Source organism: Oncorhynchus masou, chromosome 1 (genome assembly GCF_036934945.1).
Source record: "Oncorhynchus masou masou isolate Uvic2021 chromosome 1, UVic_Omas_1.1, whole genome shotgun sequence".
In the NCBI taxonomy this organism is placed as follows: domain Eukaryota; kingdom Metazoa; phylum Chordata; class Actinopteri; order Salmoniformes; family Salmonidae; genus Oncorhynchus; species Oncorhynchus masou.
In genome coordinates this window covers 69,622,775-69,682,946 of record NC_088212.1, presented here as the reverse complement: position 1 = coordinate 69,682,946, position 60,172 = coordinate 69,622,775, and the positions used below count along the sequence as shown (strand labels likewise).

The following is a 60,172-nucleotide window of genomic DNA, read 5'->3' as shown; positions in this document are numbered from 1 at the left end:
CCGGATTGGCTTCTAAGACACTACAGATGAACCATTGAGAGCATCCTGTTGGGATCTATCACCACCTGGTACAGCAACTGCACCGTCCACAACCCCAGGGCTCTCCAGAGGGTGGTGTGGTCAGCCCAACGTATCACCGAGGGCACACTGTCTGCCCTCCAGGACATCTGAAGCACCGGTGTCACAGGAAGGCCAAGAAGGTTATCAAAGACCTCAGCCACCCGAGCAACGGCCTGTTCAGCTCACTACCATCCAGAAAGCGGAGACAGTACAGGTACATCAAGCTGGGACCAAGAGACAGAAAACCAGCTTCTACAGTGCCTTGCAAAAGTATTCATTCCCCTTGGCGTTTTTCCTATTTTGTTACATTACAACCTGTAATGTAAATAGATTTTTCTTCGGATTTCATGTAATGGACATACACAAAACAGTCCAAATTGGTGAAGTGAAATTAATGTTTCAAAAAATCTTACAAATAAAAAACAGAAAAGCGATATGTGCATATGTATTCCACCCCTTTGCTATGAAGCCCCTAAATAAGATCTGGTGCAACCAATTACCTTCAGAAGTCACATAATGAGTTAAATAAAGTCCACCTGTGTGCAATCTAAGTGTCACATGATCTCAGTATATATACACCTGTTCTGAAAGGCCCCAGAGTCTGTAACACCACTAAGTAAGCGGCACCACCAAGCAGGCGGCACCATGAAGACCAAGGAGCTCTCCAAACAGGTCAGGGTCAAAGTTGTGGAGTTGTGCCGCTACAATTGCTGCAAAAGGTGGCTCTACAAAGTTTTGGCTTTGGGGGGTGAATAATTATGCACGCTCAAGTTTTCCGTAAATTTTTTCTTATTTCTTGTTTGTTTCACCCCAAAAATATTTTGCATCTTCAAAGTGGTAGGCATGTTGTGTAAATCAAATGATACAAACCAAAAATCTATTTGAATTCTAGGTTGTAAGGCAACAAAATAGGGAGTTGAATACTTTTGCAAGCCACTGTATATCCAGGCCATCAGACTGTTAAACTAGCCGGCATCCGCCCAGTACCCTGCCTTGAACTTTAGTCACTGTTACTAGCCGGCTACCACCCGGTACTCAACCCTGCACCTTACAGACTGCTGCCTTGTGTATATAGTCATGGAACACGGGTCACTTTAATAATGTTTACATACTGTTTTACCCACTTCATATGTACAGTACATATTGTATTCTAGTCAAGCCTCATCCTATTTAACTACTGCTGTAAACAGATTTTCTATTGATATACTTTCCATAATGTATACTGTATACATACCATCATATACATATATACAGTATTTATATTCCGGACTCTGGCATTGCTCGTTCTAATTTATTTAAAACATTTTGATTTGCATATATTGTTTTGTATTGTTAGGTATTACTGTACTGTTGGAACTAGGAACATAAGCATTTCGCTACACCCCCAATAACATCTACTAACTATGTTTACACAACCAATACAATTTGATTTGATTTAAGCTCATTTTTGCATAGTGTATTTATGCATGTAACATCAAAGAAAAGTACCCAATTGTCATACTTGAGTAAAAGTAAAGATACGTTAATAGAAAATGACTGTGAAAGTGAAAGTCGCCCTGTGTAATGTAGTCTGTGTGTAGCTGGTGGAGAGGAGTCAGGCGCAGGAAAGCAGATATGAGAAAATAAACGTATTTTACTCAAAATAGACAAATACGATACAAAATAAGCGAGCCCACATAAACAGACCGTATTACATAAAAACAATCACTCACAAACAAACATGGGGGAACAGAGGGTTAAGTAATGAACAAGTAATTGGGGAATTGAAACCAGGTGTGTAAGACAAAGACAAAACAAATGGAAAATGAAAAGTGGATCGGCGATGGCTAGAAGGCCGGGGACGTCGACCGCCGAATGCGGCCTGAACAAGGAGAGGGACCGACTTCGGCAGAAGTCGTGACAGTCCACCCCCCCCTTGATGCGCGGCTCCAGCAGCGCGCCGACACCGACCTCGAGGATGACCCGGAGGACGAGGTGCAGGGCGATCCGGATGGAGACGGCGGAACTCCCGCAGCAACGAAGGGTCCAAGACATCCTCCACCGGCACTCAGCATCTCTCCACTGGACCATACCCCTCCCACTCCACGAGGTACTGAAGGCCCCTCGCCCAATGCCTCGAGTCCAGGATGCACCTGGGCGGCGTCCTAGTTCTCCTCCGAGCACTTAAACCCTTCGTCCACTGCAGGAGCTTCGATATGGCTCTGATGCCAAGGTGCCAGAACCAGCTGATACCCCAGTAAGCACTGGAAAGGAGAGAGGTTAGTGGAGGAGTGGCAGAGTGAGTTTTGGGCCAACTCTGCCCAGGGGATAAACGCCGCCCACTCCCCCGGCCGGTCCTGGCAATATGACCGCAGAAACCTGCCAACATCCTGGTTTATTCTCTCCACCTGCCCGTTAGTCTCGGGGTGAAAACCTGAGGTGAGGCTGCCCGAGACCCCCAGACGTTCCATGAATGCTCTCCAGACCCTGGACGTGAACTGGGGACCCCGATCAGAGACTATATCCTCAGGCACCCGGTAGTGCCGGAAGATGTGAGTGAACAGGGCCTCCGCAGTCTGTAGGGCCTTAGGGAGACCGGGCAAAGGGACGAGATGGCAGGACTTAGAAAACCGATCCTCAATGTCCAGGATCGTGGTGTTGCCCTGTGAGGGAGGAAGATCTGTCAGGAAGTCCACCGACAGTGGCGACCACGGCCGTTGTGGAACGGGTAGGGGTTGTAACTTCCCTCTGGGCAGGTGCCTGGGAGCCTTACACTGGGCGCACACCGAGCAGGAGGAAACATAAACCCTCACGTCCTTGGCCAAGGTGGACCACCAGTACTTCCCACTAAGGCAACGCACCGTCCAACCAATGCCAGGGTGACCAGAGTGTAATGTGTGGGCCCAATAGATCAAACGGTCGCGGATAGCAGACGGAACATACAGGTGCCCAGCTGGACACTGGGGGAGAGTGGGCTCTGTGCGTAACGCCCGCTCTATGTCCGCATCCAGCTCCCACACCACAGGTGCCACCAGGCAAGTGGCCGAAAGTATGGGAGTGTGATCCATGGACCGCTCCTCTGTGTCATACATCCGGGACAGTGCGTCTGCCTTAGCGTTCTGGGAATATGGTCTGTAGGACAGAGTGAAAACAAAACGGGTAAAGAACATGGCCCACCTTGCCTGGCGAGGGTTCGGTCTCCACGCCGCCCGGATGTACTCCAGATTGCGGTTGTCAGTCCAGATGAGGAAAGGGTGTTTAACCCCCTCAAGCCAATGTCTCCACGACTTCAGAGTCTTGACAACAGCCAACAGCTCCCGGTCCCCCACGTCACAGTGGCGTGCCCGAGCGCTGAGAGAGCACGGCTCCTATCCCAGCCTCGGACGCGTCCACCTCCACAATGAATGCCAAAGAGGGATCCGGATGAGCCAGCACAGGAGCCGAGGTAAACAGAGCCTTCAGGTGCCCAAAAGCCCTGTCTGCCTCAGCTGATCACTGCAGCAGCACCGGTGTCCCTTCAGCAGTGAGGTAATGGGAGCTGCTATCTGACCAAAACCCTGGATAAACCTCCGGTAGTAGTTGGCAAACCCTAGAAACCGCTGCACTTCCTTTACCGTGGTGGGAGTCGGCCAATTATGCACGGCTGAAATGCGGTCACTCTCCATCTCCACCCCTGAAGTGGAATTGCGGTACCCTAGGAAGGAGACGATCAAGCACCCTTCGCACCTGGGACACATGCTCGGCGCATGTAGCGGAGTATATCAGAATGTCATCGATATACACCACTACACCCTGCCCGTGCAGGTCCCGGAAAATCTTGTCAACAAAGGCCTGGAAGATTCATCAACCCGCACAGCATGACGAGGTACTCATAGTGCCCTGAGGTGGTACTAAATGCCGTCTTCCACTCATCCCCCTCCTGGATACGCACCAGGTTGTAAGCGCTCCTGAGATCCAATTTTGTGAAGAACCACGCCCCGTGCATTGACTCGATCGCACTGGTGATGAGAGGCAGTGGGTAGATGTACCTCACAGTGATCTGATTGATACCTCGATAGTCAATACACAGGCACAGACCCCCATCCTTCTTCTTCACAAAAATAATTTGAGGAGGCAGGTGGAGGGCCGAATGTATCCCTGCCCCAGGGATTCTGAGACATATGTTTCCATAGCCACCGTCTCCTCCTGTGACAGAGGATGCACGTGACTCCTGGGAAGTGCTGCGTCTACCAGGAGATTTATAACACAATCCCCCCGTCGATAAGGTGGTAATGTATTCGCCTTCTTCATACAGAAGGCAAGAACCAAATTGGCATATTCTGAGTGGATGAGCACGGTGGAGACCTGGTCTGGACATTCCACCGTAGTCGCACCGATGGAAACGCCCACACATCTCCCTGAGCACTCTTGTGACCAGCCCTTGAGAGCCCTCTGTTGCCACAAAATAGTGGGGTCATGACAGGCCAAACAGGGTAGGCCCAGCACCACGGGAAACACAGGAGAATCAATAAGGAAGAGACTGATTCTCTCCTTATGACCCTCCTGCGTAACCATGTCTAGTGGAGTGGTGGCCTCCCTAATCAGTTCAGACCCTAATGGTTGACTATCTAGGGCGTGCTCAGGGAAGGGCATATCCACAGGAACAAGGGGGATCCTTAAACTATGGGCAAATTAACGGTCAATACAATTCCCAGCTGCGCCTGAATCTACGAGCGCCTTATGCTGGGAAGGCGGGGAAAACTCAGGAAATGAAATAAACACATAGATGTGAGCAACAGGGGGCTCTGGGTGAGTCTGGTGCCGACTCACCTGGGGTGACACGAGAGTGTCCTACCTGCTGCCTCGACTCCCTGAGGAACCCCCCAGCACTGACCAGCAGTGTACCCTCTGCAGCCACAGATGGTGCAGGGAATGGCCCCTCCTCCGGTCGCCCTAAATGCAGCACCTCCCAGCTCCATGGGCGTCGGAGCGGCGGTACTGGGGGATGTAACTGACAGGCCCCAATCCGGACGTCCGCGTGCAGCAGGTTGTCCAGCCGGATGGACAGGCACCAGCTGGTCCAATTTGAGGGTGGTGTCTCGGCAGGCCAACACCTGACGGACGTCCTCGCTCAGACTGCACCGGTAGTGATCGATCAGGGCACTGTTGTTCCGTCCTGCGTTGGCGGCCAGGGCCTGGAAGTCCAATGCAAAATCCTGCGTGCTCCCCGTCCCCTGCCTTAAGTGGAACAGTTGTTCACCCGCCACTCGACCCTCAGGCGGGTGGTCGGAAACTGCCCGAAAGCGGCAGGTGAACACTGTGTAATGGTCCAACGCCGCGTCTCCCTCACTCCATACGGCGTTGACCCACTCCAGGGCTTTGCCTGAGAGGCAGGAGATGAGGGCGGACACACTCTCACGTCCTGAAGGAGCCAGGTGGACGGTCGCCAGGTAGAGCTCAAGCTGGAATAGGAACCCCTGGCATCCGGCAGCCGTCCCATCATACTCCCTCGGGAGCGCGAGCCGAATCCCGCTGGAACCGGGTGAAGGAGGGGTGGACAGTGGGACCTGCTGTTTTGGGCCTGGTGGAGGCGTTGCACGACCTCCTCCTCTCTCCCAACCATCCATCTTCTGCAGCATGCGATCCATGGCGGTGCCCAGATGTTGCAATATGGTCGCTTGCTGTTGAACGCGCTCCTCTATCTCCACAGGGAGGGCGTCTGCTCCTGCTGACTCCATTCTAAAGGTGAGTGATTCGGTGATGTAGTCTGTGTGTAGCTGGTGTAGAGGAGTCAGGAGCAGGACACCAGATATGAGTAAATAAACGGTTTTGACTCAAAATAGACAAATACGATACAAAATAAGCGAGCCCACATAAACGGACCGTATTACATAAAAACAATCACTCACAAACAAACATGGGGGAACAGAGGGTTAAATAATTAACAAGCAATTGAGGGATTGAAACCAGGTGTGTAAGACAAAGACATAACAAATGGAAAATGAAAAGTGGATAGCTAGAAGGCCGGTGACGTCGACCGCCGAACGCCGCCTGAACAAGGAGAGGGACCGACTTCGGCGGAAGTCGTGACACCCTGTAAAATTCTACTTGAGTAAAAGTTCAAAAGTATTTGGTTGTAAATATACTTAAGTATCAAAAGTAAAAGTATACATCTTTTCAAATTCCTTATATTAAGCAAACCAGACAGCACCATTTTCTTGTGTTTTTTAAATGTATGGATAGCCAGGGGCATGCTCCAACACTCAGGCATTATTTACAAACTAAGCATGTTAGTCCGACCAGACCAGAGACAGTAGGAATGACCAGGGATGTTCTGTTGATAATTGCGGGAGTTGGACTGTTTTCCAGTCCTGCTAAGCATTCAAATTGTAACGAGTATTTTTGGGTGTCTGGGAAAATGTATGGAGTAAAAAGTACATTATTTTCTTTAGGAATGTAGTGAAGTAAAAGTAAAAGTAGTCAAAAATATATAGTAAAGTAAAATACAGTTACCCCCAAAAAACGACTTAATTAGTACTTTAAAGTATTTTGACTTAAGTACTCTACACCACTGCTTAGAAGCATGCTGTGGCTGTGTGCATTTGCTCTGGGATAAAAGACACAGTCTTTACAGGAATGGAGGTCTGCTGTAGCAGTTCCTCATGGGAGAAGCTGATGTAGCAGTTCCTCATGGGAGAAGCTGATGACAGGACAGGGTGGAGAGAGTGAGAAGAAAGAAGAATTGAAGAGGGAGGGACAGAGAGTGACAGAGAAATAGAAGGAGGAAATGAGAGGAAGAAACAATAAATGAAGAGACAGTGGAGGAGGAGTGACAGAGACGGAGAGAGGGGATAGAAGCAGGAGGAAATATTTAGAGAGAGGTGTTACTGACTGTAATGCTGAGTGACATTTGAAAGCCTCCCCTTTCCTTGAGCACCATGTCAGACAGGCTTTCATAAAACCCACAGTATGTGTGTGTGTGTGTGTGTGTGTGTGTGTGTGTGTGCGTGCGTGCGTGTAACTCTCTATGTGTATGTAACTGTGCATGTATATTTGGGGGGGATAAAGAGAAGGAGAGATGAAGATGGAGAGATTGTGTATGTCACTGTCTCACCCTCTCTCTGCGTGTCTTCATTCCTCTCTCTTTCTCTGTGATGATGACCCTTGCACTGTTGTTGAATAATAGCTCTATAATAGATTGTAACACTCACTTATGGGGAGTTAAACATATTTTATAACATCTTTGAATGTCAGTCATTGATGACTGAGTAAACAACAATGCTTCAGGGAATGCAGCTGTCAAAAAGGGGAAAGGTAATTATAGGGAACAATAACAGATCATGTTTTGCCCCCATCCGACACACACACACCCCCACACACAGACAAACAGTTCCCCAATGTTCCTCCACAGCCGCAGGTTGTTTCCCAGGGAGAGATTAAGGCCAGTTTAATTACACTGTAATAAGTTGCTGTGGAAATACGTTACCGCGGGAAATAAGAAGTTGTTGTTGCATCGCAATTAACGCTCAAAGGACAGCCATATGTAAGCACGCAGAAATGGGCCAGGGAGAGTGGGACACTCTTTTGCAGGAAGTCTTGTGTGTGACAAAGAGAGTTAATTGAGAGACTGTGGCTACAGTATATACATTTTTATGAGTGTGTTTCTGTCAGTGTATCCTTGCTAGTGGGGGATTCAAACACATACATGTATATTCACAGAGGAAGCACAGCCAATGACAAGCATTTAAGACTCCAAAGAATAATAGATTAGCAAAGCAACAAAAGAAGACAATGTATTACTACTACTGGTACTGACAGTTGTGATAATTCATGCATCCATGTGTGGGTGTGTTAGTATCTTTGTTTCTCTTAGTCTCACTCATTTTCAGAAATGATGAAGATGCATTTTTCTGCCGAATAAATGGATTAGAGAAGGAACAATGAAGGGAAAATCCAACGCATGTTTTTTCTTTTGCCACCATTTCAGAAATCAGGGATTAGTGGCACATTGGGACTGTGCTGAGCAGGAGAGGCCTGTGTTCCAAAACCCATCAGGGATTAGTGGCACATTGGGACTGTGCTGAGCAGGAGAGGCCTGTGTTCCAAAACCCATCAGGGATTAGTGGCACATTGGGACTGTGCTGAGCAGGAGAGGCCTGTGTTCCAAAACCCATCAGGGATTAGTGGCACATTGGGACTGTGCTGAGCAGGAGAGGCCTGTGTTCCAAAACCCATCAGGGATTAGTGGCACATTGGGACTGTGCTGAGCAGGAGAGGCCTGTGTTCCAAAACCCATCAGGGATTAGTGGCACATTGGGACTGTGCTGAGCAGGAGAGGCCTGTGTTCCAAAACCCATCAGGGATTAGTGGCACATTGGGACTGTGCTGAGCAGGAGAGGCCGGTGTTCCAAAACCCATCAGGGATTAGTGGCACATTGGGACTGTGCTGAGCAGGAGAGGCCGGTGTTCCAAAACCCATCAGGGATTAGTGGCACATTGGGACTGTGCTGAGCAGGAGAGGCCGGTGATCCAAAACCCATCAGGGATTAGTGGCACATTGGGACTGTGCTGAGCAGGAGAGGCCTGTGTTCCAAAACCCATCAGGGATTAGTGGCACATTGGGACTGTGCTGAGCAGGAGAGGCCGGTGTTCCAAAACCCATCAGGGATTAGTGGCACATTGGGACTGTGCTGAGCAGGAGAGGCCTGTGTTCCAAAACCCATCAGGGATTAGTGGCACATTGGGACTGTGCTGAGCAGGAGAGGCCGGTGTTACAAAACCCATCAGGGATTAGTGGCACATTGGGACTGTGCTGAGCAGGAGAGGCCGGTGATCCAAAACCCATCAGGGATTTGACAGCATCTGTTCCCCTCTCTGCTCCGGCCATGTCCATGACTCACGAGAAGATTCCTGAAAAGCTTTACAACTGTTTGCCTTATCCAGCCAGCGCAGAGCTGTACAACAACACTCAGTGATGTGTGTGTGTGTGTGTGTGTGTATGCATGCGTGGCTGTGTCTGTGTCTGTACTGGACCAAAAAGACAGCAGACTTTATAAACCCAAACTAATTTCTAAAAAGACCCAACTTTTCTACTCGGTGTGCCGATAACTCTTAAATGTGTTTGTGCACCGAGGCTGCAACCTTGCCTCATCCTCTGACTCAGCTGAAGCTGTTTTGGTGTGTTGTAGACAGAGGAGCATCGGACGTTTTCTGTTATTAACATCTGTTTGTTTGTGCCTAATATTGTTTCTAACTGCATGCACCTCTCCGTGTGTGTGTGTGTGTGTGTGTGTGTGTGTGTGTGTGTGTGTGTGTGTGCCCCTGTCCTTTTTGTTTGAAGCTATAGCAAATCTACTCAGGGGAGAATAGCTAAATATGGACCCCAATCTTAGCAGCTTGTCTTTTTCCCCCATCTCTCGCTTCCCCCTCTTCCCTTTTTCTTTCTGAGTGAGGAACCATTGTGGGGGAGGGATACAGAGCAGACTCTATTTCTCCTGTACTGTTGTCAGCAGTTGGCTGCTTTGGGATCAAAGTAGTGTGTGTGTGTGTGTGGGGGGGGGGGGGTTGGTGTTTTTTTTGTGTTTAAAGAAAACTAGAGTGAGTTTAATTAAAGATGAAAGTGCGGATGATTAATTGATGGAAGTCAGACTATTCCATTTGGTACTAAACCAGGGTTGTCCAGACTTCTCCATACAGTGAAAAATGTGGACAGCTCCAAAACATTATACATAAAATGAGATGTATTACCCAAGAAACTGAAGGCTATCACAAAAATATATATTTAAAATAAATGTGTAACAACATAATGATTACTGTGTTGTGTGGTGTTGTCCTTTTAAACCTTTAAAGACTAAAAACAAGCCTGGTGCATATTTGTCATTGTCTTTTAGGACTCTGGACATTCCCAAATATATATATATATATGCCCTAAATTGCTCTGTCTGCAAATTCGGGAGGTGCGTGTAAGTAGTGAGGCTCAAAGTCTCAGATGGAGCTGCTGAGGCAAAAAATACTGTAGTGATACAGTATGTAAACTTTCAATTAATTTGTGATCTCAAAGGTGTGTTAGGCTGTTATGGTAGGACTAGTCTACTAGCTGGAGGTGCTGGAGAATGGCTGTTTAACTCCACTCAAATCCCTCCCCTCGGTCACTCATCTCACTCATTGACCCACTCAGTGTTCTTAGTGTGCCATAGAGACAGATGAGTACCTCTGAAAGTTCTCATCTATGAAAAATGGAGTGTGCAGGCTCCATCAAGCTGCCTTTCAACAGGAGATTAGAATAGAGTGCTCAGGGAGATAACGCGCCTGCTCACAACATCTGTATTGAAACCGTTATCTTCATAGGAAACACATTATGCTGGCAAAGAAAAATAGCCCTCCCTTGCTTGGCCAAGATAAAGTCTTCATAGAGACATATTTAACTAGGCGTTTATAGAGATCTATAGGCTAATATATAGAAGTTAAGCAGACTGAGATCCCATGATTTGGATAGAGACAGTTTGGCACTGTGGTTGTGAGTAAGGCAAAGACACAAGTGATCATCAACTATATTTACTGATGCTCTCAATAATTTCTCCATTAAAACAGTATGAGCCTAAACCCAATTCAAAAACAAGAAAACATACTGAAACGAATAGTGAGGGAGGGGGCATTGAGATTGGAGGTAAATAGAAACAGAGAAAGAGAGATTACAGGCAAACTGTAAAAAAAACAAAGAGTAGGCTAAGGGAGTACAGTATAAAGGACATTCAGGCAAAATGTATATGCATTCAAATAAATAGTCATATCATATATTCCTTCTATTATTTCCATACGTAATGGTTAACTCACTATAGAATTGCATGTAAAAAATAAATAAATAAAAGCTGCAAACGCTGATGACATCATCAGGTAGCGCCACGCTGCAATAAGGGGTGGAGGGGAGGTGGGGCAAAGTAATGGACAGGTAGTTAAACAGAGTCGGGCAGTTGGGCTGAGGGTCTTGCTTATGCCTTCAAGTGGACATTCACTTCCACTCTACAGATATTGGAGTGGAGGAGGGGGTCGTACATGCACCTGGTTATGCCAGGAGGGGGACAGTGGGGGGTTGTCAGGGGTCATAGGTGAAAGATCACAGTGTGGAGTCGCGGCAGAGGACGATCTCCAGCTCGGTGCGGTAGAGTTTCCCCGCGTCGGACAGAGCCATGATGCTCTTCTTATAGCCCACCAGACCGGTCGAGTCCAACTCCTACAGCAAATGGGGGGCGAAACAGACGTGAGTGCTAGTGCCTCAGCCAATGATGTCATTAACTATGGTGTATACCCTGTAAACAATCATGAGTCATTAGGACGTCCCCAGGACTTCACAAAATGGTCGCCTGAAGTCGTCAGGACTTTGTGTCATGGTACCCTGGAGGTTTTGTCTAGTTCCCGGTTGGTCTTGGGGACGTCCGACGGACATTTTTTTAGGACTTTCTTGGGATGTTGGGTCATGGTCCCATTATGGTTTTTGCCTAGTTCCCAGTCGCAAAGAAACATTTCCTCCCTCCCCAAAAAAATCTACCTTGGGCACACACACCCTAGTTTCATTACACATCACCTCTTGTTACTGTTGCCAAGACTATCAAGGTGTCACGCCCTGACCTTAGTTATCTTTGCTTTCTTTATTATTTTGGTTAGGTCAGGGTGTGACGAGGGTGGTATGTGTGTTTTTGTCTTTTCTAGGGTTTTTGTATATCTATGGGGTTTTGGTAAGTCTAGGTAAATGTAGGTCTATGGTGGCCTGAACTGGTTCCCAATCAGAGGCAGCTGTTTATCATTGACTCTGATTGGGGATCCTATTTAGGTTGCCCTTTTCCATTTTGGTTTTGTGGGTTGTTTTCTAGTGCCTGTCAGCACTCGGTTTATATAGCGTCACGGTCGTTTTGTCATTTTGTTAGTTTGTTTAGTGTTCTTTCTTTCTTTATTAAAAGAAGGATGTATTCATATCACGCTGCGCCTTGGTCTCATCGTTATGACGAACGTGACAGAATAACCCACCAAACCAGGACCAAGCAGCGTGAAAGGGAGGAACGGCGCTTTGTGGAAAAATGGACCTGGCACGAAATACTAGACGGTAAAGGATCCTGAACGTGGGAGGAGATTTTGGCAGGAGAGGATCGCCTACCATGGAGGCAGTTGGAACCTGCGCAGGAGGAACGGCGAAGTAAGAGAGGACAGCACGACGTCGGGGAGGTAGGCCACAGAAACCCCAATATTTTTTGGGGAGGGGGAACATGGAGCAGTCAGCGAAGTTGAGGGGTGAGTCTGAGATTGTCGAGGAGTTTTTGGACAGATTGGAGGAGAGTGAATGGAGGCGAGATTATGAGACATTCGAGGAGTTGTTGATGAAATTGGAGGAGAGTGAAGAGAGAGAGCTGTTGGGTTGGCGTAGTATGCACGGCATTCGCCCTGAGGAGCGTGTTAGCTGTCCGATGCCACCTGTGTCAGTTCCTTGTACTCATCCTGAAACATGTTAAAGTTCCGGAACAATTGATGCCGGCTATACACACCAGGTGTACCTTCACAACCCGGTGTGTCCTGTTCCTACTCCTCGCACTCTTCCTCCAGTACGCCTCCAGGGTCCAGTACGCCCTGTTCCTCCTCCCCGCACTCGCTCTGAGTCACGTGTCACCAGCCCAGTACCACCAGTGCCGGCACCACACACCAGGCCTCCAGGCCTCCAGTGACATTTTCCATTTTGGTTTTGTGGGTTATTGTCTATGTGTAGTTGCCTGTCAGCACTCAGTTGATATAGCGTCACGGTCATTTTGTTAGTTTGTTTAGTGTTCTTGTTTATATTTTGGCAATGCTAGGGATTTACTTATTTCCTGACACAGTGTCCCAAGAACATGTTAAAACCGGGAACTGGACAAAACTTCCAGGGGACCATGACACGACGTCCCAAGAACGTTCAGGTGACCTTCAGGGGACCAAGACACAACGTGCCAAGAACATCCTAAGGACTAGTAAAATGAAAGTCCTGAAAATGTACTAAAAGGGTCCTGACATGGTCCTCCGTGACATTCGGGAAACTATAACATTCTCAGAACGTCAGTGGGATAACATCACGCAGAAACCTTTAAGGGGCCTAATGGGAAAGTCGCCAAATATCCTCAGGACGTCCCGTTTGCTGGGTATGGCCCTAACAGTCAATGCAACACCACATCCTGATCCAACAAAAAACTCAAAAGACAATAACCTGTACAAGACCAAAATGTTCTGCCAATCATTCTGATCTTGTAAACACTCCAGGTGCAGTACGACATAATAAACCAATCAACTAATCAAAAGATGTGTCAGTAAATAAGTTAAGTCTTTTGTTCTTTACTATTTTGTTCTTGTCATGTAGGTCCTTCAGCAGTGCATCCAGCTCCTGCTCATCGATGTAACCGTTTCCATCCTAGTGAAACAGTGAAAAACAGTGAAACAGCAGACAGGGGCCGGGCATCTCATATCATATTCTCATTAAAAGAACAATCAAACACTCAGATATCCGGCCCACTCAGAGTATACACAGGCAAGATCAATCATTCACAGACCAACTGCCAATTCAGTCATTACAAAGGCATTAGTATGAGACTCCTGTACTGTACACCTGTCTACATACTGTACTGTTTTCTTTGTGGAAGGTTCAGTAGCGTGTATTCATGGATGCCAAGGGAAGCCAGGCTTCCCCCCAAAATTATATTTTGTCATGCTATGTTTCATAAATTTCCTTCAATTCGCAAGAGGCTGAAAATAATATATCTCAACGGAGAAAGCATCTGACCAAACAAAACAGCTCCCGTCTGTCTCAATATGTGTAGTGTATCTATCTGATGCTCTCTGGTCAGAAAGAGTATGACATTATTACCGCCCATAGCATTTAATTCAAGGGAAGCCAGCGAGCATTTGACCTCCCGTAATAAAACATTTATAAAATAAAAGTCAATCAGCTTTGAGCTAACCTGAGTGAGCTCAGCAGTGAAAGGTCCTGGCGCACCAAAAATAAAAGTGTCAGTTGAAGCCAGTTTGAATTTGGCTTCAGACCAATCACATCACAAGCCAAATGTCATTATTGACAGAAAGAAACGTGTTGTGTTCGGCCCTTTCATAAATTAGGGATTTGGACTCGTGGTTTTACTTAATTCTCTGTACTGGCCAATGACTATAACAGCGATTCTGATCCAACCATAAATTCATACATTGTGCCCCTGGCCTGATAGGATGGAATTTCAACACACAGCTCGATGTGCGCTCTTAGAAAAAAGGGTTCCAGAAGGGTTCTTTGGCTGTCCCCCACAGGAGAACCCTTTTTGGTTCCAGGTGGAACCCTTTTGGGTTCTATGTAGAACCCTCTGTGGAAAGGGTTCTACATGAAACCCAAAAGGGTTCTACCTGGAACAAAAATGGTTCTTCAAAGGGTTCTCCTATGGGGATAGCCAAAGAACCCTTTTAGGTTCTAGATAGCACCTTTTTTTCAAAGAGTGTAGTATGCTAATATTAACTAGCTGGCCTGGTGTATCGTTGCATATGAAAGAAAGCTAGCGAGCAAGTATTTTACCAAGATAGCCTAGGACAACAAAAAATAAAAGTGTGTACTGTATGACAGTCATAGACCGTTTAGGCAACATGAAAGAAGAGGATGGCATTGGCGTTTCTCTACAAGTAGGTTGAGTCAACGTGTTTTTTCTACTTGCACACACACACACACACACAAACACACACACACGCGCACACATAAATCAGTAGCCACATATTTAGCTTACATTGATTGGACTAAATCGTTTTTAGTATCTTTTAATTGTCATCATCATTGTATTAGACTAAGAATAGGTTATCAGATGACGTATAAGTTGAAATGGTGCTGGAATAGTGGAGGCAGCTCCTGTTTTCTTTGTAACTTGCAGTAACTCTCTGTGGTTCTAAATCAATAGTTGTTTAGTAGTACGAAAATGTCAGAAACATTACCTTGCTTGACCATGCTGTAGGTCATGTAACTGTTACATGCAATATGTTTCTGGACTTCACTGGACAGATGTTGCTCTCCGGTTTTGTAATGAAACAAATGTGTGGTTGAATTTATTCTGCCACTGTGTCTTCTTATTGTCTCGGCATTAGGCCTATATATCACGGTGTCAAGGCATATGAACAAACAGGTTATAGAGCAAACAGAGGTTGTAATATGTCTTTTTTCTGGATTGGCTTCCCCCCTGATTTTACCCACGCACCGCTACTGGGAAGGTTACCAAGGTAACACTAACAAAATAATTGATACAGACGCAGGTGTGTCTCTGGAGTACTTACCTGTGCAAGAGACCATTTGCATGGAGCTAGTAGCTTGAGTGACAGGGATTCAAGCAATCTCTCTCACACACTCTTCCACCTATACACCCTCCCTACAAATATGTATATTGTGCTCATTTACCTTGTCATAGAAGGTGAAGATTACATTGAACTGCTCTGCTGAAAGCTTGCATCCCTGGAGAGATGGAAAAGACAGGGAAGGGAAAGGAAAAATCTAATATATATTGTATATGATATAGTTGAAGTTGGAAGTTTACATGCACCTAGCCAAATACATTTAAACACAGTTTTTCACAATTCCTGACATTTAAAAATTAAGAATTCCCTGTCTTCGGTCAGTTAGGATCACCACTTTATTGTAAGAATGTGAAATGTCAGAACAATAATAGAGAGAATGATTTATTTAAGCTTTTACTTCTTTCATCACATTCCCAGTGGGTCAGAAGTTTACATACACTCAAATAGTTTTTGGTAGCATTGGCTTGAAATTGTTTAGCTTGGGTCAAATGTTTCGGGTAGCCTTCCACAAGCTTCCCACAATAAGTTGGCTGAATTTTGGCCCATTCCTCCTGACAGAGCTGGTGTAACTGAGTCAGGTTTGTAGGCCTCCTTGCTCACACACGCTTTTTCAGTTCTTCCCACAAATTTTCCATGGGATTGAGGTCAGGGCTTTGAGATGGCCACTCCAATACCCTGACTTTGTTGTCCTTAAGCCATTTTGCCACAATATTGTCCATTTGGAAGACCCATTTGTGACCAAGCTTTAACTTCCTGACTGATGTCTTGAGATGTTGCTTCAATATATCCACATAATTTTCCTTCCTCATGACACCATCTATTTTGTGAAGTGCACCAGTCTCTCCTGCAGCAAAGCACCCCCACAACATGATGCTGCCACCCCCATGCTTCACGGTTGGGATGGTGTTCTTCGGCTTGCAGGCCTCCCCCTTTTTCCTCCAAACATAATGATGGTCATTATGGTCAAACAGTTCTATTTTTGTTTCATCAGACAAGAGGACATTTCTCCAAAAAGTACCATCTTTGTCCCCATGTGCAGTTGCAAACCGTAGTCTGGATTTTTTATGATGGTTTTGGAGCAGTGGCTTCTTCCTTGCTGAGCGGCCTTTCAGGTTATGTCGATATAGGGCTCGTTTTACTGTCGATATAGGGCTCGTTTTACTGTGGATATAGATACTTTTGTACCTGTTTCCTTCAGCATCTTCCCAAGGTCCTTTGCTGATGTTCTGGGATTGATTTGCAATGCGACCAAAGTACGTTCAACTCTAGGAAACAGAAGTTGTCTCATTCCTGAGCAGTATGACAGCTGTGTGGTCCCATGGTGTTTATACTTGCGTGCTATTGTTTGTACAGATGAACGTGGTACCTGCAGGCATTTGGAAATTGCTCCCAAAGATGAGCCAGACTTGTGGAGGTCTACAATTTTTTTTCTGAGGTCTTGGCTGATTTCTTTTGATTTTCCCATGATGTCAAGCAAAGAGGCACTGAGTTTGAAGGTAGGCCTTGAAATACATCCAGAGGTACACCTTCAATTGGCTCAAATGATGTCAATTAGCCTATCAGAAACTTCTAAAGCCTGACATCATTTTCTGGACTATTCCAAGCCATTTAAAGGCACAGTAAACTCATCACAAAGCCCTGACCTCAATCCCATTGAACATTCGTGGGCAGAACTGAAAAAGCGTGTTCGAGTAAGGAGGCCTACAAACCTGACTCAGTGACACCAGCTCTGTCAGGAGGAATGGGCCAAAATTCACCCAATTTATTGTGGAAGCTTGTGGAAGGCTTCCCGAAACGTTGGATCCAAGTTAAACAATTTAAAGGCAATGCGACCAAATACTAATTGATTGTATGTAAACTTCTGACCCACTGGGAATGTGATGAACAAAATAAAAGCTGAAATAAATCATTCTCTCTACTATTATCCTGACATTTCACATTCTTAAAATAAAGTGGTGATCCTAACTGACCTAAGACAGGGAATTTTGACTACGATTAAATGTCAGGACTTGTGAAAAACTGAGTTTAAAATGTATTTGGCTAAGGTGTATGTAAACTTCCGACTTCAACTGTATACACTGAGTATACCAAACATTAGGAACATCTTCCCAATATTGACTTGCAGCACCATGGGAATGCCTGCATCTGTTCCTCACAAACTGGAGTCTAACTGGTTTCATTAACGAGCCTGTAGGACAGACAGACAGACAGACAGACAGACAGACAGACAGACAGACAGACAGACAGACAGACAGACAGACAGACAGACAGGTGTGTGTGTGTGTGAACGTGCGTGTGCAAGAATGTTGCAAGGACTTTTAAGGGTGTCGATGTGATAGTCTAGACAGGTGCAGACTCAGTAAACTTCTCCTGTGATAAACAGTTTAATCCTCTTAGAGTGAATACAATAAAGCTGAATTGTACCATAGATCTGCCGATATACGTATTGTATGACCTTTACATTAGGGTTATTGTCAAGACTGCTTTAATTCACATAGTGACCGACTCTTTCACAAATGAATAAGTTGCCCCAATTCCTAAACGATTTTGTGTGTGGGGTGTGGGGGTGGGGTGTGTGGGTCAGGTCTCACCTCGAACTTGAGCAAGAAATTCTCCTGAACTGGCAGCAGCCTTAAATGAGATTTAAAAAAAATCGTTCACATTCAGATTCTTTACTTCAAAATGGATTCAAGTATAACACACAGAGTCTCTCAGTGAACAAGACACACATACACTCACCTGGCCATTTCAGACAGGCCCAGTTTCCCATCACCGTTCAGATCAAACATCCTCAGCTGGAGAGTGAAATGCAACAGTTAGTTGCGTAACATTACTACGCGGTGTTAAACCTGTGTGTATGAGTACACATGTACAGTATGTGTGTCATACTCACGATTGTCTGTGTGTATTCGTTGAGTTTCTTGTCATCGTAGTGTCTGTTGGCCTTCTTCAGAAGATCTGACAGGAAACCCTGAGGAAGACAGATCCTCGTTACCCCACTGATAATTGGCTCAATGACCCAACATTAAAGTTTAAGGATGAGTGCTCAGGGGTCCTCCTCTGACAAAAAGCACAAGTCCTTGGAAATTGACTAATGAAGGTTATGAATGTTTAAAAGCTTGACACATTTGTTTACCTTCAGTTCATTGGCTTCGATGTATCCACTGCGATCAGTGTCATACCTTCGCCATGCCTGTAGACAGAGCATTTTTAACATTTCATTACAACACAGTACACATGCATTTAAACACAGAGATTAAGAACTCTAAAGCCTTAAAACCCGCTTTACTTTAACAACAAGTGGAAAAGTCATAATGCTATAATCGGTAGAGAGAATGTAGCCAGACGGAGATAGAAGATGAGAGTGAGACAGAAAAGTATATAATTTGTGTTTTAATCTACCAGCTGTCCCATGTCTAGAGCGGAACCTTATCAAAGATGTATGCCCAAACCACATCACCCCTCCCCCACTCTCCTGCAGTAAGCCTGCAACCCATCCATAATGTATGGCAGTCTGAGAATAGCTCCTGTGTCCCCCACCCCTCCACTTTTAACACGGGATAGCCAGCACACTGGACCACTGCAAAACTCCTTCCTTCTGTCTAGCCTCCCTTCTCCTTACTTTGTGTGTCTCCAGCAGCAGAGAACAGTTAAAAGTTAAAAGGAACCCCCTCCCTATCTCTCTTTCTCTCTCTAGTCATTTCTAGATATAAAATGCTTTGGACAAGGAGATGCCTGTTTCCCTGATATTTCTAAGCTCTCTGTGTATGTGGATGGATGTGTTTTTGTGTTGGCTTTTGTGTATGGGGCGAAGTGATCAGACTTAGCAAACACCAAAACGTTATCTGTATCAGAGAGCAATGATAGTAGGAGCCATCTTCAGTGATTGATATACTGTACAGTGCAGTGGGTTTACACAGACAGGCAGACAGACACACACACAGAGACACAGACAGACACAACTTACCGCCATGAATTCTGCACTGGATCCCACAAATGTTCTGAAACAAAGCAGGAAATTCTCCTCTGTGGGCAGAATCTGAGCTAACTGGAGAGAAAAAGGGAGAGAGAGAGAAAATATATAGAGAGAGGATTAGTACACTTGGCTACTAACTCAATATTAAAGCGGATTTCAACAACAACACTGTGTACAAAACAAAGAACATATATGCAGATATACAGTTGAAGTCGGAAGTTTACATACACTTAGGATGGAGTCATTAAAACTTGTTTTTCAACCATTCCACAAATTTCTTGTTAACAAACTATAGTTTTGGCAAGTTGGTTAGGACATCTACTTTGTGCATGACACAAGTAATTTTTTTAACAATTGTTTACAGACAGATTATTTCACTTATAATTCACCGTATCACAATTATTGAGTGTATGTAAACTTCTGACCCACTGGGAATGCGATGAAAGAAATAAAAGCTGAAATAAATAATTCTCTCTAATATTATTCTGACATTTCACATTCTTAACATAAAGTGGTGATCCTAACTGACCTAAGACAGGGAATCTTTACTCTGATTAAATGTCTGGAATTGTGAAAAACTGAGTTTAAATGTATTTGGCTAAGGTGTATGTAATCTTCCGACTTCAACTGTAGCATCAGAGGAAAACGTAAAAAGTAATCAGACATTTCAACTGAGGAGTTTGAATGTGCTTGTGTACAGTATGAGTCTTACTTCTGACATCTCGATTCTTCCGTCTGCATTCTTGTCAAATTTCATCATAAACTCCTTCATTTTCTCTCTAAACGCAGCATGTGTGGGATCCTTGAATAGACAAATACACACACACACACACACACACAAACACACAGAATAAATCAAAAACAGATAAAACAGAGACTTCCTACCTAACAACTCTCTATGATGATGAGTTGTTACAGCATATTATATGAAATTGTCATTATCCAGTCTATCAGCCTATCTAGAAGTCTGAATACACTGTGGAGGATGACAGTAAAGTGGACAATTTTATCATTTCAATACAATGTTTAAGGTTGCCTCGACTAGGATGGAGTCAGTCACTCACTTTAATGCAGGAAGGAAGGAAGGGTGCATTTCAAAGTATTCAAACCCACTCACCACGCCTGTTCCTCTCCGCGCGGTCTCTAGCTGCCGGAAGAAGTTCTCCAGCTCCTTTCCCTCGATGTAGCCATTTCCTGTAGAACATACCCAAGGGTTAAAGAGAATTCCTGGGATCAGTGAGATTGGGATTTCATTGACCTTTGAACCTGTGGAAAACATAATAGTTAATTATGTCTTAATTAATCTTTCCTTGATTCCTCGCATCCTCTCTCCTCACCTCCTTTGCAAATCCCATTGGAGAAAAAAGTCGGGGAGGGACCTTGGACCTTCTTCTCCAATACTGTTGAGAAGGAGGTGAGGGGATAAGATGCTCAGTATATCACCAAATGTGAATTGAAATAGAACCCTGGTATGTACTGTGTGTTCCATTACTGTAAAAAAACAGGGTTCAATATAGAGGCATTTTTTTAAAGCCCTTTGCTCAACAAGTAGCTCATTGAAAGTCCAGAACAACGAGTCCACAAGGAATCCAGAGAGTATGACTGTTTGCATACTCTAAACCATATGGAAACCTGCTGACAAAAACACTCTCATTATCTAGCCTAATGCTACAGTCACAGAATATTGTCCATCTGGCCAACACGACTCCCACAAGAGTACAGTAACATCATATTGAGTCACATATATACAGTATATCTAACACACACGCACGCACACTGCTGAGCTCCCTGGCCCTTACTAGGATTAGTCTGATATCCCAGCAAAACCATCAGGCCCAGTATCTGATGGGGATGAGATAGAGGAAGGAGGAGAGAAAGGGAGGGTAGGTCGGAAGGAGGGATTTGAAAGGGCAGGGGCTTAATGTGACTTATTGTGTCATAGCACCATAGGAATAAAACGATAGCTGAGCCACACGGGGAAGAAAATCATTGAAAGGGGAAAGAGAGAACTTGATATGTATGTGTGTGTGTGTGTGTGGGTGTGTGTGTGTGCACTCTGGGGGCAATCCACATGCTGTAGATATTTAAGGCTGATTGAGAATATAACAAGTTCCTAATTATCTTGGCTGATCAGATCTCTAACGGTCTGTGCTCTGTGACTTCCCCCAGGTCTGTGCTCTCTGCGTTCCCCATGGTCTGTGCTGTGTGAGTTCCCCCAGGTCTGTGCTGTGTGAGTTCCCCCAGGTCTGTGCTCTCTCTCGCTCTCTCTTTCTCTCTCTCTCGCTCTCTCGCTCTCTCTCGCTCTCTCGCTCTCTATATATATATACTGAGAGAGAGAGTAGAAGAAAGGACCAGCTCTAACATCCTCAGTGTTGGGAGAAGGTGGGGGTTCTGCATTAGTCACATGACCAAAGCACTGCCCGCATCTGAAGCCTTTCGGCGGATCAGGATGGCATTTACGAATGGGAAGTGTGGAAATTCTCTGGTAATGCTGCTGCAGAAAGATATTTAAAAACAGCAGCTCAGAGAGCATTAGCAACATATTCACAGTGGAATTGCTTTGTGCCTGGGGGATTGACAGTGGGGGGTCAGGTAGATGTTTATTGGGGCACTAGATCTTCTGTAGCGACATTCACAAACATGACAGGCATGTGACTGACTACGCATGGTGTACAGCAAGTTTGCTGATGACCCCACGGTTCTAGGCCTGATAACCAACAACGACCAGTCCACTTATAGGGAGGCGGTAAGTGAACTGGCATTGTGGTGACATCATGACAACAACCTCTCCCTCAATGTCAGCAAAACAAATGATTTGACTGTTGATTTCAGGAAGCAGAGGAGGGAACATGCCCCGATCTACATCAATGGGACTATAGTAGAGAGAGTCACTAGTTTAATCTCCCTCTAACTCTCAGTTGAGAGTTAGAACAGTAGAATACACAAATTGCAATTTCGAAATGTGGTTGTGCATCAGCAGTTTTCCTCTTGTTATGTCAGTCACTGACAGCACTCAATTAGCCCACGAAGCTAAGCATTTTTAGAATGGTAAATTGGTCTTCCCTGCTATATAAATTTGTAGTAATAATGACCAAATTACCGAACGGGAACGAAGGGCACGTACGCAGTGGCCCTGCCCTCTAGGGGGCCCACATTGATTTTGTTTGCCAATCTCACGTACAAATAGAATTGCATGAAATTAGTTAGACATTTGCGATAGTTTTTTTTCGCCCTATGGAAAAATGTGTAGAATTGCAGGAAATTAACTTTAAAAAATAAATAAATATCTCCATGGTCAAGTGGGGAGCCACTAAAATATTTTGCTAGATAGGTGGCAGGCCCCCCAACCAAATCTCGTATAGGGCCCAAAAGGCTTGGCCTGTTACGCTCATCGATGAAAGGATTGGACCAAGGTGCAACGTGGTAGGCGTACATTTTAATTTATTAAATGAACACAGAAAAAATAACATACGAAACGTAACGTCTAGTAGGGCTAAACAGCACAGTACCAAAAAACAAGATCCCACAAACTACAGGTGGAAAAAGGCTGCCTAAGTATGATCCCCAATCAGAGACAACGATAGACAGCTGCCTCTGATTGGGAACCATACACGGCCAACAAAGAAATAGAAAACATAGATTGCCCACCCTAGTCACACCCTGACCTAATCAAATAGAGAATTAAAAGGATCTCTACGGTCAGGGAGTGACATGGCCCTGTTCATACATTTTCCAGTTATGTTAGACATAGATCTTGTTTCTTTGCATGGAATAATATTTGGTGTGAAGAATGGAATAATGCATGCGCTTCCCAAATATCATAGGCCTACTGTCCAGTCCACACACAGACACATTCTGCACAAACCATAACACACACACACACCATACAAATCCTGTCTTAAGAGTGAAACATCTAAGGTTTTAAGTCTGAAACGCATCATTGACATTGAACCAAAATTAAAATCTATGATTCTTGAAAAGCATGCTCCACTACCCCAGCTCTAGTCCCACTTTATCATGTATGAGACTATGGACACAGATTGGCACATGGATTCGACTTGACAAACTATAATTTGTGGAATGTGTGTGTGTGTGTGTGTGTGTGTGTGTGTGTGTGTGTGTGTGTGTGTGTGTGTGTGTGTGTGTGTGTGTGTGTGTGTGTGTGTGTGTAATTGCACTCAATCCCCATCCCTGGCTCTACTACTTCTAGGTCCATTCCAGCCCAGTGCACGCCAGGGATGGGTATGGCTTAGTTGACCCGTGGGCGGATTTAACCCTCGGCTGGGACAGTGGAGTGCTTGAGCGTGTAAAAAAAAGTCTGTGACATTGTGCAGACTTGACATGTTTCCGCGCTCACTCTGAGCTCTGCAGCCTCTCACCTAGAGCGTGTAAACAGTCACACCTGAGCAAGCGCATGGACTCGGAGAATCCATGCGCTTGCTCAGGTGTGACTGTTTACACGCTCTAGGTGAGAGGCTGCAGAGCTCAGAGTGAGCGCTATGGGGCGGAAACATGTCAAGTCTGCACAATGTCACAGACTTTTTGGCACATCTTTACACACTTCAACAGGGCGTGTTTAGTAGAGCCCTCAGTAAGTCTAAGCGTTTTGCTGCCAAGCAGAACGTCTCCAACGGCCCTAAGGGACCACCATGGGATGGAGGAGAAGGATTCAACATGCTTTGCGCAGTGCAGTAATGAATGCATGGGTAGATTAAAGAAAGAGAACGCAGTGCTATATATACCATGCAATATATATAAATCCAAAAACGTAAATAAGAGGTACTGGGGGTCATGGGATTTAGCAATTCGTATAGCTGTTAACCTTTCATGATCACCTTTGAGTGCTGTGTAGCGGAGACCAGCTCTAGCGCACAGTGACGCACACCATACCCGCGACTGGGCCTTCGAGCCCCCCATCCTTCCTCCAATGACTGGAAAGGCTATATGGCTATTCCCTATATTCATTCCATCGCCCTCCTTTTCCCCACTTCCACGTTTCCCTCCTCACTGTCCTCTCTCCCCATCTACTTCACACACTGCTCCCCCTTCTCCTAACCCTCCCCCCGGTTTGACCGCAAGCTGCCTGTCAGTAAATTCATTCATAGGAGACGCGCGGATCCGGTTGCCTCGTGGGGGTCGCTACAAGCCAGAAACATATATTATTCACAGCGAACAAACAGCGTTAAAAACAGCCACTCCGTAATACACCCACGTCACCACATAATATGATCACGCAAGAACGCATGTTCAATCTCAAAGAATGTAAATGTTTCATTAGACTTTTGTGTTTCACGCACAAATGTGGTCCAAAGCAGCGCACTTCTGTTCCATAGCTTTGCGCGGTTCTTACTGAGGCGTAATTGAGGAACTAAAAAAAAAGATGATTAACAAACATGGTTATATGGGATTATATGTAGCCTACGTGTCGACTGAAATCTCATATAATGCTCGTGTGGGAAAAATGCACAAACTGAACTATTTTAAAATGCTTTTCTACTTTGCTACTTTAAAACATGTTTCCTTATCCAACAGTTCTGCAACAAATATCTGCAAACCCCACAAATGCCCCTTTATACAACTTCAATATGCTAATTGTGTAATTCAAGTTAATAAACAAGTGTAAAGTTACAAATTTTTCCAGAAGTGCATGATCACGGAACAGGGCACAGGACACACTGACTGACAATCACTGCCAAGAGTCCCAAGACTCTGTCCAAATAACAACCCATATGAGTCCCGCAGCACAACACACATGACTTTCTACCCTCATCTATCACATCTTCCCACTTCCTCTGTCCCGCAGTACAACACACATGACTTTCTACCCTCATCTATCACATCTTCCCACTTCCTCTGTCCCGCAGTACAACACACATGACTTTCTACCCTCATCTATCACATCTGCTCACTTCTTCTGTTCCACCAAGCACTAGTCTATCAATTTAACAACTATCCAACCGTTCTGAATTTACAACCAGCCTACTCCTATGATATGCCCATAGTACAGTCCTGCCCAAGTTTAACCCCCTGGCCGCAGTACTGACCGTCTGCATCGAAATGTTTCCAGATGTCAAGAAACTGCGTTGCAGTGAGCTCTGCCAGGTGTAGATGAGGTGGCTGCTGTGCTTGAGTCGCCATCGTTCAGTCGCTACTGCTTTTTCCCTTCTTCCTGGAGCACGTGGAAATCCAGAGTTAATTTTGTCCCAGTCGGATCTAAAGCCTCTCTAAACTGTCTGCAGCTCGCGCTCAACCAGGGCTTTTAAACCCACCCGCGGCGCATGCACTTCTCACGCTGACAGAAAGGGGGCGCAGCGGCTCTGAGCCTGCATGGAGTGTGAGACAGGCTGATCGGTTCTCAGTCACTCCTCTCAGAGGGTTGAGAGATGCTCAATGGCACTGTCCATGCATGCTCCTTGCTCTGGAGGCAGTTCTCTGTGTTGATTGGAATTATGGAAATCTAATCATATAGAGAAAGGCCCCATATTCTTGCACTCATGAGATGAAAATTACATCAAAGCATTCCATCACATAGTCTGTTCCATCATCCATCCATGCATCCCTCTTTCACTGCTTCATCTCCCTCGCAGTAAGCCCAGTTCTTCTATAGGGTCTGTTTAGATTTAAGTTTCTCCTTAGACTCCTTGGCCATTCAATCCCATAGTTGGCATAAATCATATCACCCAGTAGGACAACTATATTGTACTGCCACTAAAGTCTGATAAAGCCTCTTTGGGCTCTGGTATGGGGGATATCCCCACTCCTCCTTTATCTATTTTCTTCTCACTTTTCTCCCATTCTTTCTATTTGGGGCTCCAGCAGCTTTGATAAAGCTTGAATGTGTGTGTGAGAGAGAGAGAGAAAGCATGTAGAGGTCTGTAATTTGTATCATAGGTACACTTCAACTGTGAGAGACGGAATCTAAAACAAAAATCCAGAAAATCACATTGTATGATTTTTAAGTCATTCATTTGCATTTTATTGCATGACATAAGTATTTGATACATCAGAAAAGCAGAACTTAATATTTGGTACAGAAACCTTTGTTTGCAATTACAGAGATCATACGTTTCCTGTAGTTCTTGACCAGGTTTGCACACACTGCGGCAGGGATTTTGGCCCACTCCTCCATACAGACCTTCTCCAGATCCTTCAGGTTTCGAGGCTGTCGCTGGGCAATACGGACTTTCAGCTCCCTCCAAAGATTTTCTATTGGGTTCAGATCTGGAGACTGGCAAGGCCACTCCAGGACCTTGAGATGCTTCTTACGGAGCCACTCCTTAGTTGCCCTGGCTGTGTGTTTCGGGTCGTTGTCATGCTGGAAGACCCAGCCACGATCCATCTTCAATGCTCTTACTGAGGGAAGGAGGTTGTTGGCCAAGATCTCGCGATACATGGCCCCATCCATGGTGCAGTCGTCCTGTCCCCTTTGCAGAAAAGCATCCCCAAAGAATGATGTTTCCACCTCCTTGCTTCACGGTTGGGATGGTGTTCTTGGGGTTGTACTCATCCTTCTTCTTCCTCCAAACACTGCGAGTGGAGTTTAGACCAAAAAGCTCTATTTTTGTCTCATCAGACCACATGACCTTCTCCCATTCCTCCTCTGGATCATCCAGATGGTCATTGGCAAACTTCAGACGGGCCTGGACATGCGCTGGCTTAAGCAGGGGGACCTTGCGTGTGCTGCAGGATTTTAATCCATGATGGTGTCGCGTGTTACTAATGGTTTTCTTTGAGACTGTGGTCCCAGCTCTCTTCAGGTCATTGACCAGGTCCTGCCGTGTAGTTCTGGGCTGATCCCTCACCTTCCTCATGATAATTGATGCCCCACGAGGTGAGATCTTGCATGGAGCCCCAGACAGAGGGTGATTGACCGTCATCTTGAACTTCTTCCATTTTCTAATATTTGCGCCAACAGTTGTTGCCTTCTCACCAAGCTGCTTGCCTATTGTCCTGTAGCCCATCCCAGCCTTGTGCAGGCCTACAATTTTATCCCTGATGTCCTTACACAGCTCTCTGGTCTTGGCCATTGTGAAGAGGTTGGAGTCTGTTTGATTGAGTGTGTGGACAGTTGTCTTTTATACAGGTAATGAGTTCAAACAGGTGCAGTTAATACAGGTAATGAGTGGAGAATAGGAGGGCTTCTTAAAGAAACTAACTAACTAACAGAGCCAGAATGGGAAAGCCAGAATTCATACCGGTTGGTAGGTGATCAAATACTTATGTCATGCAATAAAATGAAAATGAATTACTTAAAAATCACACAATGTGATTTTCTGGATTTTTGTTTTCGATTCCGTCTCTCACAGTTGAAGTGTACATATGAAAAAGATTACAGACCTCTACATGCTTTGTGAGTAGGAAAACACACATAGTGACCCAAACACACATACTGTACAGTGACCCTCAGACCTACACCCTTTATTTAACCATCCGGTCTTCAGAAAGGCCATTACATTGAAAGGAGGACATCTGCTGATAAGAATGTGAGGGTATTATTTTAGCATGCCACTCTCACTGCACCCCCCATGGATCATTTGAAAGTAATTTTTAAATCTGGGTAATGTCATTAAAAAAAATTAATCTGTATATTTAGCATTTAAATGCAAATTAGAGTGAGGATGAAATGGCTAGAATGTGATAGATATTAATAAAAGATAATGTGCACATTTTAACACAATAGGGGACATGGGGGAGGGAGGGGACATAAAATATGTTGGCAGGTGTTTAAGAGGCTTTTCAGACCATTTTAATTTCATTTCTGAAATGGATAAACAAACAAAAAAACGTAGTTGAGGTAGAGCTATGTGGGATGAGAGTATGCATAACGTGTGTGTCCATTAGGCATGTGTGTGTTTAGGGTGGATGTTCAGGGAGTTCATTCTAAACCAAGAGGTTAATTTTGCTTACTGTAGATCCTGCCCCAGTCATCCCCTCAATGCAGCTGAAAAACTCTCCCTTTCTCCCTTCATCATTTCTCTCTAATCCCTTACTATCCTTCTAACTCCCTCCCTCTCTCCATTTGGTTATTGATCCCTGTTATTGATGATGACACCGTTCTTGTCTTCTGTAGTTTCACCACAACATCCAACACGTGTTTGGATTAATGAGACTTATTCTAGCATCTCTCCATCTCCCCATTCCCACTCTTCCTCCATTCCCACTCTTCCTCCATTCCCTCTCTTTCGATGCAGCATGATCAGAGAAGCAATATTGGTTTAACTTACCAAACAAACTCACCGGGTACAACACACAGAATATACAGTATATATAAACACACACGACTTCAGCAGTCAGAGTGGCCTAAATCATTACAGTGTCTTAGAGTGACAAGAGAGCATCATCACATGAATCAGCTGTCTTTACTTAGGACTCAGCAGCTCACTGCTGTCCCAACTATAATATCATCTGCCAGCCCTGTGGTCAGAGTAGTCTAGGTGTAGTGAGGTGCGTCCTGGCGGCAGAGAAGTCAGGCGCAGGAGAGTGAAAACTGATTTACAACGGTGTCGTTTAATATCCATAAACCACCATCAACAGAACAATACAATAAATGGGTCAAACAAAACCCGGTAAATACCAGCATACCGTTGCTTAAGCACTACAAGAAACAATTACAGACAAGGACATGGGGGGGAATACACAACATGTAATTGATGGAATTGGAACCAGGTGTGACGGAAAACAAGACAAAACCAATGGAAAATGAAAAGTGGATCAGCGATGGCTAGAAGGCCGGTGACTTCGACTGCCGAACGCCGCCCGAACAAGGAGAGGGACCAACTTCGGCCGAAGTCGTGACAGTACCCCCTCCTTGACGTGCGGCTCCAGCTGCGCCTTGTCACCGGCCTCAGGGACGACCCGGAGGGCGAGGCGCAGGGCGATCCGGGCGGAACTCCTGCAGCATTGAAGTGTCCAACACGTCGTCGACCGGAACCCAGCACCTCTCTTCCGGACCATACCCCTCCCACTCCACGAGATACTGAAAGCCCCTCACCCGACGCCTCGAATCCAGTATGGAGCCAACGGAGTACGCCGGGACCCCCCCCGATGTTTAGAAGAACCTCCCGCACCTCAGACTCCTGGAGCGGGCCAGCCACCACCGGCCTGGGGAGAGACACATGGAACGAGGGGTTAATACGGTAATCGGGTGGAAGCTGTAACCTATAACAAACCTCGTTCACTCTCCTCAGGACTTTAAATGGCCCCACAAACCGCGGACCCAGCTTCCAGCAGGGCAGGCGGAGGGGCAGATTTCGGGTCGAGAACCAGACCCGGTCCCCCGGTGCGAACACCGGGGCTTCACTGCGGTGGAGATCTGTGTTCACCTTTTGGTGTGTCACGGCCTGCTGAAGGTAAACATGGACAGCTTCCTATGTCTCCTCTGAGCGCCTGAACCAGTCGTCCAGAGCAGGAACCTCGGTCTGACCTTGATGTCAAGGCACCAGAACCGGCTGGTACCCTAGTACGCACTGGAAGGGAGAGAGGTTAGTGGAGGAGTGGCGAAGCAAGTTCTGTGCCATCTCGGCCCAGGGCACGAACGCCGCCCACTCCCCATGCTGGTCCTGGCAATAGGAAAGCAGAAACCTGCCCTCATCCTGGTTCACTCTCTCCACCTGCCCATTACTCTCGGGGTGAAACCCTGAAGTAAGGCTGATCGAGACCCCAGACGTTCCGGAAGACGTGTGTAAACAAGGCCTCCGCAGTCTGTAGGGCCATAGGGAGGCCAGGCAGAGGGAGGAGAAGACAGGACTTAGGGAAATGATCCACAACGACCAGGATCGCAGTGTTACCCTGGAGGTGGAAGATCAGTCAGAAAATCCACCGACTGGTGCGACCAAGGCCGCTGTAGAATGGGTAAGGGGTGTAGCTTACCCTGGGCGCACACCGAGCAGGAGGAAACATAAACCCTCACGTTCTTAGCCAAGGTAGGCCACCAGTACCTCCCGCTCAAACAGTGCACTGTCCGACCGATCCCAGGATGACCAGAGGAGGGTGGCGTGTGGGCCCAATAGATCAACCAGTCACGAACAACAGACTGGATGTACAGACGCCCAGCAGGACACTGGACGGGAGCGGGCTCTGCACGTTATGCCTACTCAATGTCCGTGTCCAGCTCCCACACTACCAGCACCACCAGGCAGGAGGCGGGGAGTTTGGGAGTGGGATCCATGGGCCGCTCCTCTGTGTCATACAGCTGGGACAATGCGTCTGCCTTCATGTCCTGGGAGCCTGATCTGTAGGAAAGGAAAGGATAAACACAAAACGGGTGAAAAACATGGCCCATCTTGCCTGGTGAGGGTTCAGTCTCCTCGCTGCCCGGATGTACTCCAGATTGCGGTGGTCAGTCCAGATGAGAAAAGGATGTCTAGCCCCCTCAAGCCAATGTCTTCACGCCTTCAAGGCCTTGACGACAGCCAACAGCTCCCTGTTCCCCACATCATAGTTTCGCTCTGCCGGGCTTAGCTTCTTCGAGATGAAGGTATGGGGCGGAGCTTCGGTGGCGTACCCGAGCGCTGAGAGAGCACAGCTCCTATCCCAGCCTCAGACGCGTCCACCTCCACTATGAACGCCAAAGAGGGATCCGGATGGGCCAACACGGGAGCCGAGGGTAAACAGAGCCCTCAGGTGACTAAAAGCCCTGTCCGACTCAGCTGACCACAGCAAAAGCATACCGAGCCTCCCTTCAGCAGTGAGGTAATGGGAGCCGCTACCTGACCAAAACCCCGGATAAACCTCCAAGAGTAGTTGGCAAACCCTAAGAACCGCTGCACCTCCTTTACCGTGGTGGGAGTCGGCCAATTATGCACGGCTGAAATGCGGTCACTCTCCATCTCCACCCCTGAGGTGGAAATGCGATACCCTAGGAAGGAGACGGACTGTTGGAAGAACAGGCATTTCTCAGCCTTGACGTACAGGTCATGCACCAACAGGCAGCCAAGCACCCTGCGCACCAGGGACACATGCTCGGTGCATGTAGCGGAGTATATCAAAATGTCATCAATATACACCACTACACCCTGCCCGTGCAGGTCCCTGAAAATCTTGTCCACAAAGGCTTGGAAGACTGATGGCACATTCATCAACCCATACGGCATGACAAGGTACTCATAGTGCCCTGAGGTGGTACTGAAAGCCGTCTTCCACTCGTCTCCCTCCCGGATACACAACAGGTTGTCGGAGGCGAAGTCAGGTGCAGGAGAGCAGAGTGTAGTGAACAGGCACACTTTTTATTCCGGTCAAAATGACAGCACAAAGTAAAATAAAATGTGCCCAAAACACAAAAAGTAATGCGCGTAACAATATCCACAATATCAAAATACACGTAACACAAACAATCCTACACAAAGACATGATGGGGAACAGAGGAATAAATACAATGTTGATGATATGGCTTTAGAACTTTATTATGCAATGTAGTCATGTGCTTTGAGGTGAATAAGATGTTAAGCTACAGACTCACAACACAGTGTCAGAGGTAAGCAGTCCTCAATGGTATGTGTGTATACTGTACCTGTGCTCTGAGGGAAGTGAGGGATGTCTTTATAAGGGAAGGCTACACTATTCTCCAGGAAGTCTGCCAGCCCTCACAGTCCAGAACCACAGATGATGGCCACCTTGGGCATGTGCTGCGTACGCTCCAGCAGCCAATCAGCTGTCTCCTTGTACTGCTCATAGGTGTACCTGCGTGGTGGAGAGAGAGAAAGAAAGAAAGAGACAACAGTGAAGGGTTAGGGGCAAAGGGAAGGATTTGGGGTGTGTGAATGCAATTTTGTCCCACTCCTGCAGTGGAGCGTTAAGCTCAGGCCCTGGGCAGGGTAACTTGGCAGGATGGTGATGAATCACAGGCTGAGAAGGCTCCATAAGCAAATCAACTGGAGCACAGCAAGCAAGCAGTCCCTTACACACACATCAAAATGCGATACTCAACACACATGCGTGGGTGGTGATGCGTGAGTGCATGCACTTCCAACAAGTGGCCCCTGAAGCCTGATTGGAGGGTTAGGATGCGTAAGTAAACCCCCATCCCTCTGGCCCGTCAGCCAGCAGGGATAAACACTCTTGTGATAGCCTTGGTCAAGGAGGGTGGGAGGTGGGGGTGGAATGGCTTGAGCAATTCATCAAATTTGATTAATTCAATTCACTGGGTGAGCACACATCTCTCACTCTGCTCTGAGAGAGAGTGAGAGTGAGAGTGAGAGTGAGAGTGAGAGTGAGAGTGAGAGTGAGAGAGAGAGAGAGAGAGAGAGAGAAACCCTGTAACCTTACCAATGACATCATTTACATTATGGTATATGGTATTAGTATTAGTACTGAGAAACCAGAAAACAAACGATCAGCACGGAGTGCGCATCAGGGTGACACTAGATTGCCCAACATTGCCCCATGCCTTCCCTCCCGCACAGGGCTGTCGAAGGTTCCAACGGTCGCTCTGGCAACGTTCCTGTCCCTTGCGTGATGAATACGGAAGCGGGACCGACCACAGCACTGCAGCCTCGTTCAGAGTATTTGTATACCAAACAGGCCTAGCCTAATGTAGGCTACAAAGAAAAGCCCTGATATACAGTATTTCTTCTCAGGAGCAGCCGAGAGGCATGTACTCTGAATTCTAATCTCTCCCTAGCCTAGTCCCTCCTGTAGCTGTGCAGGAAAACAACTCCAGTGACTGATGAGTTTTCAAGTTTGAATCTTGAAATTATGCAGCGGAATCCTGCATGTTTTAGCATTGTTTTTTGTAGGGTGAGCAGCTTCTGTAGTTTGTATGCTAAATAGACAGTTACACATTAATACGGTCCATATTCAACTATTTATAAGGCATATACAAAAAAATGCACATTATTTAGGGTTAGGTTAGGGTAGGGTAGGTAAGGGTAAGGGTTAGGGTTAGGGTAGGGTAGGTAAGGGTTAGGGTAGGATAGGTAAGGGTTAGGGTAGGGTAGGTAAGGGTTAGGGTTAGGGTTAGGTTAGGTTAGGGTAGGTAAGGGTTAGGGTTAAAAAAATGCTCTCTAAAGATTAGGGACTGCAAAAAGACTTTACTGATGATTATTAAAGGTTTATAAATATGGGAGTGATAAATGATTTATTAATTAAGGAACGTTAAAATAGTGTTACCAAATAGACTATTCAAAACTTTCTATAAGCTACTTAAATGAAACCCATGCCTACACTGTATGAAAAAAGATGCTATCCAGAACCTAAAAAGGTTATTCAGCTGTCCCCATAAGAGAACCCTTGGAAGAACCCTTGTTGGTTCCAGGTAGAACCCTTTTGATTCCAAGTAGAACCGTTTTGGCTTCCAGGTAGAACCCTTTCTACAGAGGGTTCTACATGGAACCCAAAATGGTTCTACCTGGAACCAAAATGGTTCTACTTGGAATCAAAAGGGTTCTACCTGGAACCAAAAGGGAGAGTGGTGGAAGAAGTACCCAGTTGTCATACTTGAGTAAAAGTAAATATACCTTAATAGAAAATGACCCAGTAAAATACTACTTGAGCAAAAGTCTACAAGTATTTGGTTTTATATATACTTAAGTATCAAAAGTAAATGTAATTGCAAAAATATACGTAAAGTATAAAAAGTAAAAGTATAAATTATTTCACATTCATTATATTAGGCAAACCAGACAGCATCATTTTCTTGTTATTTTAATTTATGGATAGCCAGGGGCACACTCTAACACTCAGACATCATTTACACACGAAGCATTTGGGTTTAGTGAGTCTGCCAGATCAGAAGCAGTAGGGATGATCAGGGTGTTCTCTTGATAAGTGTGTGAATTGGACCATTCTCCTGTTCTGCTAAGCATTCGAAATGCATTGCGTACCATTGGGTGCCAGGGAAAATGTATGGAGTAAAAAGTTGCCTACATTATTTTCTTTGAGAATGTAGCGGTGTAAAAGTTGGCAAAATATATAGTAACGCACAGATACCACAAAAAACTTAAGTAGTACATTTAAGTATTTTTACTTAAGTACTTTACACCACTGCCTATTGGGTCACCCGAAGAACACGTTTGAAACCCTTTTAGAATAGGTTTATAGCCTAATCTTGTGCCTGCATAGCCCGCAGTGTTTTGGCTGCAGCGTGGTTTTATTGTGTGCAATATAGGCAAGCTCTCATCGAATTCAAACGGGCTATCTGTAGTCTATTTCATTCCATCCACATTGAATCATATGGGAAGGACGTTTTGGCTATCTTCCTGTCACTTTGACCGGGGCCGTTATCAGAAACGAGAGCTACTGCCGCCACATAACTCTTGCGCTTTCTCACTGAAATCTCAAATTCTCTACCAGGAATGATCTGGTTGTGCCCGAGTTAATGGTTAATTCGAATAGGCGAAACATGTTTATGAAGTGATAGATGAAGGTTTGTTCCTTCTGACCGAGCATAATATCATCTAGTTATGTATTTATCGTACCTGCTCTCGCTGGTGGATGACATGCCGGCGGCGGTTGAGGAAATTGTTAGATTTATTTCTCTCGCTGTCTTGATGCGAAGTGATACAGCTTTCGACTTGAAAGATGGGGTGGAGTGATTCACTCACGGAGTGGATTGACAATAGTGCAGCACGCGGACTGGTTTGAGTGCCAGGGCCGGTTTTTTGCAAGGGCTTACCGGGGCTAAAACCCCTTAGCCCAGGCCTGTGGGGGGCATGTAGTTCATGCACTGCTCTTAGAACGCAGGGAAATACGACTTCACTCAAGAGGATACTACTTAAGCAATGTTAAAAACACCCTTGTATCACTATCATGACATTAAACTACACAGCAGTGTTCATCATTATGTTGGTATTACCTTTGTTAACTTGTATTTGACCATGCTGTTACTGGAAATGCATTATTTCATTGTAATTTGAGCTGGTACATGCCACTTTCAGCGGCGTTGTTCTCGTCTAATCTCAGCTAATTTTACAATTTAGAGATGCATTTCTAGTTTTTTGTTTCTGCGGTTTGGACAAATCATCCTCAACTTGATCTATATGTCATTTGGATCTACGGAAGTCCAGCTTCCTCTTCCTACTATCACCCCGATTCGCCAATCTTTTTAAGGACATTTTTCTGTGGCAATTTAAAGAGAAGAAGTCCAAAATACACCATGGAATTTGAAGTTCCTGATCGTCGGGTGAGATATTATTGAATTGTAGATTGTTTACTTTGTATGTACATATATATTCAACCACAGTCATGCTTAATATTCTGCAGATTTCAGATAGAAAATGTACTGTCCCCGTAAAACTGCCGCCATGGAACTCAGAGCTCGCAGCTTAGCTAACAAAGGAAATTACAGAGGTGCAGCATTCGAGGATGCTGTCCAGTTTTCCCTATAGTGATTAGTGAAGCGTTTTTTACAGTGTTGCAGATGGTGAATATGTAATAGTTATGTTATTCAGAAAACGTTGTCCAAATGAATGGACTGTTGACTGTCAAATATGAGGAAAGACAACTTTCAGGTGTTTCATCCAACAGGAGAGCTTCCCCTGTTCGGATTTCCTGCCCCTCGTTTCCGCCCCTCAATTCTGCCCCTCGTTTCTGCCCCTCATTTTGGCTCAAGTCCTCATATCACATACAGTCCTGTGTTGATAGTTGCATTGATAGACAGTGATTTGGATGTGTGTGCTTGAAGAGAAATGTCTTCTTGTGCTGTTTTCTGACAATCAACGTTATGAAATATTTTAAAAATAAAAATACAATAAAAACAAAAAGATAGTTGTAGAACTCTGTGGGGCACAGTAGTCTTCTCTTACCCTCAGTACTAAACAGCTATGAACAAGAATTCAATTTCTTATGTGACCCATTCATTGATACATTTTTTTTCATTAAATGATGGGATATTTCAATTTCGCTCCTTCAGAAAGTATTCATACCCCTTGACATGTTCCACATTTTGTTGTTAAAGCCTGAATTTAAAACAAAATTCTACACACAATGCCCCATAATGACATTTATTGAAAATGAAAAACATAAATATATAATTTACATAAGTATTCATACCCCTGAGTCAATACATGTTAGAATCACCTTTGACAGCGATTACAGCTGTGAGTTTTTCTGGGTAAGTCTCTAAGAGCTTTGGACACCTGGATTGTACAATATTCACACATTATTATTTTTAAAATTCTTCAAGCTCTGTCAAGTGGGTTGTTGGTCATTGCTAGACAGCCATTTTAAAGTTTTGCTATAGTCACGCCCTGGCCTTAGTTATCTTTATTTTCTTTATTATTTTGGTTAGGCCAGGGGGTGACATGGGTGATTTATTGTGTTCGTCTTGTCTAGGGGTTTATTAGATTAATGGGGTTGTGTTCAGTTTAGTTGTCTAGGTAAGTCTATGGTTGCCTAGAGTGGTTCTCAAGGACTGTTACGGTTTTCACGGTTATTGTTTTTGTAGTTTGTTCATGTTTGAGTTTTCTTATTAAAGAACCATGAACTATAACCACGCTACGTTTTGGTCCGCCTCTCCTTCCCAGGAAGAAAGCCATGACACATAGATTTACAAGATTAACTAGGTCAAAACTGTAGCTAGGCCAGTCACTCCAGTGTATATTTGACCTTGTCTTTCCGGTTATTGTCCTGCTGAAAGGAAACTTTGTCTCACAGTGTCTGCTGGAAAGCAGACTGAAACAGGTTTTCCTCTAGGATTTTGCCTGTGCTTAGTTCTATTCCGTTTGTTTTTATCCTGAAAAGAATCCCTTCTCCTTACTGATTACAAACATATCCATAACATGATGCAGCCACCAACATGCTTGAAAATACGAAGAATGTTACTCAGTGATGTGTTGTGCTGGATTTTCCCTAAATATAACGCTTGTATTCAGGACATAAAGTTAATATTTTTGCCACATTTTTTGTAGTTTTACTTTAGTGGCTTATTGCAAACAAGATGCATGATTTTGAATATTTTTATTCTGTACAGGCTTGTTTCTTTTCATTCTTTCAATTAGGTTAGTACTGTGGAGTAACTACAATGTTGTTGATATCAAGGCTCAGGAGAAGACCCAGATGCAGACAGTTTTGAAGTAATACATTTTTTTTACTAAACATTAGGGCAGGCAAACGACAGGTCAAGGGCAGGCAGAGGTCAGTAATCCAGAGCAGAGTCCGAAAGGTACAGAACGGCAGGCAGGGGTCAGTAATTCAGGGTGGTGTGACAAGGTACAGAACGGCAGGCAGGCTCAGGCTCAGGGTCAGGGCTGGCAGAACGGTCAAAACTGGGAAAACTATAAAACAGGAACTAGAGAAAAACAGGAGCACAGGAAAAATGCTGGTAGGCTTAACAAAGCAAAACGAACTGGCAGCAGACAAACAGAGAACACATGGGGAAGATGGGCAACACCTGGAGGAGGGTGGAGACAGGTGAAACAGATCAGGGTTCTGATAGTTGATCCATCTATTGTTTTCTCCTATCCCAGCCATTAAACTCTGTAACTGTTTTAAAGTCACCATTGGCCTCATGATGAATCCCTGAGTGGTTTCCTTCCTCTTCGGCAACTGAATTAAGAAGGACACCTGTATCTTTGTAGTGACTGGGTGTATTGATTTTGTAATTGTTTTTATTTAACCTTTATTTAACTAGGCAAGTCAGTTAAGAACAAATTCTTATATACAATGATGGCCTACCAAATGGCAAAAGGCCTCCTGCTGGGACAGGGATTTAAAACAATTCTATATATATATATATATATATATATATATATATATAATATATATATATAAACACACATCACGACGAGACAACACAACACTACATGAAGAGAGACCTAAGACAACAACATAGCAAGGCAGCAACATATGACAACAACATGGTAGCAACACAACATGGTAGCAGCACTAAAACATGGTACAAACATTATTGGGCACAGACAACAGCACAAAGGGCAAGAAGGTAGAGACAACAATACATCATGCTAAGCAGCCACAACTGTCAGTAAAAAGTGTTTATGATTGAGTCTATGATTGATTCCAGTCGCAAGATGCAGTGAACTGAAAAGACGAGCGACCCAGGGATGTGTGAGCTTTGGGAACCTTTAACAGAATGTGACTGGCAGAATGGGTGTTGTATGTGGAGGATGAGGGCTGCAGTAGATATCTCAGATAGGGGGAGTGAGCCCTAAGAGGGTTTTAGAAATAAGCATCAACCAGTGGGTCTTGCGACGGGTATACAGAGATGACCAGTTTACAGTATAGAGTATAGAGTCCAGTGATGTGTCCTATAAAGAGCATTGGTGGAAAATCTGATGGCCGAATGGTTAAGAACATCTAGCAGCTCGAGAGCACCCTTACCTGCCGATCTTTAAATGTCGTCTCCATAATCTAGCATGGGTAGGATGGTCTTCTGAATCAGGGTTAGTTTGGCAGCTGGGGTGAAAGAGGAGTGATTACGATAGAGGGTACCATGTCTAGATTTAACTTTAGCCTACAGCTTTGATATGTGCTGAGAGAAGGACAATGTACTGCCTAGCCATACTCCCAAGTAATTGTTTGAGGTGACTACCTTACGCTCTAAACCCTCAGTGGTAGTAATCACCTGTGGGGAGACGGGCATTCTTCTTACAAACCACATTACCTTTGTTTTGGAGGTGTTCAGAACAAGGTTAAGGGTAGAGAAAGCTTGTTGGACACTTAGAAAGCTTTTTTGTAGAACACTTAACACAAAATCCAGGGAGGGGGTAGCTGAATATAAGACTGTATCATCTGCATATAAATGGAGGAGATAACTTCTTAGTGCCTGAGCTGTTGTTGATGTAAATTGAGATGAGCATGGGGTGTAGGATTGAGCCTTGGGGTACTCCCTTGGTGACAGGCTCTGTTGAGACAGCAGATTCTTGGTGACAGGCTCTGCTGAGACAGCAGATTCTTGGTGACAGGCTCTGCTGAGACAGCAGATTTTCTGACTTTATACACTGCACTCTGAGAGAAGGCCAGTCAATTGATTATTGGCACGTTTTTCCAACACTTTTGATAAACAGGGCAAATAGAAATAGGCCTATAACAGTTAGGATCAGCTTGATCTCAACCTTTAAATGAAGGCAGAAATGTGGCTGTCTTACAAGCAATGGGAACCTCCCAAGTAAGGAGAGAGAGGTTAAAAAGGTTGGAGATAGCCTTGGCGATGATAGGGGCAGCAACCTTAAAGAAGAAAGAGTCTAAACCATCTGACCCAGATGTTTTTTGGGGTCAAGTTTCGGGAGCTCCTTTAGCACCTCTGACTCAGTGACTGCCTACAGACAGAAACGTTGTTGCGGGGCAGGGAAAAAACAGGGAGAAGCATTGGAGATAGTCACATTAGAAGGGGTGGGAGATGAGGAAATGTTGGACAGGCAAGGAGGCATGGCTGAGTCAAATAGGAATCCTGACTTAATGAAGTGGTGATTAAAGAGCTCAGCCATGTGCTTCTTGTCAGGAACGACCACATCATCAACTTTAAGGGACACGGGCAGCTGTGAGGAGGAGGGTTTATTCTCCAGGTATTTAACCGTTTTCCCAAACTTCTTGGGGTTAGACCCATAGAGAAATAACTGCTCCTTAAAGTAACTAACTTTGGCCTTCCGGATCACCTGAGTGCACTTATTTCTCATTTGCCTGAACGAGAGCCAGTCAGCATGAGTATGAGTGTGCCGAGCATTTCTCCAAATGCAATTCTTGAGGTGGAGTAACTCTGCAAGATCACGGTCAAACCAGGGGCTGAACCTGTTTTTAATTCTCATTTTCTTTATGGGGGCAGGTTTGTTAACAATACCACTGAAAATATCTGGGAAAAAAAGAAGGTCCAAGCGTCTTCGACAGAGGGGATCATGTCACGGATCCCTTCGGGACTGTCATTACGCACACCTGGTCCCTATTCCCTTTGATTAGTAATTGTATAAGTTTGCCCTTTGTTCACCATTGTCCTGTTTGATTATTGTTCCCATATTCGTTGGTCGTGTGAGTACCTATGCGTTGGTGTAGCTGTTATGCTACATGCTTTATGTATTGTGTATTACGGGTATCGTCCCGTGACGTTCAACAAGGTTTACCCTCGCTCTTTTGTTTGGGTACAGCCCAGTGTTTTTGAATATGTGTTTGTTTCGGGTGCATTAAAAACCCCTATTTTGTATTCCAGCGCCTGTCTCCAAATCCTTTATACCAGCGTGACAGAATAATCGACCATTAAGGGAGACGGCGGGAATGGCCCTTCCAACGATTCTGCGACTGGTCCGTCAGGCGCCACCGCAACTTCGGCAGCTGCAACTGGCCCGTCCGCTGCAACTTCCGCAGCTGCAACTGGCCTGTCCGACAGCTGTATCGGGTAGTGATCTCGTTCCTGTTGATCACTCCTGTGATCACCCTCGAGGCCGGTGTTGTTGCGCAGATAGTGCAGCGCAAGGGGGGGGGGGAGTACTGTCACTGATCCCTCCGGAACTGTCATTACGCACACCTGGTCCATATTCCCTTTGATTAGTAATTGTATAAGTGTGCCCTTTGTTCACCATTGTCCTGTTTGATTATTGTTCCTGTGTTTGTTGGTCGTGTGAGTATCTATGTGTTGATGCAGCTGTTATGCTGTGCGCTTTATATATTGTGTATTATGGTATCGTCCTGTGTCCTTCAACAAGGTTTACCCTCGCTCTTTTGTTTGGGTACAGCCCAGTGTTTTTGTATACGTGTTTGTTTTGGGTGCATTAAAAACCCCTATTGTGTATTCCTGCGCCTGTCTCCAAATCCTTTATACCAGCGTGACATTTCAAGCTGATTCTATACCATTTTACAGAGGCCAGTTCATGAAGGAAGGCTTGCTCATTAAAGTTTTTTAGGAAGCGTCTATGTAACACTCGTCATTGGGAGAGAGAGAGGAGTACCAAGGTGCAGCGTGGTAAGTATTCATATTCTCCTTTTAAGGAAAACGAATACTTGCACAAAAACAACAAAACACGAGAACGTAACGAAAACAGTCCTGAACGGTGAAATACAAACACAGAACAGAAAATAAACACCCACACAACACAGGTGGAAAAAGGCTACCTAAGTATGATTCTCAGAGACAACTAACGACACCTGCCTCTGATTGAGAACCATACCAGGCCAAACGCAAAAACACAACATAGAAAACGGAACAGACAACCCACCCAACTCACACCCTGACCATACTAAAACAAAGACAAAACAAAGGAACTAAGGTCAGAACATGACAGGCTATGACAAATCAGGACAGGTCATTTCACTGAGCAACCATTACGAACCCAGGCTGTAAAACAGTGATCACTAAGGTCATTACAGAAAACACATTTACATTACATTTACATTTAAGTCATTTGGCAGACGCTCTTATCCAGAGCGACTTACAAATTGGTGAATTCACCTTCTGACATCCAGTGGAACAGCCACTTTACAATAGTGCATCTAAATCATTTAAGGGGGGTGAGAAGGATTACTTTATCCTATCCTAGGTATTCCTTGAAGAGGTGGGGTTTCAGGTGTCTCCGGAAGGTGGTGATTGACTCCGCTGTCCTGGCGTCGTGAGGGAGTTTGTTCCACCATTGGGGGGCCAGAGCAGCGAACAGTTTTGACTGGGCTGAGCGGGAACTGTACTTCCTCAGTGGTAGGGAGGCGAGCAGGCCAGAGGTGGATGAACGCAGTGCCCTTGTTTGGGTGTAGGGCCTGATCAGAGCCTGGAGGTACTGCGACTGCAGACGGGCTGCGGCGTTCTGGATGAGTTGTAGGGGTTTAATGGCACAGGCAGGGAGCCCAGCCAACAGCGAGTTGCAGTAATCCAGACGGGAGATGACAAGTGCCTGGATTAGGACCTGCGCCGCTTCCTGTGTGAGGCAGGGTCGTACTCTGCGGATGTTGTAGAGCATGAACCTACAGGAACGGGCCACCGCCATGATGTTAGTTGAGAACGACAGGGTGTTGTCCAGGATCACGCCAAGGTTCTTAGCGCTCTGGGAGGAGGACACAATGGAGTTGTCAACCGTGATGGCGAGATCATGGAACGGGCAGTCCTTCCCCGGGAGGAAGAGCAGCTCCGTCTTGCCGAGGTTCAGCTTGAGGTGGTGATCCGTCATCCACACTGATATGTCTGCCAGACATGCAGAGATGCGATTCGCCACCTGGTCATCAGAAGGGGGAAAGGAGAAGATTAATTGTGTGTCGTCTGCATAGCAATGATAGGAGAGACCATGTGAGGTTATGACAGAGCCAAGTGACTTGGTGTATAGCGAGAATAGGAGAGGGCCTAGAACAGAGCCCTGGGGGACACCAGTGGTGAGAGCGCGTGGCGAGGAGACAGATTCTCGCCACGCCACCTGGTAGGAGCGACCTGTCAGGTAGGACGGAATCAAGCGTGGGCCGCGCCGGAGATGCCCAACTCGGAGAGGGTGGAGAGGAGGATCTGATGGTTCACAGTGTCGAAGGCAGCCGATAGGTCTAGAAGGATGAGAGCAGAGGAGAGAGAGTTAGCTTTAGCAGTGCGGAGCGCCTCCGTGATACAGAGAAGAGCAGTCTCAGTTGAATGACTAGTCTTGAAACCTGACTGATTTGGATCAAGAAGGTCATTCTGAGAGAGATAGCGGGAGAGCTGGCCAAGGACGGCACGTTCAAGAGTTTTGGAGAGAAAAGAAAGAAGGGATACTGGTCTGTAGTTGTTGACATCGGAGGGGTCGAGTGTAGGTTTTTTCAGACGGGGTGCAACTCTCGCCAGACTGATACCTATCAGGATTATTTGTGAGGATAACATCAAGAAGAGTAGCCTTTTCTGGGTGTTTGGAGTCATACCTTGTGGGATTGATAATAATCTGAGAAAGATTTAGGGAGTCCCATTGATTTAGGACTTGGTCAGGTGGTTTAAGCATGTCCCAGTTTAGGTCACCTAGCAAGACAAATTCAGACTTAGTGTAAGGGGCCAGGAGAGAGTTTCGGGCAGGTAGGGTACAGGCCGGAGCTGATGGAGGACAATAGTACCTAGCAACAGTCAACAAAGAGCTATTTGAAAGTTTAATACTTAAAACCAGAAAATCAAATTGTTTGGGGACAGACTTGGTGGAGACAACCGTGCACTGAAGGTGATCCTTGGTAAAGATTGCCACTCCCCCACCTTCGGAAGATCTGTCTTGCCGAAAAATGTTATAACCAGAAAGGTTAACATCAGTATGAAAAACACCCTTCCTTAACCACGTCTCAGTAATGATCAACACATCTGGATTGGAGCTGTGAACCCACACTTTCAATTAATCAATTTTAGCGCTAAAAGAAAGAGTTAATAAAATATTTACCAAATAAACGAAAGTAAAAAAATTATTAAAAAGTAACACAATAAAATAACAATAACGAGGCTATATACAGTGAATGTGCGGGAGTACAGGTTAGTCAAGGTAATTTGTACATGTAGGCAGGGGTAAGGTGACTATGCATAGATAATGAGTGGGGGTCAATGTAAATAGTCCGGGTGGCCATTTTATTAATTGTTCAGCAGTCTCATTGCTTGGGGGTACAAGCTGTTAAGGCGCCTTTTGGTCCTAGACTTGGTGCTCTGGTACCGCTTGCTGTGCGGTAGCAGAGAGAACAGCCTATGACTTGGGTGACTGGAGTCTTTGACAATGTTTTGGGCTTTCCAAATCATGTCCAATCAATTGAATCGACCACAGGTGGACTCCAATCGAGTTGTAGAAACATCTCAAGGATGATCAATGGAAACAGGATGCACCTGATCTCAATTTCGAGTCTCATAGCAAAGGATCTGAATACTTATGTACATTTGGTATTTATGGTTTTTTTTTATATACATTTGCAAACATTTCTGTTTTCACTTTGTCATTTTAGGATATTGTGTGTAATTTAATCAATTTTAGAATTAGGCTGTAACGTAACAAAGTTGTGAAAAAAGTCAAGGTGTCTGAATACTTATTGGTCATATGGCTTGTGCCATTAGATTAGTCATATTCCTGTCATGAAATAACCAACCACGTTTCAGAGTGTATATTCAAGAATTTAGGACAAGTGATGTGCTTATTAGTAGTCCATAAAGCATAGGCTATAGTGAACTTTACGCATAGGCCTGTTTAGCGCTTTGATCTGAGCCAGTGTGAGCAAGGCCTCACATCAAAGGCGATTACTCACCCCAAACCATTTTTTGGATCAGAAAATACCCTCTCTATAAATAGGTGCCTCTGCATAAATGGTAACGATTTCTCATTGTCACGTGCGCTTATAGAAATGGTTGAGAAGTAAAGGAGTGGGTGTATAAATGCAAGGAAATTAAAAAGTATTGTGTCTCCATGGAAACTGAAGTAGAGTCAATTAATGGAGCCCAATTGGAGCTCTTAAAAGGATTAAAAGCATGAATAAATGACCCCTCGTATGGGGTCAATAAGCACACTAATGACCATACTGTTGTCAGGACCCGGTTATGAACCCGGGTCTCCTGAGTGAGAAACAGTCACTTAACCAACTGAGCCACGAATAGTCAGCAGAACCCAGAAGATGAGGCAGACACAGCAGTACTTGAGACGGTGTATTTAATAAAGTAAAAAGTGAAGTCCTTCAGGAAAACATGTAACTCCACAACCTCAAAAGGAATTCCACAAGAACAAGGTAATCCACAAGGTAATCCTCCAAGACAAAAAGGTAAATCCACAAGGTGGTAGGTAAAGCATAAAAAGCCTCAAAAGATACTCAAAAATAAATAAACAAGAACAAAAACAGAATTCCACAAGAGCGTCCACCGGGATCAACAAGAGTACACAGAATACTAGGGCTGGGTGCTAACATACAAACACAGAGCAAAGAACTGAGGGAAACTAAGGGTTTAAATACAATCAGGGGAAACGAGGCACAGGTGCAAATAATAATGGGGATCAAGGAAAAGCAAAAGGTCAAAAAGCACAATGGGGGCATCTAGTGACCAAAAACCGGAACAACCCTGGCCAAATCCTGACAACTGTAATGCATGAGAGAGGCTTCATGGCATTAGTTTACACTTTACAGTGGCAGGAAGAGAAAAGCCACTTGATGTTAATTAAATCAGTAAACACTTTAATTTTTAAGAAACACGAACACACACAGGCCTCATTTGCTCAATACGGCAAATGAAAGACAGAATGTAAATACATGAAGAAAGACAGCATTGTTGAAGAACACTTTAAAGAGACAAAAGCATAGATCATCTGGAGTCAGCAATACATAGACAGTCTAGCATGATGTACATACTCAATCCATAAAACCAGCCGTTTAACTGGGGGGCAGAATGAAATATTTTCAAGAAACGACAAAGATGGATATTCCAATCCAGACTAGGTGTCAGTGGTTAATTTGTTGTTGTTGTTTATTGATGGAAAACACGTGCCATCCAGAGATTTGTGAACCCTCCATATCCTCACACCCCTTCACCTTCTCATCTGATTGGTTAGTCTTTGATTAGGCTGGAGACCCCCCCCTCTCCCACTCACCCCCTATATGTTTATTAGCATATTAGCCCCCCCCCCCCAGTCTTTTACCAGTCTTTGCCATTGATTTATATTCTATTTTATTCTATTCTATATTTATTCCTATTTGCATGTTTATTGTAGAGCAAACAGTAGTGTCCCAGCTCCTCTCACAGCTGCTCTCACAGTTCTCTTTCGGAAGGCTCTGCCTGTAGCAAGCATCTGGGGAGAAAACAGAATGGGCTCAGCAGAACAACTGCGTCTCACAAACATCTTCACACGCCTCCCTTTCTTTAAACTCTCTCTCTCCCTCTCTTCCTGCATCTCCCCTACTTTCATCTTCCTTCGTTTTCCTCTGTCTCCTTACTCCCTCTCTCTCTTTCCTCTCTTCCTTCCTATCTCTTCACTCTTTTCTCTCTTTTTCTACCTACTTCCTTTAAATCTATTCTCTCTCGTAACTGAGCAAGTGTAGGAACAAGGAGGGTTTGCTGAATAAATCAGTTTGAATCACACAAACGTGTACATGCATGCATCTAGGGGAGGGTGACTGCCTCTGTCCTGTTGTTGTTGCTGCAATAGAAAACAGCTTTTCACTGTGCTTTTCTTTTGTGTTTATATCAAGTCTGTGCATCCCATTGTGTCTCAGTGTGATATTTTGTCTCAGGGGATACCAGCCACAGAATGGAGCTGTCATCCCCACACTCCATCATTCCCAAAATCTAGACCTTCACCAATCCATCATTTCCAAACAGAAACACACTGTGGTACATGTATCATTCCAAAAACCCAAACACGCTGATACTGTTATCATTTGAAATCCCTGACACTGTAAACCATTTATGTCTGACACACTGTCACTATGACATGTCAATGTCAGTCTGTTATCATAACCAGGGTTGGAGACACCCCATAGAAAGTAAATACCCCCTTTCACACAATGGCTGACATCAACACACAAGTATAACCTGGGCGGCAGACGTGGGGCATGGTGGACAACATCACTGGGGCATAGGGTGGGATTTGCAGAGTGTAATTTCCCACACAAGCCCCTACATCTTCAATGCAACACGCTCCCCCCTTAATTATTAATTATAATTATTATAAGAAGACGGCCTTTCCACTTCATTCACTGCACCTTTGGCCTTTCTCTCTGGTGTTGTGATTACATCCCCGATCTTTATTTGGATTCACTCCTGGATGGATGGAGGGACATATGGATGGAGAAGCTTTCCACAGATTGCAATGTAGCTGGAATCATGCCACCAGTGTAAACCATCCATCCACAGAAGAGGGGGCAGGGGTTCATCCATTCAGTGTGTAAGAGGCAGAGTTCATAGAGAAGATCCAGTGTGTGTGTGTGTGTGTGTGTGTGTGTGTGTGTGTGTGTGTGTGTGTGTGTGTGTGTGTGTGTGTGTGTGTGTGTGTGTGTGTGTGTGTATTTCAAGCTTAGCATTTTATTAGTCGTATGTACAGGATACACATTGTAGACACGGTTCAACAAAATGCTTACTTGCAGGTTCCTTCTTGAAAATGCAACAACAATAAGAAAGAATAAAATAGAAGGATAAGGCACAATTTATAGTCCAATATGTACACGTGCGTATGAGGGAAGGGGGGATTGGGGGGCAAGTTTTTAAATTGTGCATTATTAACAAGGGTAATTAAGAGTCTGGTAGCAGCAGTTGTGATATGTGTGTATCATGAACAAACATATATGTGTGTGTGTGTGTGTGTGTGTACAGATTGGGATTGAACAGAGCGGTGACAGAGGAATAAATTTGGAGCACTGAAAAGGGATTACGTTTACAGTAAATGTCGCCCAATCACCTGACCAATCTCTATATTTCTCACCAATTTAAGCCTATCATAACTCATTGTCATCTACCTCGCTTACCCACACACTATTTCACTCTCTGTGACATAATGTAATCAAATGGACATAGTTTTCCATGTTCAGTTGATGCCTTGAAACTCTCCAAGCTATTGTTCGTGTCTGCGTGCATGCATGTACACGTTTGTGTGATTCAAACTGTGATTTATTCAGCAAAGGCAATGTGTGGGTAATGACCTTATACCAGGTCAGTGCTTAAAGTGTGAGAATGTGTGTGTGTGACCCTGTAGAACATTAGCCATCCATCATAGGGTTCACCATTTAGCCTCATCCACACAGCAAGATTCTGATAAACCAGACATAGAAAAAGACTAACACTATTCTCTGTTCTGCTGTTGCCTCAACACTCTCTCACACGCACATTCTGATCTGAGTGAACCTGCAGAGGGGTGGCTTGTTTCCCTCTCCTTTTCTGTTCATCCAGACATCTGCTCAGTCCTTCATTAGTAGTCTGGCATGTGAATTTTGCCAAGGGAGATGCTAGTTGTTCAAATATTACATAAAGCTGCCGACTCGGCTACTCTCTGTCCTCTCCAAACCCCATCTCTACCCTCACTCACAGATGGTGAGTGGATTTGGTTAATCGATGCAAAAGCAGGGATTCTACTCGGAATCATTCAATGGTTCCATTAAAACTATTCTTTAGATCGCACTACACTCACTGAAGCCCTCCACTCCACAGCTATTGAAATCAACAGAGATGAGTTTGTAATGGAGGAGTGTGGGGGGAGAGGCTGAGAAAGAGAATGGGGAACAGAGAGAATGTAAGAGAGAGAGGAAGAATGTGAAAATGACAAACTGAATGTGCTCAACATCATCTACCTATAACATGTACTAACAGAACATTGGTACTGTATAAACAAGGCTCAGGGCTGTAGCTCAGAAGTTTGCTTTATTGTGCTTTTGGATGGTTTTATGAAAACAAATTCAGAGCATAACAAAGAGAAAGAAGAATCATCTCTCAGTATCTTTCTTTACCCTGATTTCAGAAGCTTGTGTTCATTACAGAGCACCCCTGGGAGTTCACACTCGCTTTGGTAAACCTTTGAAAACCCTCTTCCCGAAGTAGACACCAGGATTGTCCTGACAGCTTCTGCTAATGAAGACTTTTCTTGGTATTCACAAATGGCTATGTTCCAGGCTCTTTGTTGTGAATAGCTTGAAAATAAATAATCGAACTCTACTCCGTTTCTGTTCACTAAAGATGACTAAAGTAAAGCAAAACGAGGCAAGAATTCAATGAAGTCAATATTTTTTGAGGGAATACCACATGCACCCAAAAAATATCACTTGAAATATTCAAAAGAACATAAATCTAAAAAAAAAAAAATCGTTTTTTCAAAGGCAAACAAAACCAATACAAAAGTATATATAAAAACACATTTTGTGGACACATCGACTTGCACAACATGTTCCCAAAACCCAAAGCACAACATTTTGGTCCAACCATTTTCTTCGATAAAGTATCTGACCACATAGGCTACCTGTTCTACTGGACGCATTATTCCAAAGAAAACATAGAAATGCAGGTTAGACTTGTATGAGACATTTCAAGGCCAACTGTGCCGCGGACATTATCAGATCCAACATAATCAGGTATTCATTTTTAGTTTAACACCAGGTGTAAATGGGGTCCAAGTATAGATGCCGTAGAGGCAACATTTTCTTCAAACCCCTGCAGAGTGAAACAGCGTATGCACGGCTAGCCTTCACAGCAGTCCCCAGGTAAAAACACAGTCACACAATCTACTGTATTTAGTCACTTCTGGTTAGACAGTGTCATATATATATATGTCATATATATTATTTATTCTTCTTCTTTGGTGAGGTTTAACGGCGGTTGGCATTCAATATGTTGCATTACCGCCCCCAAATGAACTATAGATCCATTACACTTTAGGATACGAGATTGAAAATGGAATCAGAAAAAAATAAAACATTTATTTTTTATTACCCCATCAACTAACTTAACACTCATCAAAACCCATCACCTTATTCCACTTCTTTAACCCTCTCTGATCCTACCTCAGGCCAACAGCCTGGGAAGATGGGACACTGCTCCTCAACACACCCTGTAACTCTTCTGAAGTTAAATCTCATATACCCAAATACTTCTCTGCAGTTGCCACCACAACATATATTTTCTGTGATTTACTTACCATTTCTGCGGTAGAGTTGATAACCATGACTATGAATACTAAGAAGCTAACCTTACTGAAGCATAACTCACTGATTGGCTTATCTGTCTGTACTGGCACAAATCAAATTTTATTTGTCACATACACATGGTTAGCAGATGTTAATGCGAGTGTAGCGAAATGCTTGTGTTTCTAGTTCCGACAATGCAGTAATAACCAACAAGTAATCTAACTAACAATTCCAAAACTACTGTCTTATACACACAAGTGTAAGGGGATAAAGAACATGTACATAAAGATATATGAATGAGTGATGGTGCAGAGCAGCATAGGCAAGATACAGTAGATGGTATGGAGTACAGTATATACATATGAGATGAGTATGTAAACAAAGTGGCATAGTTAAAGTGGCTAGTGATACATGTATTACATAAAGATGCAGTAGATGATATAGAGTACAGTATATACGTATACATATGAGATGAATAATGTAGGGTATGTAAACATTATATTAGGTAGCATTGTTTAAAGTGGCTAGTGATATATTGTACATAATTTCCCATCAATTCCCATTATTAAAGTGGCTGGAGTTGAGTCAGTGTGTTGGCAGCAGCCACTCAATGTTAGTGGTTGCTGTTTAACAGTCTGATGGCCGTGAGATAGAAGCTGTTTTTCAGTCTTTCGGTCCCAGCTTTGATGCACCTGTACTGACCTCGCCTTCTGGATGATAGCGTGGTGAACAGGCAGTGGCTTGGGTGGTTGTTGTCCTTGATGATCTTTATGGCCTACCTGTAACATCGGGTGGTGTAGGTGTCCTGGAGGGCAGGTAGTTTGCCCCCGGTGATGCGTTGTGCAGACCTCACTACCCTCTGGAGAGCCTTACGGTTGTGGGCGGAGCAGTTGCCGTACCAGGCGGTGATACAGCCCGCCAGGATGCTCTCGATTGTGCATCTGTAGAAGTTTGTGAGTGCTTTTGGTGACAAGCCAAATTTCTTCAGCCTCCTGAGGTTGAAGAGGCTCTGCTGCGCCTTCTTCACGATGCTGTCTGTGTGGGTGGACCAATTCAGTATGTCTGTGATGTGTATGCCGAGGAAACTTAAAACTTACTACCCTCTCCACTACTGTTCCATCGATGTGGATAGGGGGGTGTTCCCTCTGCTGTTTCCTGAAGTCCACAATCATCTCCTTAGTTTTGTTGACGTTGAGTGTGAGGTTATTTTCCTGAGACCACACTCCGAGGGCCCTCACCACCTCCCTGTAGGCCGTCTTGTCGTTGTTGGTAATCAAGCCTACCACTGTTGTGTCGTCCGCAAACTTTTAACATTTAACATTTAAGTCATTTAGCAGACGCTCTTATCCAGAGCGACTTACAAATTGGTGAATTCACCTTCTGACATCCAGTGGAACAGCCACTTTACAATAGTGCATCTAAATCATTAAGGGGGGGGGGTGAGAAGGATTACTTATCCTATCCTAGGTATTCCTTGAAGAGGTGGGGTTTCAGGTGTCTCCGGAAGGTGGTGATTGACTCCGCTGTCCTGGCGTCGTGAGGGAGTTTGTTCCACCATTGGGGGGCCAGTGATGATTGAGTTGGAGGCGTGCGTGGCCACGCAGTCGTGGGTGAACAGGGAGTACAGGAGAGGGCTCAGAACGCACCCTTGTGGGGCCCCAGTGTTGAGGATCAGCGGGGTGGAGATGTTGTTGCCTACCCTCACCACCTGGGGGCGGCCCGTCAGGAAGTCCAGTACCCAGTTGCACAGGGCGGGGTCGAGACCCAGGGTCTCGAGCTTGATGACAAGCTTGGAGGGTACTATGGTGTTGAATGCCGAGCTGTAGTCGATGAACAGCATTCTCACATAGGTATTCCTCTTGTCCAGATGGGTTAGGGCAGTGTGGTTGAGATTGCATCGTCTGTGGACCTATTTGGGCGGTAAGCAAATTGGAGTGGGTCTAGGGTGTCAGGTAGGGTGGAGGTGATATGGTCCTTGACTAGTCTCTCAAAGCACTTCATGATGACGGAAGTGAGTGCTACGGGGCGGTAGTGTAGTAGAAAATCGTATCAAATACAACGCATTACAGAACTTGTGAAGTCAATTCGGCTTTTTAATACAAGAATATAGCAAGCCGGGAAGGTCCATGGAACACACTCCACTTTCCAGAGCCCCTGCTCCCGTATTTATCCATATATTGCATATGAGCCCATCCCAAATGCAAATAAAGTTACATTCCAATCCGTGCATCCCGCTTGTTCAGACCAGTAACGCCCACATCTGCTTTCGGCAGATTACAAGACCCTTGCTGTTCCTGCACTTAGCTAAATGCATTCTTTTGTTTGTGGACTATCCAGGATCAGCAGACTATGTGTCTCCTCAGTTTCTAGCATGTCCAGCTATACTAAAAATAGTTTACATTCCTCTATTTTACAGCCCTATGCTTTGGCTCTGTAATTAACTCTGTGTCCCTTTTGTGTGTGTGTCTTCATCTCCTTTAGCTTTAGGGTGCCCAGCTGTTCTGGTCGCCTTCACTTCATATGGTTGTCTAAGATCAAACAGACTTGTATCTCCCCTGTGATGTGATTGATATCTGTAATCCATCAGTTGGTCCTTTGGCTGACCCCCTCCTTATACAACCTCTGACCTTTGTATGTCCAGCTGGACTAGGCTTCTATGTGTCCTTCTCTTCATGTAGTCTGGTTTTAATGTTCAGCTATTCTGTACATCTTATGCATTTGTCTATGTGTTATATTTGCTCCCACAGTAGTTGTTTAGCTCAGTTACCTTAGCTTTCTTGGGAACAGGAACAGTGGTGGCCCTCTTGAAGCATGTGGGAACAGCAGACTGAGATAGGGATTGATTGAATATGTTCATAAACACACCAGCCAGCTGGTCTGCACATGCTCTGAGGGCGCGGCTGGGGATGCCGTCTGGGCCTGCAGCCTTGCGAGGGTTAACACGTTTAAATGTTTTACTCACCTCGGCTGCAGTGAAGGAGAGTCCGCATGTTTTCGTTGCAGGCCGTGGAAGTGGCACTGTATTGTCCTCAAAGCGGGCAAAAAAGTTATTTAGTCTGCCTGGGAGCAAGACATCCTGGTCCGTGACGGGGCTGGTTTTCTTTTTGTAATCCGTGATTGACTGTAGACCCTGCCACATACCTCTTGTGTCTGAGCCATTGAATTGAGATTCTACTTTGTCTCTATACTGACGCTTAGCTTGTTTGATTGCCTTGCGGAGGGAATAGCTGCACTGTTTGTATTCGGTCATGTTTCCAGTCACCTTGCCCTGATTAAAAGCAAGTGGTTCTCTCTTTCAGTTTCAGGCAAATGCTGCTATCAATCCACGGTTTCTGGTTTGGGAATGTTTTAATCGTTGCTATGGGAATGACATCCTCAATGCACGTTCTAATGAACTCGCACACCGAATCAGCGTATTCCTCAATGTTGTTGTCTGACGCAATACGAAACATATCCCAGTCCACGTGATGGAAGCAGTCTTGGAGTGTGGAATCAGATTGGTCGGACCAGCGTTGGACAGACCTCAGCGTTGGAGCTTCTTGTTTTAGTTTCTGTCTGTAGGCAGGGATCAACAAAATGGAGTCGTGGTCAGCTTTTCCGAAAGGAGGGCGGGGCAGGGCCTTATATGTGTCGCAGAAGTTAGAATAACAATGATCCAAGGTTTTGCCAGCCCTGGTTGCGCAATCGATATGCTGATACAATTTAGGGAGTCTTGTTTTCAGATTAGCCTTGTTAAAATCCCCAGTTACAATGAATGCAGCCTCAGGATGTAGGGATTCCAGTTTGCAAAGAGTCAAATAAAGTTTGTTCAGAGCCATCGATGTGTCTGCTTGGGGGGGAATATATACGGTTGTGATTATAATCGAAGAGAATTCTCTTGGTAGATAATGCGGTCGACATTTGATTGTGAGGAATTCTAAATCAGGTGAACAGAAGGATTTGAGTTCCTGTATGTTTTTGTGATCACACCACGTCTCGTTAGCCATAAGGCATACGCCCCCGCCCCTCTTCTTACCAGAAAGATGTTTGTTTCTGTCTGCGATGCGTGGAGAAACCAGCTGGCTGCACCGACTCCGATAGCGTCTCTCCAGTGAGTCATGTTTCCGTGAAGCAAAGAACGTTACAGTCTCTGATGTCCCTCTGGAATACTACCCTTGCTCGGATTTCATCAACCTTGTTGTCAAGAGACTGGACATTGGCGAGAAGAATGCTAGGGAGTGGTGCACGATGTGCCCGTCTCCGGAGTCTGACCAGAAGAACGCCTCGTTTCCCTCTTTTACAAAGTCATTTTTTTGGGTCGCTGGCTGGGATCCATTCCCTTGTCCTGGGTGAAAGGCAGAACACTGGATCCGCTTCGCGAAAGTCATATTCTTGGTCGTACTGATGGTGAGTTGACGCTGCTCTTATATTCAGTAGTTCTTCTCGACTGTATGTAATGAAACCTAAGATGACCTGGGGTCATCTACTACTCACTGGGATCCTCTCAGGATCCCTCACCCTTGACCCATCCTCCTCCACTTTATTCACTGCCTCAGCATATGACACCCTCTGCACTACTCTGACCCTGGCCACCTCAACCTGCCTCCCTAGCACCAGAGACTCCCGATCCCCAGCAACATGAGCACCCCTACAATTGACAAACAACTTGATCCACCAAATCTTCACAATCCTCAGTCACATGAATCTCCCTCCTACACACTGGGGCAACATGACCATAAACGTTTCTCCTGATTACAGCGCAGTAGATTCTGCACAAAATCTCTAACAGGATAACCAATATATCCTAAAATCACTTTGTCTGGTAGAGACTGACAATGACTCCACTGTTTCACCATGCTCCCCAATGGGTGTGCGTGGCACCAAACGGCAGGCATCACAAAAACCAGGAACGTTCAACTTCAATTGCTACACCTCCACACTTAACACTACCACATAAACCACTCCTTTCAATGGTGCCCTATTCCTAAAAGTAAAGCAAGAAACAGATCTTGACCCAAGTTGCGTGACACGAAGCACCTTCTCACTCTGGTCATACGTAACACAAACAAAATTCACAAATCCACTGCAGGTTACCTTTAATTAATTGACTTAAGATTCTTCTTCTTAGGGATTGGGTTGGTGGATCACATCTGACTTTTAAGGTGCATACACCTCCACCTACTGTACTGGAGGGTGAGGCCAGGCACAGCCTAACTACACAAAATTGTTCCTTAGTCCTGTTCCTCTAAGAAAGTGAAATAGAGCCCTAAACAACACTTCCCTCCTCCCACTACACCACCCAAACCTGTCCAGCCTCTCTAACCCTTTCACACAATCTCTCCCTATCTACGATATATAATTCACAAAATATCAACACATGCTCCACCGTTTCTTCCACCAAACAGTCATCACACAGACCTGTTTCATGTCTCCTTATCACAATGTAGCATTCAAACCTGTATGCCCAAACCGTAGTCTACTCCACAGAACTTCTTCTCACCTACATCCTATACTCCCTACTTCTTCCTTTAATGACGTGATAAAATTGGCTCCCCTTACTACTAGCATTCCACTTCCTTTGCCAAAAATCGAGCCCTTTTGATCGAGGACTTGAATTCCCTGCGGCCCAGCGGGACCTAAATATATCCCCAGTTATCACTCCTTTCAACAGTGCCCTAATCCCGGGAATAAAGAAAGTCCCAGTACTTGTCCCTAGGCGCTTGGGAAGAAGCGCCCATTCCCTCTGGGTGGTAGAAACAACAAAAAAATCATCATGAGTCCACTTCGAGTTACTTTCACCCAACAACAGTCCCCAACCTTTTCTCCACCCAACCTCAACTCTTTTAATTGCCTCCACATAGGAGATTCGATTAACCACTCTAACCTTTGCCACCTCAATCTCTTTCACCCTTACAGGACACTCCAGGAACTCGGGATCATGATCCCCACCACAATTGCAACACCATTGTCCTTCTACACACCATTCTTCAATATACTCCATCTGCACAAACGTGAAACTTGGCCAAATTCTTTGCAATTTTTACACTGCAATGGTTTGGGGAAGACAGCTATTACAGCGAATCTTACATAACCAAGTTTCACATTCGTAGGTAGGTGCTCTTTATAAATAAATAAAACAGGACGACAGACTTTCTTATTTTTTTTCCAATCACCCAGTGGGTAAGACGCCGGACACCAACTACACCAGAAATTCTCTTCATATATTCAATGTTAATTTTCATAGTCACCCCTGAGAGGACTCCTTTAACGGGCTCTCTGCTCTGAAGTTCACAGCACGATATTTCTGTTGTATGGATTATTTTGAGAATTACTGCAATCTTACTCTGTTCTACAGAAATCCAATTAATCCGAATAATAGCACTTAAGGTTGTATGCAACCTTAACATACACAAATATCTATCCTCCACTCCAACTTCAGATCATTTCCTTTTTGCTCCATTCTTTGACACTACTGTTGTCCATTCATCTTCACCAATTTCGCTCAACGCACTGCTTGATTCAATCCTGGCATCCACTTCCACTGTCTTCCTCCTAATCGACCACTTCCCATTTTAGGGCTCTCCTTCCTCCGTCATAGTCATTCTCCCATTATTATGCTATATCTAAGCTTACATCTTATCACCTTTTGCTTTTCCACCATATCCATCTGTATTTTGTGCATTTTATAACCAATAAATCCAGTCTGTGAACCTCATCCAGACAAACACCCACACAAAACCAATAGTTTTAATCCATGTTTGCAACATAACATTTTGAAAAGATTGGATAATGACTACCTTACGCTGCCTGGTTGGCAATGGGCGGGGCTTGACTTGGTCTGAAATAGGTGTCGGTATTATTTTTGGGTCCCGGTACTGTTTGTATTTAGGTGCTGGAACTTTAAGCCAATATTTAAGGTGTCGGAACTCAAGCTGTAGAACATTTGAGGTGCTAGTACAGTTCCTGTGAGCTTGGGCCCGAGTTTAGCACGGGCAATGGGGCCATTAGGGAAATCCCACACTAAATAGAACTTATCCAGAACCAATTAAGTGAAGTCTGACCTAAGTCCTTCTCTGACTGTACCGAATCATTGGGAAACCAGCAATCCACAACTTTACCCCCATCCCCCAACGTCTCAGCCTGAAGAGTGGAGCTGCGGGTGATGTAATGGCCTTAATCTGACATGATAATGGTTCATTTATTAGTCTGAGAGAACAACAAGAGAACTGTGTGCATTCTACCCATACTGCCCTGAGGCGTGTACATCTGTGCTCTGTCTCTCACTATGTTCCCATATTACTACTGCTGTAACTGTGATAAGAGTTAGACATCTTAGAAATTACTACCTTTAGAGACACTTATGCCAGTAATGCCACAATGGGGTCGAAAGAGTTGGAATTATTGTACATTTAAAAACGTTTATTCACTAACCAAAATTATATTGTTTATTTGTGACATGCTTTAGCTTGAGGTAGTCTCAGCCTTCTCTTCACACTTGGAGATGCCATTCTCCTATTCAGACCATTTTAGAAAAGTAAACACAATATTATTTGTGTGAAATTCCTTTATTGCCAAAGTAGACCTGCTAACAAGGTATTTGTCTGCCACTTTCTATTTTTCTTGCTTTATTGTGTTTCCCTCTCTAGAGAGATGTTTCATTTTTCCTCTATAACAATGTGTTTGTAGTTGTCTATGTCAGTGATATCGATGTCTCTTCATGATGTCACTATCATTGTGTGTGTGTGTGTTAGAGGGAGCAGTATGTTGGTACTGTAACACACGACAACAGAGACACTGCTGCTGAATGCTGGGAACAGGACGGAACTTTTGATGCCGTCATACACAACATGGCCAAAAGTATGTGGACACCTGCTCGTCGAACATCTCATTCCAAAATCATGGGCGTTAATATGGAGTTGGTCCCCCTTTGCTGCTATAACAGCCTCAACTATTTTGGGAAGGCTTTCCACTAGATGATGGAACATTGCTACAGGAAATTGCTTCCATTCAGCCACAAAAGCATTAGTGAGGTCGGGCACTGATTTTGGGTGATTAGGCCTGGCTCGCAGTCAGCGTTCCAATTAATCCCAAGGGTGGTCGATGTGGTTGAGGTCAGAGCTCTGTGCAGGCCAATGAAATTCTTCCACACCAATCTCGACTTACCATTTCTGTATGGACCACGCTTTGTGCATGGGGGCATTGTCATGCTGAAACAGGAAAGGGCCTTCCCCAAACTGTTGCCACAAAGTTGGAAGCACAGAATTGTCTAGAATGTCATTGTATGCTGTAGCGTTAAGATTTCCCTTCACTGGAACTAAGGGGCCTGAACCATGACAAACAGCCTCAGACCATTATTCCTCCTCCACCAAACTGTACAGTTGGCACTATGCATTGGGGCAGGTAGCTTTGGTGAAATATACTGTAATTCATCACTCCAGAGAACAGGTCTCCAGAGTCCAATGACAGCGAACTTTATACCACTCCATCCAACACTTGGCATTGTACATGGTGATCTTAGGCTTTTGTGCAGCTGTTTGGCCATGGAAACCCATTTAATTAAGATCCTGACGAACAGTTATTGTGCAGAATTTGCTTCCAGAGGCAGTTTGGAACTTGGTAGTGAGTGTTGAGGACAGATGATTTTTACTGTCCCATTCTGTGAGCTTGTGTGACCTACCACTTCACGGCTGAGCCGTTGTTGCTCCTAAACATTTCCACTTCACAATAACAGCACTTACAGTTGACCGGGGCAGCTCTAGCAGGGCAGAAATTTGACAAACTGACTTGTTGGAAAGAAGGCATCCTATGACGGTGTCGTGTTGCAAGTCCCTGAGCATTTCAGTTTTATACCTGTCAGCAAAGAGTGTGGCTGAAATAACCAAATCCACAAATTTGAAGGGGTGTCCACATACTTTTGTATATATGGTGTATTTTAATGTAGTGGCAGCAAGAGACAAACACACGTTCCATCTGCTCGGCAGTTTTCTTTCCCCAAATGATTGTGAACATTCGATTACATCTGATTAGGAAGCACCGAGCTTTAAGTGTCCTCTAACTGTCAACTCAATTACTGAATAACAGCCTGAGAGAGGCAGAAATAGAGGGAGAGAATGATGGAGAGGGGGGGTGCCAGTTGAAAACACTGCAATATTTTTTAGTAGTTCAAGTACACAATGGTTGTGTATGATGTTTGCAATCTGCTGTACTGTAGTTGGGGCCCAGCTGGGCTTATTGGTGTGTGTCACACATCCCCATTAGGTGAGAATTTTGGCTCGGATGCAGAAAGTACTGGAGGCTGTGTGTGTGTGTGTGTTTGTGCATATGAGTGCTTGTATGTATTCATCTGCTGTGAATACATGTACACTGAGTATACAAAACATTAGGAACACTGGCTCTCTACATGAAATAGACTGATCAGGTGAATCCAGCTGAAAGCTATGATCGCTTATTGATGTCACTTGCGAAATCCACTTCAATCAGTGTAGATGAAGGTGGAGGAGACAGGTTAAAGAAGGATTTCTAAGTCTTGAGACAATTGAGACATGGATTGCGTATGGGTACCATTCAAAGGGTGAACCATTTAAGTGCCTTTGAACAGGGTATGGTAGTAGATGCCAGGCTTTTGCGTCAAGAACTGCAACACTGCTGGGTTTTTCACGCTCAACAGTTTCCCGTGTGTATCAACAATGGTCCACCAACCAAAGGACACTTTCGACACCTTTTCGAGACCGCCCTTCGACGAATTGAGGCTGTTCTGATGGGGGGGTGGATCTCAATATTAGGAAGGTGTTCCTAATGTTTGGTATACTCACTGTATTTCATGCACATACTGTAGATGATGTATTTTGTGTTTACTTCCTGTTATCCCAGCTTCCAGTTATTCCAGAACTCTTCGAGAAACACTGATGAGCTTCCCGCAGGGACAGCAATCCCTCTCATTACCAATGATGGACGGAGCAGCAGTGAGATGATAATTGCAATATCTGCCACAGATTACAGCGTTAGCATTTTTTCTCTAAATTAACCTATTAACATACAGCCTTCAAAAATAAAAACACCTAGAAATAAAAGCAGAGAGTTGCTTCTTGATGGTGCCTTCTATTGTATAATCAATCTCTTCATCTGCGGTACAGTCTTGTTTTGAAAATGTACTTTATTCGAGCTCTAATGTGTGTTTTAGATACCTCAGGCAGTATAGAGCAATGCAGTGTAGGTTATGATAGCCTGCTTGTGCTTGGATCACAGGGCAATCTGTCAGCGACTAGGTACAGAATTGTATATTTGAAACACCCGTATAATCTTCAAATCACACAAACTTCAACACACCCACACCCACACTCACGTAGACACACACGTTTCAAGTATTCTCACAGTCTGACAGCAAGATAACAAAGGAAATGATGTGTGACTAAGAGGATTAAAGGTGTTTCTGATTGATCATCTGAG

General features: G+C 44.8%; 1 protein-coding gene and 1 long non-coding RNA gene across 2 annotated transcripts; both read right to left on the bottom strand.

The window, feature by feature from the left end:
• Window positions 1-10,562: 10,562 nt before the first annotated feature.
• Window positions 10,563-25,532, bottom strand: LOC135558976 (calretinin-like). The gene is made up of 11 exons (XM_064993287.1): window positions 25,366-25,532; window positions 20,439-20,515; window positions 20,034-20,123; window positions 19,313-19,393; window positions 18,482-18,538; window positions 18,239-18,316; window positions 18,085-18,140; window positions 17,937-17,976; window positions 15,449-15,502; window positions 13,370-13,441; window positions 10,563-11,248 (listed from the first exon to the last, which is right to left on the bottom strand). The coding sequence occupies exons 1-11, from the start codon at window positions 25,457-25,459 to the stop codon at window positions 11,132-11,134; spliced, it is 816 nt and encodes a 271-aa protein (XP_064849359.1). The 5' UTR covers window positions 25,460-25,532; the 3' UTR covers window positions 10,563-11,131.
• Window positions 25,533-29,336: 3,804 nt separating this feature from the next.
• LOC135559045 (uncharacterized) lies at window positions 29,337-34,819 on the bottom strand. Its single transcript, XR_010458428.1, has 3 exons — window positions 34,735-34,819; window positions 31,830-31,999; window positions 29,337-29,422 (listed from the first exon to the last, which is right to left on the bottom strand). It is a non-coding gene; the product is annotated as an uncharacterized LOC135559045 (long non-coding RNA).
• Window positions 34,820-60,172: the final 25,353 nt, after the last annotated feature.

What these genes read in the sequence shown, in the direction of transcription:
- LOC135558976 (XM_064993287.1), bottom strand. Translation starts at nt 25,459, where the DNA reads ATGGCGACTCAAGCACAGCAGCCACCTCATCTACACCTGGCAGAGCTC. An exon ending in GAAACATTTCGATGCAGACG is followed by an intron (nt 20,516 to 25,365) that starts GTCAGTACTGCG and finishes TATGTTCTACAG; the next exon opens with GAAATGGCTACATCGAGGGA. An exon ending in GGCCTGTCTGAAATGGCCAG is followed by an intron (nt 17,977 to 18,084) that starts GTGAGTGTATGT and finishes ATCTCATTTAAG; the next exon opens with GCTGCTGCCAGTTCAGGAGA.